At 43.1% G+C, this 72,089-nt stretch overlaps 2 protein-coding genes across 4 annotated transcripts in view; both read right to left on the bottom strand.

Moving 5' to 3' along the window:
• The window catches only part of STX17 (syntaxin 17), a 35,514-nt gene extending 30,738 nt beyond the window's left edge, over window positions 1–4,776 (bottom strand). The window contains exons 1-2 of one of the 3 annotated variants that reach the window (XM_054060524.1): window positions 4,730–4,776; window positions 2,112–2,215 (exon numbers count right to left, since the gene is read on the bottom strand). The gene's annotated coding sequence lies outside the window, so the exon portion shown is untranslated. Of the gene's footprint in view, window positions 1–2,111; window positions 3,140–4,729 lie in introns of those variants that run through there. The other 2 variants (XM_054060525.1, XM_054060523.1) reach the window with 2 other exon arrangements.
• A 32,134-nt stretch (window positions 4,777–36,910) lies between these two features.
• Window positions 36,911–66,218, bottom strand: NR4A3 (nuclear receptor subfamily 4 group A member 3). The gene is made up of 8 exons (XM_054058113.1): window positions 66,084–66,218; window positions 63,622–63,771; window positions 60,022–60,905; window positions 57,680–57,809; window positions 56,559–56,731; window positions 50,974–51,173; window positions 49,606–49,784; window positions 36,911–40,032 (listed from the first exon to the last, which is right to left on the bottom strand). The coding sequence occupies exons 3-8, from the start codon at window positions 60,901–60,903 to the stop codon at window positions 39,770–39,772; spliced, it is 1,827 nt and encodes a 608-aa protein (XP_053914088.1). The 5' UTR covers window positions 60,904–60,905; window positions 63,622–63,771; window positions 66,084–66,218; the 3' UTR covers window positions 36,911–39,769.
• Window positions 66,219–72,089: the final 5,871 nt, after the last annotated feature.

Genomic DNA, 72,089 nt, shown 5'->3' with positions numbered 1-72,089 from the left:
CCTTCTCTTAAGACTGAATAAATCCACCTCCCTGTTTCTCCTTGAATATCACATGCTTCAACCTCCTTACCACTGTACTAGTCTCACAGATGCTGAATAGAGGGGAACAGTCACTCCCCTGAACTGTTGTCCCTCAACCACATTTACTAATACAGCCCAGAATGTGGTTGTCCTTCACTGCAGCAGCACACTTGGTTCAGCACATGGGAGACCACACCACACAGGTCCTTTTCTGCAAGGCCAGTCTCCATCAAGTCTTTCCACAGTCTGCTCCAGTCATCAGACTATTCTACCCCAGCTGCAGGGCTTTCTTGTTGGCTTTGCTGGAATTTACTAGGTTCCTGTTGGCCCATTTCTCTATCCCATCAAGCCCCCTCTGAGCAGCAGCCCTGCCCAGCCTATCAACCACTCTCCTCAGGCATGTAAAAAACACTGCTTTCAACTTCAGCTTTTTAAGGATGAATTTGTCTCTGTCCCTGGATCTGAATCGCATGTACGTAAACCCGCAGCAGTCCTGAGCCCTCTCTCAGAGGGTGCCATTCAGACACCACGTAGTTGTGTGACAGACCACCTTCCCTTCCTGACCATTTCTGTGCAGGACAGTCACTTGAAGAAGGGGCTGGACAGCCCTTTCTGCAGGCATCTACCAAGTGCCAAACATAAGAAGATCTCAAATTCTCTGAGATTGGAATATACAGCTCTCATCCTCTAAAATGAATTCAAGTTTGAGCAAAAAAACCCCGAGAGAATACCACATAATCAAGTCAGTAATTTAAAAAGTTAGATATAGTCATCTGTAATTAACTGTTCTTTATTATATTCACTGTGCAAGATATTTTGATAAACAAAGAAATTACAGAATCTAGTCTTTTCAAACACTGATGCTACAAGCCTGTTAGAGGTTATCTTCTAAGTAAAATACTTTCAATTTAATATTCAAAATTCATGCACCAAAATTTAATTATATTTCAGTGACAGAAAGAACACTTATCCAGAAGTGATCAAGACCCAGACATGGAATAATTTTCAGTCAACTGTGTTAATAAAAAAGAAGGCATATACAAAGCACACTGTAGCAGCATTATCAACATATTTGGTAGTGACAAAAACTATATATATCTCTCTCCTTAGTATTCACGTTTTCTGGAGACTAGTCCCAAACTGAGACTGTACTTGTGAAGTAAAATTAGCATTCAAAAAATGACATTAACTTGACACCTACACTTAATATGAAAACCATCTATGATTCTTACTACCTAAAACAGGGGGGGGAAAAATCTTATCCAGTTTGTTCACTCCATGTCCTTGAAATCATTTAAATGCATCTTCCATAAGGGATTAATCCACACGCTCTTGTTTGTAAGCAAGAGAGCAAAAGTAGCAGGAGTCCCACTGTCTTGATCTTTGCTTTAGCAAATAAATGGGCATGTAACGCAAACAAAATTTTTCGAAAACATATCACTTCCACTTTCAACTTTCAGAGATCCAACCAGCATATGCCATCTTATTTCACTGTTTAAACCAAATAACTGTAAGGGACAAAAGAATTTTAAGGCATCCTTTTCCAAACAGTGAAAGTGTGAACTTGATTCTGACACTAACACAAAATCTGCACTTACTTTGTGGCGATGCAAAGAAAGCACATGGTCTTATAGATACAGTAAATCAGAAGCAAAAATCTTCCTATGTAGAGCAATATACTTGTAACTTGTATCATAAATTTCAGTAAATGCTGCTAATGTACATCAAACCTAACTCTTACGAATTTCTGTTCAGCTGCCCAGTGTTCTCCAATCAGAAATGGAGGAAAAATGCAGAATAAGCCTGAAAAGATCTTCTTGTGAAGGGAAACATAGTGTAATACTCCTATCTGATTTTAATTCACTTACGACACTTTAGACAATGACTGTCACTAGAAAAAATACTTCCAGAAGAGATGCCTTTTTCTAAGGGTTGTAAGGCCTAAAAGCTTTTTCCTTTTCTCAAGGAAATAAACCAAATTCGAATACAGATCCTAGAATAGAGGATCTAGATCTCACTAAGCTGATCAAAAGCTCTTCTTTAACCTCATGGTAGTACTGGACCCAAAACGGCAGTGACAGAGTACTCACTATTGCTCACTTGGCCGAAGTCTGTAGATAGTGAGGAAACTGCTCCTGTGTCAGGCTATGGCCAAATTGCCCTTTGGGTCTGAATTATCATTTTTATCCTTTGGCTGTAAAAGGAACCAAAGCAAAACAGCTTTGTTAGGCTGAAATAGGCTGCTGTCACCAAACCCAGTGTATCCACACAGTAACATGAAACTAATTAATGGGATAAAAAGCCACGCGTGATGGACCTCCCGCATGAACAACCAGAATTAGCAGCTGTACACAACAGGCTGTAGTTCCTAGCAGATCTCTGCACTTGTGGATCACCTGGCAAAACAAACTTTGTCCAGCATTTTGAGAAACCAGAGCATACAACAGGCATTTTGAAATGGCTTTACGCATTTAAACCAGCTGCAGAAGGGCAGAAAATACCTAATGACTAACAAACACATCAACATTTTTTGAACAGAGATGAACAGGTGGAACGAGTTCGTAGTGGACAGAGATCTGCAACAGGTGGCTTCACCACATTTCCAGCTGCCATCAGAGCCTGAATACTGACCTTTCTGTATAACTGACCTATGGCTCTGGTCTCACAACAACCAAGAAGTTAGGGAAGCCTGCACCTCTGTATCTCTCCCAATTCTGAATCTTGCCTTCAAAAAGCAAGGGGTACATGCAGATAGTAGAAGCATAAGCAAAGAATAAAGTTCTTATGTCCTGTCTCAAGGCTTCAAGCAGACTACAATTCCTTTCTCCTAAATGATGTTTTTAAAAGCTTAGGGAACACCAGGCTAAACAAATCAACAAACCATGCTTTTACTCTTTTTAAAAACCAAAACAATCTAAGTTGACATGACAGCTACGATTGGGTTCAGCTCTCCTATTCAGCCCATACCTCCCTGCAACCTGGCCTGAGCTAAGCACCCTCTGGGCCCACCAACCACAGGGGTCACCCACACAGCCAGGACACCCACAAGGGGAGGACAACCCCACATCTGGGACATCCACATGGCTGGAACACCCCCATGGCCGGGGCATCCATACAGGAGAGACACCCACACAGTGGAGGTATCCACACTGCAAAGGCACCTCCACAGCCAGGACACTCACATGGTGTGGACATCCTCATGGCTGGAACACCCCCATGGCCAGGGGACACAGCCACATTGCAAAGGCACCCTCACTGCCAGGACACCCACACACTGGGGACATCCACATGGCAGGGACACCCACACACAGGGGGGCATCCACATGGCCAGGACACCTCCATGGCTGAGACATCTCCACAGCCAGGGCACCCTCATGGTGAGGACACCCCCACAACAGGGGTATATCCAGGTCACTCTCATGGCAGGGAACAACTCCATGGCTGAGGCACCCATCCCCAGGGTGCAACCCCATGGCCAGAACACTCACTTGGCTGAGGCATGCAGAAAACCTGGGCACCCACACGGAGGGGGGTCACCCTCCACACAGGGGACAACAACATGGCAGAGAAACCCACACGGCCGAGGCACACCGCCCCGGGGGACACCGACATGACTGGGACACCCTCACAGCCAGGGCACCCACATGGCTGGGGACACCCACGAGGCAAGGACCCACACACAGAGGGGACATCCCCATGACTGGACAACCAAACAGTGGGGTTCATCCCCACGGCCAGGGCACCTCCACAGAGGGGAACACCCCACTCCTGGAGACACCCACACACAGGGGACACTCCATGCCCAGGGGCACCCCCATGCCCAGGGGTGCCCCCACAATGGCAACCCCATGATGGTGACACTTCATCCCCAAGGGCACACCATGTCCGAGGTCACCCCCACGATGGAGAGACTCCATCCCAGGAACACCCCAGCCCCAGGGACACTCCTATGGCCAGGTCACCCTCATGGCCAGGACACCCCCACGACAGGGACACCCCGTCCTCAAGGGCAACCCATACCCAGGGGCACTCCATCCCCAAGGGCACCCTCACGACAGGGATCCCTTATCCTCAGGGGCATCCCCATCCTCAGGGACAACCCCACGACAGTGACACTACATTCCTAGGGGCATCTCAGCCCCAGGGACATTCCCATATCGAGGTCATCCCCATGCCCAGGGTCACCCCCACGACAGGGACACCCCAGCCCCAGGGGCTTCTCCATGCCCAGGCCCCCCCGCCCCCCCATGGCCTGGATACCCCCAGGGCTATGGGCACCCCCATGGCCAGGACTCACCCGTGACAGGGTCACCCCATTCCCAGGGGCATGCCAGCCCCTAGGGCACCCCATACCCAGGTCACTTCCATGACGGCGACATCCTATCCTGAGCGCCAACCTCTGCCATGGCCAGGACACCCCCACGATGGGGACACCCCATTCCCAGCGGCAACCCCATGCCCAGGATACTGCACTCCCAGGGGCACCCCATCACCAACGGCACCCCCACGATGGTGACTCCTTATCCCCAAGGGCACACTATCCCCAAGGGCGCCCCTATGCCCACAACACCCCCGCGACAGGGACATCCCATTCTCGGGGCACCCAACCCCAAGGGCACCCCCGTGCCCAGGACACCCACACGGTGGTGGCACCCCATGCCCATGCCCCCCTCCCTGCCCAGCGCCCCCGGCCAGCCGCGGCTCCTACCGCGCCCGCAGGCTCCCGGAAGCGAGGCGGGCCCGGCCCCTCCCGAGCCGCCCCGCGCGCCAAAGCGAAACCGAAAACGCCGGCAGAGCCCGAGAGACGGCCCGGCCCTGCCGCCTCCGGCCCCAGTCAGCCCTCCGCGCCACGGGCGGGGCTGCTGCTCCACCCCCCCCCCCCCCCAGCCCCCTTCTCTCCCCCCTTCCCTCCCGCTCTCTCTCTCCCCCCACCTCACTTTCCCGCCGTCGCTGCCTCTCTCCCTTTCCTCCTCCCTCCCTTCCTTTCCTGTTTCCCCCTCCCTTTCTTCCTTACCCCCCTCCTTCCCTTCCCTTCCCCCTTTACCCCTCATTCCCTTCCCCCTCCCACTGCTCTTTTCCCCCCTTACCTCCCTCTTTCCCCCCTCTTTCCCCATGCTTTCCCAACCCCTCTTCCCCTTCTCCTTCCCTTCTCCCTTCTTCTTCCTCTCTCTTCCTTCTCTTTCCTCTCTTTCCTCTCTCTCTTCTCTTTTTCCTTCCCCTCTCCCTTCCTTCTCCTTCCCCTCTCCCTTCCTTCTTCTCGTTCTCCTTCTCTCTCCTTCTCCTCTCCCTTTCTTCTCCTTTCTTCTCCTTTTTCCCCTCTCCCTTCCTTCTCCTCCTTCCTCTCTCTTCCTTCTCCTTCCCCTCTCTTCCTTCTCCTTCCCCTCTCCCTTCCTTCTCCTTCCCCTCTCCCTTCCTTCTCCTTCCCCTCTCCCTTCCCCTCCCTTCCTTCTCCTCCTTCCTCTCTCTTCCTTCTCCTTCCCCTCTCTTCCTTCTCCCTCCCCTCTCCTTTCCTTCTCTTTCCCCCCTCCCTTCTTTCTCGTTCTCCTTCCCCTCTCCCTTCCCTCCCTCCCTCCCTCCCCACCATCTCCCAGCCCACCTGCACTCCTCACCCAGCAGTGGCTGCAGCCAAGGCAGGCACCTGGAGACACTTTGTGGGAGAGGTGCAGCCCCCACCCACCACACCCCTTCATCCCCTTCGCTCCGGGCCAATTCCTTCATGTTTATTTCCCTCTGTAACTCTCGGTGCGCAGGAGTGGGAAGGGACTAAGGCAGAGGAGGGGAAGCTGCCCTGGCTGGAGAGGAAGGGAGAACCGGCTGTCTGGGATATGGACTCCTTGGAAGATGATTAAATTCCTTCTACTGAAAGAAAGCCAAGAGTTCCTGCCATCATGTTAAGAACTTTTCTTGCATTCATAGAATCTTTCAGGTTGGAAAAGATCTCTGAGAGCATCGTGTCCAGCTGTCAGCCCACCACCACAGCCCAGTGTCTTTATTATTCCTGTTGCTTACAAAACAGCTGCTGGAATAACAATAGAGTACCAGGGAATGCTGAATACTAAAATAAAGCTTGTCCTGAACATACATTCTAAAAAGGGCAAGGAGGATCATAGAAACATAGAATCATTAAGGTTGGAAAGACTTGTGAGATCATCAAGTCCAACCATCAGCTGAATACCACCTTGCCCGGTAAACTATGTCCCAAAGTGCCACATCTGCAGGTTTCTTGAACACTTCCCTGGGTAGCCTGTGCCAAAGCCTGAACACTCTTTCAGTAAATAAGTTTTTCCTAATATTCAATCTGAAAACCTCCCCTGACACAACTTGAGGCCATTTCCTCTTGTCCTATTGCTAGTTACTTGGGAGAAGAGGTCAACATCTACCTCACTACAATCTCCTTTCAGAAAGTTGTACAAAGCAATAAGGTCTCCCCTCCACCTCCTCTTCTCCAGACTCAACAGGCACAGTTTCCTTAGCCATTCATCATAAGACTTGTGCTCCAGACCCTTCACCATCTTCATTGCCCTCCTCTGGACATGCCTCAGCAACTTAATGCCCTTCTTGTGCTGAGGGGTCCAAACCTGAACACGGTATTTGAGGTGCAGCTTCACCAGCACCAAGTACAGAGGTACCATTACTTCCCCAGTCCTGCTGGCCACTATTTCTGATACAAGCCAGGATGCTGTTGGCCTTCTTCGCCACCTGGGCACCCTGCTGGCTCATATTCAGCAGGTTGTTAACTAGCATCTCCAGGTCCTTTTCCACCAGACAGCTTTCTAGTTGCACTTCCCCGATCCTGTAGAATTGCATTGAGTTGCTGTGGCCCGAGTCCAGGACCTGCCACTTGGCCTTGTTAAATCTCATGCAGTTTACCTCGACACACTGATCCAGTCTGTCCAGATGCCTCTGTGGAGCCTCCCTGCCCTCAAGCAGAGCAACACTCCTGCCCAATTTGGTGACACAGAATGACTCAGGCTAGCCTAGCCGTGGCCTTTTGACACGGATATGGGGCAGCTTCGTGGAAGTGCTGACCTAGGATACACTTGTAAATGCCAATAATTAAATGCCAGTTGATGCACTTTTACGCAAGATAGTTGATTAAACACATTTCAGTTTGAGTTTGGTTTTAAAGGTAATAGTGTTGATGCAATAGCTTCTATTGGAGTTAGAACAGTATGCTGTTCTCACAAATACTATGTGGAATACAAATTCTGTGTTGTTTATAGTCAGTGGTTCAGCTGACAGCTCTCCAGAGAAGTAATTGTAACTGAAGATTTGTTACAAGGTTGTCTTCTTGGATGGTGATTTTCTTGGCCTAGTACTGTTAGTAAATACCTAGACATAAGTACCAAATCACTGCTTTGCTGTTAAGAATGAAGATAAGAGTAAGTCACTTAAATAAACTTCTTTGAAATGCTTTGTAAGATCTTGTCGCTTGTACGAATTATCCTCTGAAGAGGGTCAGATTACAGATTATACATTCAAGATGAAGCCTCAAAATCACGTTTGGAATCTAAGGGAGAACAAATGGCGTGAGACAATGCTAAAGAGCACCTGGACACTGTGGTCCATAAGCAGCTGAATGTGAGGTCCCAGAACAAAACTTTTGCAAACTACTACTCTGAAGCAGAGCCAGAGGAACATCAAATACAACTGGAATGGATATTACCCCCGTTTACAGCACTGGTGATACTATAATTTAAATAATGCATTTGATTTAGGCATTCATGCTTCAAAGGGGTGTTAAATATTGGACAAGAGTCCAGAAGAAAGTTATGAAGAGTGTGGGAAATGTGCATGAGTGTGAGATATTTTGAAAGCACAATCCAATGCAGCTGAAGAGGTACCTGTTGTCATAAGCACACTGGTAGTTTTTTGTTTTAGAGATGTTTGAGGAATAGAAACGGTTTCTGGCTTTCAGAAAATTACAAAATTCTCACAGCAAAACTAAAAAAAACCCCAAACCTAGAAATTTGGCATTTATCAATTGCTTAATAGGATTAAAATATCTGTGAATCTGTTTTGAAGCAAAATTGTCATTAAAAAAAAACAGAGAATTTTTTCTAAGATTTACTGTAGATCAAACATACACATGGAATATGTTGGCAGAGATTCTGTGTGGTCTGATAAGGAGATGATATGACCTCAAAATTATGCTCAGTCCTTTCCATCCTTAAACTTTATGGCTCCAGAAGACAACCAGGAAGTCTAGTTATGTAGCAGCAGAAGAAGGAATAGGAACCCAAAAGTGTTCCCAAAAAGAAAGACCTTTTTTTTTTGTTTTGAGTTCCAACAGGCAATGTCTAAAGAGCTCCTGGCACATTTCATTGTGAACAAGACATTCCAGCCTGACTGTCCAGTTCTGCTACCATTACTAATGTGATCTCCCAGACAACCCAGCAGTGACTTCAGAGGAGTCCAAATTTCCTCAAGGAAAAAAATGACAATGCAAAATGCTCTGTCACTCATGTAAAGATCATCAAAGGAACAAGAGTTCCACCTTCAGGTCTGGGAAAATACTACCTTTGATGGCAAATGATATCTTGGGGAAAAAAATTAATGTGTAGATGAAATTGGTCTTCCCAAATTATATTGAGACCCAGAGTTGTATTGCATGTCTGTGATCAGTTTTGAGTGGTCTCTTACAGATCTGGTGACCATCTGTATTTCTGTACAGTTGTCAGAGAAACTGTTCTGTGTCACCAATAAAGAATATAGAAGAAAATAATGAAGACTCCTAGAAAGGCAGAGAACTATTGCACATCAGACTAAGGAAGAGCTTGCAGCAGTTTCTTTTCCCACATGAGATCATTCATTGTTTTCAGATATGTGGATTTAGGACCAGGAACCGGGTCTTTGATTCATTTGACACAGTTTCTTCACTTCACCTTACCACTCATCTTTCTTCTTAGCAGTCTTTCCTTTGCATGCAAACTCTCGGTTAAGTCATCCAGGGGACGATATTTCAGTAAGTGTTGCTCATTAAACACAGGAATGCCCCGATACTTACATTATGCTAACAAATATATATCATTTTCCAGCAGAGCATTTCAAAATTCTGTTGCCTTTTTCAATGCATTATTGTTACAGATAAAGTAATTTCACTATCAAAATGCTTGTGCTGGCAGGAACTGATAATAAATTTTCCATTGTGTCACGGAAAACAGCTATTACTGTGTTACAGTGAACATTGCCTTCTCAGTCTTTCAGAAGCACAAGGTTGTTTGAAATGAGATGCTTTTCTAACATACATCCCTGAAAAAGAGTCAACTGTTTCAGTAGTTCTTGACTGAGGGGTGTTTTGTGGAATACATGGCAGTATTTTCTGAAACCATCTTCCAGATGTAAGCCAAGTACTGCTAGTTGGTTTGAGGGGAAACTGTCCTGCTGTTGACAGAAGCTGTAGGGTTTTTTTTACGGTTGGTAGAATTCTGATTCAATGCTCTCTCAGTGTAACTTGCTGCAAAACCAGCTCAGATGTGATTGAAGATCATTTGTGTGGTATTGCAGAAAGTAGGTCTCCCAGGTGGTAATGGCACAGAAGAGGTTTACTAGGTGTTCACATATTCACAGTAGCAGTAACGCTCAATAGAGTGCAAAGGTAGTAGAGAAAGCAATTAGGGCAAAGCAGATTTTATCTTGAGTGAAACACTTCCTCACTAGGTGAACTGTTTATTTGAGTCTTTTCATAGAATCATAGAGTCATAGAAAGGTTTAGATTGGAAGGGATCTTAAAGATCAGCCTGTTCCAACACCCCTGCCATGGACACCTTCCACTACATCAGGCTGCTCAAATTCTTATCCAACCTGGCCTTGAAGATCTCTAGGGATGCGGCATCCACAACATTTCTTGGAAAATTGTTTCAATGACTCACCACCCTCATAGGAAAAAAATTCTTCCTAATATCTAATACAAATCTGCCCTCTTGCAGGTTAAGATCATTACCCCTCATCCTATCCCTGGACTCCCTGATAATGAGCCCTCCCCAGCCTTTCTATAGGCCCTCTTTAAGTACTGGAAGGCTGCTCTAAGGTCTCCTCCTCAGCATCTTCTCTTCTCTAGGCTGAACAAGCTCAACTCTCTCAATCTGTCCTCATATGGGAGGTGCTCCAGCCTTTGGGTCATCTTCACGGACCTCCTCTGGACATGCTGTAACAGATCCATGTCCTTCCTGTTTTGAGCACTCCAGAACTGAATGCAGTAGTCTTAGTGAGGTCTCATGAGAGCAGAGTGGAGGGGCAGAATCACCTCCCTCGACCTGCTGGTTACATTTCTTCTGGTGCAGCCCAGGATATGCTTGGCAAGTGTATTTTTTTCTTTTCCAGTGTATTCACAAGTCTCACACTGTGGTCTTGATGCAGAAATGGTTTGCAGTAGTTGCCGTTGATCTACCCCTCCCTGCATCACTGGTGCAGGAAAGCCTGTACAGACAGGCTGGTAGATACAGAAACTATCTATCCACAACACCTGGCCCACAGTAGGATCTCCCTGCTCACAAGAGGAGGGCAAGACAAGTATCCCTAGCTGATGGGAACTCGTGTTGCTGGCACCTGGGGAATGCACACCTGCAGCACTTTGTAAGTGGAGACTTAGCTGTTTACCGGCAGCATAACCAACTGATATAAAATATTAAACCAGGTGTTGCCAGGGTTGTGGCCCTGCTTGGGAAATTCCCCATGACTGGAATTTCATCAAGACCCCTGAGTTTTTTTTCCCCAACGTATTTTTGTTCCCACTGGAGCTGAAGAGGATTTCTCACCCTCAGAACTTCTGATGAGCTTTCAGAATGTGTGTGCAACAGTGTGTCAGATAGACTCAGTATCCTCTGTAAGGTCACCTAAGCAGTTTTGCTTTCCTACAGATAGACTCAGTATCCTCTGTAAGGTCACCTAAGCAGTTTTGCTTTCCTACAGAAGAATGTTGAGCTAACTCAGTTAAAAAGCTTTTAGTGGGACTGTCTTTTGCATACATTTGTCTCTTGTTATAGAACTGAAATACATTGACATCACCTTAAGCTAAATCCACACAAGTTACTCTAAATAAAAATAATGTTTCCATATTACTCCCATACTCCCATGTTTCCATATTACAGTTTTACTCACCAAAAGGAAGTCGGTCAATTTTCTTGTTTGGTTTTTTTTTTTTTTTAATACAAGTCCTTAGAAATTCTGTATCAAATCTTAGTGCCATTCAAGTAAATGGTAAAATTTCCATTAAATCTAGCAAGGTGAGGATTTTGTTGTTTGTCCGGATTCCAATGCTTCCCGACACAGGAAAATCAAATGTTAGCCAGGGGCAGGGGGGAGTAGAAGGTGGTGAATCAAGTAAACAATCATTCATGTGTGCAGCTCATCTACCATACTAACTGGTAAACACTCCTTTTAGAGAATCATTCAGGCCTGAAAGACCTGACAAAAGACAAAATGCCTTTGAATTGCACACCAGAGGTGCAATATTGTGGGCTTGCGTTCATAATCAGTTTATGTTAAAATGTTTTAAAACAATTTTTAATTTTTCTTTCTTAGTTAGGAAAGTGATTCTGATTTTACTGCTTCTCTAACCAGTGCAAGTCATGAGAAGATGCCTGTTCAATAGAAATTTCAGGGAATTCCAGCATCAACTTGAAATTTAGAATACTTATATTTATTTTGGATGCTTTTCCATTTAGTCAAGATTACAACTCTACTTTTTAAGGTTTCTAGAGTGTCTTTGCCTTCTCTCTTCCCCTTATGGCATAACTGGGAAGATGGTAATTTAATGGCCGGCTACTTAGCTTAGGAACTGGCCATACGGTTGCACTGAAAATGACTGAAAGCAACGTAATAAATGTGGTAACGAAAAGAATACTTTCACTCACAATAAAGTGGTTCTCACTAGGAGAAGTCAGGGTGAATCAGAAGTGAAGAAGAGGTATGGCTGAGATATAATTCAACATTTATTGCTGCAAAGTATCTGTCATTTCTAATATATGGCAAGCAGTATACAATTTAAACGCAACTGAAACATTATCCTAGTAAGTCATAAAACATACTTTCTCAAATCAGAACCATCTTTGGTCCTGTACTGCTTTGTTTCTTGCTGTCTTACACATTTTCCAGTATCCATCTATTTCTTTTTATCTAGGAAACTCTTCATAGAATCACAGAATAGTTTGGGTTGGACTGGACCTTAAAGATGGGCAGGGACATCCCACTAGATCAGGCTGCCCAAGACCCCATCCAACCTGGCCTTGAACACCTCCAGGGATGAGGCAGCCACAGCTTCCTTGGGCAACCTGTGCCAGTGCCTCACCACTCTCATGGTGTCCCTCAGGGGTCCGTACTGGGACCAGTGCTGTTCAATATCTTTCTCAATGATATTGACAGCGAGATTGAGTGTACACTCAGCAAGTTTGCAGAGTTGCGCTTGTTCAGCCTGGAGAAAGAAGGCTCAGAGATCTTATATCAACCTTCCAGTACCTGAAGGGGCTACAGGAAAGCTGGGAAGGGGCTATTCATAAAGGCTTATGGGGATAGGATGAGGGGGAATAGGTATAAACTGGAGAGGGGCAGATGTAGACTGGACATTAGGAAGAATTTCTTCACCATGAGGGTGGTGAGACACTGGAACATGTTGCCAAGGGAAGTTGTGGCTGCCCCATCCCTGGAGGCATTCAAGGCCAGGTTGGATGGGGCCTTGGGCAGCCTGGTCTAGTGGGATGTCCCTGCCCATGGCAGGTGGGTTGGAACTAGATGATCTTTGAGGTCCCTTCCAACTCTAACTATTCTATGATTCTACGAAGAAATTCTTCCCTATATCTAGCCTACATCTACCCTTCTCCAGTTTATACCCATTGCCCCTAGTCCTATCACTACAAGCCTCTATGGTATCATGGAATAGGTTAGAGTGGAAGGGACGTTAAAGATCATCCAGTTCTGATCCCCCTGCCATGGCATGACCTGGATCTTTACAGTGATGCTTGTTGGTATTATCTTGAAAAGTCTGAGTTGCTTCTGGCAGCAGTCAGGTTCTCTGGGAGATGCAAAATGAGAAAGTAGTCATTTGCAACTAACTCCTCTGTCTCCTGCTTCTTGCTAGGTTGTAGATATAACTAAGCCATCAGGGGGAATGCTGGCATAAAACAAATAGCTTAGGTTCACATTTCAATCCTGTTTCTTTCTTTCCTGTTTTTATCTTTCCTGTATTTTACTGAAGAGTTATTTGTCAACACTGCTTGAAAAAGACAATAGGTGGTCTCACATCCCTGACCATGGAAAGGAGATTGGGACTAGATGATCATTAAGATCTCCTCCAACCCAAACTATTCTTTGATTCTATGATTCTATGGCATCAGCTGTGTTGCAAAGTTGGGTAGAACTTTTCACTACATCACAGACAGTATTGTGTGTACACTAAAACTGTGGAGTGCTCAAGTTCTATAACAGTAGGGTGGAGATGCTGCATAAACAAATATGCATGAGCCAAAGAGACTTAATTGTACAGTAAGGATTGTTTTTATAAATAATATTTAAATGTTGTTCTGTTTACTTTTATTGACGCCCCAAAGTTCAGTCTTGTAGGGACAAAAATAAGGTATTGTCTGAGAGAAAGAAAGCCTCCAAAGCCTGTTTTAGTCTTTTAAAATGTAATTGAAACTTTGTTTTCTTGATGAGTACTTTGGGGTACATGTTCAGGTAGCTGTGAGGAGAATTAGCTGTGCAAGTCTCATTACTGCTAGTGCTACTACTAATTCCCTGCACATCATACTGAATATTTACATCTTTGTTCAGTATTGAGATGAGCTGTTAAAATATTATGGTTTTACTGGTACAATCATCTGTCACACAAAACCAGAATCAGAAACCTGTGGAAAGGACAATTTTTAATTAAAGACTTTTAATGTTATTTTTAAAATAGCGTCATTACAATTTCAATTAAACCCTGAATTATCTACTAAAATGACTTCATTTCTCACCTTGCAAATAGTAGATTGGATTAATATTTCGTAGGCCCCTGTGAACGTAGATTATTTGCTTTGTGCGCAAAAGCTCTGACTGTCAGAGTAGTTCGAGAAGGGCATTAGCCTAATGTTTGGTTGATGTTTCAATATTCATTTTGGCCACAACTTGGAAGGTGTCATCCTGATGACTTTTAAAGGTTATATCAGACCACTTCACTTGGGCTATGATCCAGGTATCAGATGTATTCAGCTTTCTGAGCGCTCCTAAGGTCTTATGCCTTCCACATTGTGGCCAAAATGAATACTAAACATAAAAAATAATAATCAGACATCTGACAAAAGTCAGTTATCTTAAAACCTTATAGGAAAGCGATTATGTTGAGCTTTTCTGGATCACAGTAGGCTGGGATGAGTAATCTCCCTCTGAGCTGGGACACCTCTCAGGTGTAGTTTGCAACCTCGTTTGCTAACCACAGTGAAAGAAAAAGGCCCTGGCAAAGCTGCCCCCTTCGACATCCAGCCATTGCCTGTCGGAAGTGTTGGTGTATCGTATGCGAGTACTCTCACCCATTTCAAGGAACCTGTCAGACTTCTTGAGACCTGACTATTGCCTGTTGTAGAATGCTGATGCATTTTAAGTGAGTATTCTGATCAATATCAAGAGGGAAATTTTCATGTTAGACTCTCGGTCTATGCCTTTTTCTATCTATTTGTGTACTTAATTTATATATAAATCTTTGTAATGGTGATTATCCATACTCCTTCTATGCTTAAATATTTGTATATATTTGTATGCACACATGACTATTTCTGTACTTGTGTATCTATCTATCATACAGGTAATAGAGGAGTGAATATAATAATTTACAAATCTGATTAAGTTGCTGATTATTATGACTATAGCACATATATTGAATAATTTTCAATTATTTCACTGATCAATTGATAATCAAGTGTTAATGGAAATTTTGCAATCTTACCTTAATAAACTCTAAATTGATGCTAAACTGAAGTTTCAGAAATTCCTGTCTGCTACAGAGGCACAGAAAAGGAGTTATTTTAGCAGTTTTAAATCTGGTAGCAAATACTGTCCTTGGGATGGATTTTGATCATTTCCAAATGGTTCTCTTCCATATCAGCTACAGTCAGATAAAACACTGGGGATAAACTTTAACTGGTGAGTGACTGTGTTTTGCAACCTTGCACACTGAAAGCACCATTTAACTACCACAGCTAGATCTCATTTTCAATCTGTCTGATGTTTCATGCTGAGGGTCATCTCTGAGTTGGGCAGCAGTCACGAAGTGAATAAGATGGAGGTAATGAATGCAAAACAATTCTTACATGCGTCAGGTCTCAAAAGAAAATGGCACAATATTTCTATGGATCTCAGCAAAATGGTGCTATCTACTTTCTTTTACAAGTAGTTGCTTAGGTCTCTCAGTTGTTATTCTAACCTGTAATTAATGCAGCTGTGATTTTCTTAGTAGGAAGTAGGAAGCAAATGGAGAATCTGCCAGTACTTTGTTTCTACTATCAGAAAATGTAGAGGTAAGGGTAGGACAAACTTGATGTGGAGTGTGGTTGGATGTGGAGGCTACCAAGAAGCAGGACAAAAGTGATGCAGTGCCTGGCTGTGTGCAAAATGTACCTGAACAGCTGGGGTAGAAAAGACTACAGTGAAGGTACAAGTAAGCTCAGATTCAATTTGTTTTTCTAGGAAGTGTAGCAGACATGTGGGAGGAAAACAGTTCAAACACCAAGGCAGCAAACATTACAATTTTTTACATGAGTGTGGTTTTAATCTAATGCTGTGTGGGTTATACTTCTGGTTTTGGGGATATGACACAGGGGTTTGTCAAATTAGAGTTTGGTCCTCCTGAAGACAACTGCCAGCACCTGAGTAAATCTGATGAAATCCTGCCCGGAATTCAAAAGTGCGATGTGTTTCTCAGGACTGTTTCAGAGATAATGACTCAAGAGATTTCCTGAGACCTCATTCTTACTGTTCAGGTTAATAGACTCATAGCACAGCTTAGTTTTCAAATGGTATAAACAAGCTTCTGCTAGACTACATTAAGCTCCAATTACTCTGGAAGGCTTATGCTACACATACATCTGCCACTGCAGGGACATCTTCAAAATACATTTCAGGAGAACAGGTTAGCCCTTCCTGAACTCCCCCACTCCAGCCCTTTACCCTATATGACTTCCTTTCCAGGTGATAGAAAGACAATTACAGCAGAAGCTCTCTCTGGTGATGAGTCCTAGTGAAAAGGCTGCAGGCAGATACAAGTGGACAAGCAATGCAGTGACTTGTGCATCCTGTGGACGTCCATTGCATATACAGATAGTTCCACAAAGAAGCACCGTAAGTGAGATCATAATTTGGCTGTCCATCTTTTGGATAAGAAAGGATGCTTTCATGGATCAGTAGGGTGAACTTGCTGGTGAGGATGTTGGGTTCTGCCATCTTCCAGCCCACACCCCACATGTGTTTCTTGTTCTTGATAGTCATCTTCTTTGCATTGCCACATTCAGAGTACTCTGCCACTAGTCCCTCACCTCTGTCCATCCTGTCCATTCCTCAACTCTGCTCCCCTATGTATGACTTATCCCAAAAGCTCTTTACCTTTTCCACTGTGCAAAAGTCCTGGGTCTATGCTGCACTCCAGCAGACGTAGAAGCCCTGGAGCAGTGTTAAAAGCACTCGTAATAATATGTAGCAATTGTATCAGTACTCTAAGGAGAGGTAGGGATGTCAAAGCATGAATTGCAAGGCAGTGGTGCTTTTCACCTCCTTTGTATGATCAGTTCTGGGCAGGAGGTATGCTCTCTCTTTCACAAAGCTGGCCTAGGTCTTCTGGACCCATTCAAAACAAAAGTCTATCCAAGACACCTTAGGTTGTCAACATCATGCCTGTTACCTCATCAGACTCTATTTAGAAGATAAGACTGGCGGTAGGTTTCAAGACCCTCTGTTTTTTTCTTCACATAGTGCAGTTTTATTCTATCTACCCAGTTGCTGTCGAAGAAACTTCCAAAGACTGAGTAATAGACTCTGTGCTATAACAAATAGCAGTAGTTTCAGAAAAAAATGTATGAAAAGTTAAATTTTTATTGTCAAATGTTAGATTTTCCTTAAATTTACATAATTATAGAGGCGTATTTTTGTTTCAATTCTTTTATGGTTTTGGATATTATAAAAAGAAGTTGGGAGCAGTGAAATGTCAAGCTATATAAAGTTGTATTTGTACCAATTTATAATATCATTTTGTTAGCAAAAGGCATGAGGAATGCAGATGTCATCATTTAAAACTCATGCTTTATTAATGTAAATTTCTCAGACAGTGTTCACATTTTATCAAAGTAAATCGAGAATTGCCATTGATTGCAGTGTCACCAGGAATTAACTCATTTAAGATAAAAAATGTCCAATTTCAAAGTTGACATACCAGAAGTCAAGCAAAATATCGTAGCATAGTTACAAGGCATGTAGTAGAGTTGTACTTCAGAGTTTAAGTTCCTTTTTTTTCTTGCTATAAGGTTGGTACTGTGGTTTTTGTAGTGTTTCTTCCCTAGAGTGACATCCAGTCTTGCTGCAGACCTTCAACAGACATTTTCTGCTAAGGCAGAATGTTATTTGTCACTAAGTGCATGTGGATACAAACTGGATCATCAAATAAGGACTCTAAAAAACAAGAGAGAGAGGAAGGAAAAAGGCCATTGCTCTGTACAAGGCAGTTCACGCTATGGCCTTTACAAAATGGGGAAATAGCAGTTCTTGGGAGACAGGCTGGATCTACACTGACACAAGGAGTTTTGCTGTAATGTGTTACAGGTAGTGCCGATTGAATGCACCTAAAAGGCTTTGTAGCTTTTTCAATGCCTGCTGCTTCATCAAATCATTTGCAGTGGATAAAAAACTGTCTGGATGGCTGAGCCCAGAGACTTGTGGTGAATGGAGTTAAAACCAGTTGGCAATTGGTCACAAGTGGTGTTCCCCAGAGCTCAGTGTTGGGGTCAGTCTTGTTTAATATCTTTATCAATGATCTGGATGAGAGGATTGAGTGCACCCTCAGTGAGTTTGCAGATGACACTAAATTGGACAGGAGTGGTGATCTACTTGAGAGTGCGAATGCTCTACAGAGGGGTCTGGACAGCCTGGATCAAGGCAACAAGGTAAATTGTACGAGGTGTGACAAGGACAAATGCCAGGTCCTTCACTTGGGTCACAACAACCCCATGCAACACTACAGGCTTGGGGAAGGGTGACCAGAAAGCTGCCCAGCAGAAAAGAGCCTGAAGGTGGTGGTCCACAGCCAGCTGAATGTGAGACAGCAGAGTGCCCCGGTGGCCAAAAGGTTAACAGTATCCTGGCTTATATCAAAGGTGATGTGGCCAGCAGGACTAGGGAAGTGTTTGTGCCCCTGTATTCTGCATGGGTAAGGGCTGAACCTTGAATACTGCATTCAGTTTCAAGGCCCTCAGTACACAAAGGACAGTGAGCTACTGGAGTGTGTCCAAAGGAGGGCAGCGAAGCTGGTGAAAAGTCTGGAGCACAAGTCTTAAGAAAAGCAGCTGAGGGAACTGGGATTGTTTAGTTTGGAGAAGAAGAGGCTGAGGGGAGACCTTACTGCCCTCTACAATGACCTGAAAGGAGGTTGTAGCAAGGCAGGTGTTAGTCTCTTCAACCAAGTAACAAGTGATAGGACCAGAGGAAATGGCTGTGATTTGCACCAGGGGAGATTTTGACTGGATATTAGGAAGTCTTTTTTTACTGAAAGAATGGCGAAGCATTGGCACAGGCTGCCCACGGAAGTGGTGGAGTCTCCATCCCTGGAGGTGTTCAAAAACATGTAGATGTGGCCCTTTGGGAAGTGATTTAGTAGGCATGGTGATGTTCGGCTGATGGCTGGACTTGGTGATCTTAGAGGTCTTTTCCAACCTCAATGATTCTGTGATTCTAAGGTGAGGATTGAACACGTAGTATACCACAGAAAGAACTACTCTGTCTCAACATCACACCTAACCTGAAGATCTCATTGCCCAGACAACTGCATGTGGACTGTGGCACCGAACAGGACAGGTTTGCAGAGTCCACCCTGATAATGGATACAGCTACCAGATGAAACAACTGCCAGGAGCTGGACACTAGACAGACAAAACAACTGCCAGAAGCTGAACATGTCTGAACAGGTACAACTTTTTGACAAGAAAATAAGAGGCGGAGTTAATGAAATGAGCCTGTTAGCAAGGCATGACCCCGAGCATGTAAAAGGGCGAAACAAGGATGAGGATTGGAGAATGCTCTCCCACTGGACTTATGGGATGCTGCAGCACCATGGTGTAGCTATCTTGATCTATCCATCTTCCTTCCTTCCTTCCTTCCTTCCTTCCTTCCTTCCTTCCTTCCTTCCTTCCTTCCTTCCTTCCTTCCTTCCTTCCTTCCTTCCTTCCTTCCTTCCTTCCTTCCTTCCTTCCTTCCTTCCTTCCTTCCTTCCTTCCTTCCTTTTTTCCTCCCTCTCTTTTCTCTTTTGATGCATGCCTCATAACCAAATAAACAGTGGCACGTGACCTCGTTTGAGTCTTCTGTGTCTGAGTATCCAAGCTAGACGTACCCGTATCTTTACTGCACGTAACATCATAGAGGCACACACAGCAAAACTGATGTGCTAACGCATAGAAGTATTACACAGAAGTTATGAATACACCAGAGGTTATCCACCATCTACTTGTACACCTCTGCCTTAGGAGATAAAATGGAAGCAGTCTGAATGAAAAGAGCAGTGTCATTTTATCGATTTTCTGCCAATGTGCAAACATCTGTACTGATACTATTTAACAAATTATATGTTGTCCAAATTCCATGTTTGAGGAACCCTCAAATAGTCTGCTGATTTCCCTCCCCCCCCAATACAGGCATTATTACTAGGATCTGTGATGCAGCTCCATTTCAAATATGCTGAAGACCATTAGAGCCTGGGCAGCAACATTGGAAACATTGACTGAAGGGTGACTTGTGTGCATGGAAAGAAGGGGAACTTTATCACCTAATACTGAAATTACCCTGGCATGTCTTGTGTGCAGAATTTTTACCACAAACTTCCAGGCGGCACTTGTAAGTAGGACAGCCTAAATAGCACAGCCCAAATGTTTGGCTTAAAGGAGAAGTTTTAATGGCAAAGTGAGTGTGCAAGGTGAGTGAGAACTACAGAAACAAAACACAATCAATTAGACAAAAGCAAGAGGCTGGGGGCAATGCGAGAAGCGAGGAGAAGAAAAGAGCAAGACCAGATTTGACCTATGTAAAAGTGGGTGCAAAACAGTCTTCAAAATAAGCAAATGTTTAGAAACAAGAGGCCAGGGGAGGGCTGTGGCAGGGGGTGTGGGTGGCCCTGGTACAGCAGGATGGAGAAATGCAAGTTTCCAGCAGGTCTCAGGGCTGAGCTGCCTGAGTTCTGGCAGCAGAGCGAGGTTCACCTACAGCCTTTACCTCAGTGGAGGCATTAATAGGGCTTTGCCTCTCTCTGGTTCTTCTGAAACTTGGATAGGATTTTCTTCTTTAATACCTCAGCTCTTCCATTGAAACCACCAATGGGTTCAAAAGTTCTTACTGGGGTCTGAGAGACAGGAACATAGAATAACATGGAAATGCCTAGAAAACTGGGACAGAGGGAATACCAAATAATCTTACAGGTGTTCATGGCATAGGCAGAATGGTTCAAAGAGAAAAAAATATTCTTTGGATTAAACAAGGTGGATTTCTGAAGCAAACCCCCGATATTTTCATGTTATTAAGGACATTATATGGACCATATAAAGACTATATACTATATACTACATACTATGTACTGTAAGGACTCTTAAGGACTATATACTTACGCAGGAAGTTGGGGGGAGAAGTTTCTTCAGGAACAGAAGATTCTTCCTGGCTCTTTTATTTCATAACTTCTAAATGCTTGACTAGAGCTATACAACTTTTTAAACAATTTTGTGTGTGTGTGTGAAATACATGTATCAAGTACAGCAACTGTTCAAGTGTGCATTTATTTTTAAATAGAATTTACTCCTTGCATTAGCATAGGTGCTTTGAAAACAGAAACATTTCTGTATTATCACCATCTATCTTTTTAGAATGAGATGGATATTTTTACCTTGGCAATTCTAGTAGAAAGGTGGAGGCAGTTTTGCAATAATCTGGGTATGTTAAAGGCTTGCAGTTCATTTTTGTACCTAATGAATAACTGTGTGCCTGAGTGGGTGGATGGAAAATAAGAAGCTCTCGGATTAGATGGAGAAGGTGAAACACATTACATTTATGCGTGTTACATACCTGCTAATATTCCAATACATTTGATAAAGTCACTGTTAAAACCATTTTTAATGCATGTGATGGCTATCGGTTTTCTTTGAAAATTGTGATTCCAGAAGGGGGGGGGGGGGGAAGCTGTATATTGTAGAAACCAATACAAATGTTTCATTGAATTAAAACAGAAATCAAATTATTTTACATCAAATTTCTCCTGTGATCTGTGCTGCTGTAGTCAGAGGTGAAACAGAAATTGTCACAGGCCGAAAGGGCTACAAACAGGGTGACACAGATCCATTCTGTACTGAGTGGAGTTTGACACCTTTGGTCTGTAGCTGCCCCACGTGGCTACTAAAGACAAGCTACCAAACTCTTCATTTGCACACAAAACCGGTAATAATTAATTAAGAGCAAAACGATGGCTGGGAACACTGAGCTAAACAAAGAAGTGTGTTATCAAGAGAATACTTTGGAAATGGTTCAACAGCCTATGTCAGAGACCCTGGAGCCCAAAACATGGAGTAGCTTCAGTCTCTCATTTGGTGTGGAGAGACCTGCAGAGACATCTGAAGTTACAGAGAAGCGGATGAAGCAAGTCTCCTGCCCCATTTCTGTGCACAAGGAGGGCTGGTCTGAGAGTGTCCAAGCAGTCCTGCTGGCCATCATACCTGGGAGGTCTCAGCTGGAGACAGGCAGCTTCATCAGGACAGTCACTATCACCACAGACAGCTGATACCTGTGTTGCACAACTAACCAGCAATTAGAATTAAGCAGCAGCTAACCAGCTGGACTTCAGGGAAGGAGGTGCTCCATAGATACCAAGAAGTCATCTTTTGAGAGGACTGCAGAGCTTTGCTTCTTTCCAGCAGTCACGTTTGTAAACTGGCAAAATGAAACTTTGTACATTCTTCAGTCCTTCCTTGGGTAGAGACTGCAAAAATGGCTCTGTTATAGGTGAGGAATGTCATATTTTGAGATACCTGCGAAAGAGAAATGAAGTTTCCCTTGGAAATTCCCTGCCATCCTAGCATGTCATTATCTTTAGCAGACAGACAGCAGAAAGGGATTCTTCATTTGTAAGGAACATTTTGTGTTGATACAAGTTATCTGGGAGGAAAAGAAATATTCCTTTGAAATCACACACAACAACTGGCTTGGCATTGAATTTGTTGCTTTACATTTCTTTTTTGCTGGACACTATTGAGCAAGAGACTTGTAAATCATTTCTGAAGGACCCCTGTGTCCTCAGAGCTGATAGTCTTTTCTGACAATGTGCTACGCTTTTCAGGGCAATTTCATTCAGCCTGTGTATCAGCTTCCACTGCATGTCTTATAAATGGTAAAATTATCTAATTCAGCATTAACTGATTGCTACATATCAATACAGGAAATGGTGCATTGCACCTTTGGGCAAAAAAGCACAACATTTTTAATGAGAAAGGAAAAAGAAAGTATGACAATAAATTCAAGAGGCTGCTCATTTAAATAGCTTCTGAATTAAACATTTGTGTTTTGTGAATAAATCTACATTCTGATGACTGATATCTGGAGCTAATCTTGATACACCTTGGATATCTTCATGCTTGGGAGATAGATCCAGTTGTAAGGGTAAATCTGCCACCTTACGCACGTTTGGCTCTCAGTACTGTCTTCACAACACATGATTACATCTTAAATTCTGTGCTTAATATTACGTGATTCTGGAATGAGGGACTCCTGGGAAGGGGACAGAGCCGGGGAAAACAGATGTACTGTTTCTTGGCTTTCAGGTCTCATGGGACCAATTAGTTACAAAGCAGCCTTAATAAAGAATGCCAATATCTATGTCCCTCTTACCAAAGCAAACTTTCTCTAGAATATACATACACTTTTAAAATTCAGAAACTATTTCAACACATTGAAATATTAATTTTAAATCCATTGAAATATTTATTTGAAATGCATTGCCATAGAAGAGTAGAAAAAAAGAGTGAAGCTTGGGAAAGAGGAAAGAAGAATTATAGTACAAACCAAAGCTGATATCAGGGAAAAAGGTTTATGACAGAGCTTGACAGGTCTACTGAAGACTTTTCAGTTTTCCTGTTCATTTGAAGGATGCTCTCTCCCATGGAATGGTTGCCTTGGCCGTGGAAATTGGGAGGCTGCTGCCCAAGCTCAGCACTCTCATAATCTATGCAAAATAGCTTAATCCCAGTCTCAGAGGGGAGCAGCAGTCTTCAGGCAGAGTGAAGTTTAGCATTTTCAAGTCTTCTTATCATTTCCCCTTTATCTCAGATAGAGCCATGGTCACATCATTGAGTGGAAAACATTACTTAAGATTTAGGGTGGGACTGGTAAACTGGTGTGTGTATCTGAATCTCAACTGATTTGTTTTAATTTTTGAGAAGTGTGCATGAAAAGGAGACCCTCCTTGCTTCCTGTGACTGAAATCCAGCTGCTACTATTTTTGAATACCAATGGTTATTCTATGTATGCGTTCAAGGTTGCCTATGAAAAAAATGAAAAATAGAGACAGAAACTTGATTTTAAAATGACACACCTCCAAAACTGATGGTGCTTAGAATGCCTGTAGCACTTGAAACAAATTGCAAGTGTGATGCATACCAGGATAAACCTCAGAATTTTCCCGGATAGCTTGAAAAATCTGGAAAAAGAGATGGATGCCTACTTAGGCATCTGTTTGCCATATGTTTTCACTAAGGAAATAAAATAAAATGTTAGAAAATCTGCAAGAGGTGAAATGTAGGAGGCACCAAACTAAAAAAAGCAAGGCTTACATGGAAACTGGACAGCTGGGTCTTCATGGGCTTGAAGTGGAGTGTATTTAATGCAATTTTTATGAAGTGCTTCTGAAGCATGGTGATACGGGTCCTCATAGAAGCCATATCTGGTCCATAGATTTCCACCAGTTTCAGAATATGGAGGAAGATTAGATTTCCCACAGACAGATACAGGGCAGATTAGAAACATAATTGAGTTCAAAATTATACGTGTGTTAGGTACGGGTATCAGATGTAAAGGGAAACATGATGGCACCAGGTTCAAACTATCATGAGATAACCCTAAGAAACAAAAATGTCAGTGTGTACTAACTGGTACAGACTACTAGCAGTGAAATAAAGATAAAAACTGTCCTCAGCTAGGTGGGGAACCCCTAGAAAGACAAAGTAGCACAAGGGAAAATTTGCTGAAGAGAGGCTTGTGTGGAAATTATGGGAACAAAGAAAAAGAAAACTTGGAGAAACAGCTGGGAGATATGTGGAAATCCGAAGGTAAGTATGCAGAATAAGGAGCATAACTATGTAAAAGCAGTACACAAAGCCTATTAAACCTAATGAAAGCTAATAAACATATGTCCTTCAGAAAATGAACGATCCATAATATTTAATTATTACTATGCCTATTGACGTTATTGCTCTGCTCTAGATTTTGAGCTCTGAAACTGGAGTAGCTGTGTCAAATCTAGTGGAGACAGCAGTTTGCACCAGAGGGAGGATCAGGTCTTGTGTGTTTGCATGGCGCTTTATCAAGACAGTGTGTGAAGAGATATCTCTGCTGATGCCTGAAAACAGAGGAACCGGTTGTGTCAGTGATACAGACTTAGCATGGATGTTGCTGGGACTGAATGAATCATTCATTGAAAATGGACTATAGGATAATTCTAGCCTCTTGATTGTTATTCATAAATCATTCATGAACTGATCTTGTTTCTTCATGACAGACTGATTTTCAAAGTTGTCTCCCGAAGATTTAGAAGGAAAATATTGTCTATGCCTGTGAGGTTTTAACTTTGACTGTCTGCTGCTTGTGACGTATAATTGGTCTCTTTGATTGCATTGCAGTTTTTTATGCTCCATAGCTGATTATTGGAGTTTCGATACTAGAACATGATTACTGATGATTAGTGAACAGAACATAATCTAAGTATGTGTGAATAGTCACATTTGTATGTAAGAATTCTGCTGAAGGCAGATATTCCTATTGCATTTATGCCAATAAAAATCAGACATAAGGAATAAAAAGGACCATGAAGTTGGCAAGGAAAGATACATTCAGAATTTGAACACAATTTCATAAACTATATTTTGCACCATTTTGCATCATCATTGACACATCTAGGAGTTCGGGAGCACCCTTCCTAGATCAGAATTATATTTGCAGTTTGATCTGCGAAGTTGTCATGAAAATATACATCCCTGTCACTCAGTGCTAGAAGAAAAAACTTGTCAAGCAACTCAGGCTGACCTTGTGAGTGAAGATCATGAAGGTTCATCCTTAAGATAAGCCCCACAACCTCAGACACGCTGGAGCATTTCTGACTGCCAGGACAATGTTGTTAAGTTCTACAAATGCATGCATCCCCTGTCATCTTTGGGAAGTAATTAGCTACCCCTGTTTCAGCTTAATTCATTATGATCCATATGTGCTTCTCTAAGTTCCTGTTCTGAAGTGAGTATTCAGTATCATTAAGGCTTTATTTCTTACTTCTCAATGTATGTCCTCACATGTCTCTACAATTTTTTTAATATGGTCTTTTAATCAGGCAATTCAGACCACTCTACAAATTATCTGTTCTCTTTGTTTGCTATGCCACTTGTTTCTGTATCCTGTTCAAATTTAAACAGAGGGAACTGTGTAGCATTGACAAAATAATTCACTAATAGACTGATAGGAACTGATTCCCAAGTTATATCCTCTTAGTTCCAAACAATATGGTGTTCAAAAACCATGGTTAAGTGATTTGAAGACACAGACCTATAAGTATACTGTATGAACACAGGTATCTTTGTGAACCAAAGCTATGAAGACAAAACAAAAAGGAAGTTGAAGGAAATTGAGTTTTTTTCAAAAAAATCCCTGCGTTCCATGAAATAATATTGATAATTATTAATTTCACCTTAAGCATTCAGTTCTATGTTGGGGTTTTGTGCTGCTTGTTTCCCTCTAGGCTGCTTGATTTGTACGTGTGTGTAATTGCAGCTGACTCTGCATCGTATTTCTCTTCATTCCAGATGCCAGGTTTTCTGTTCTATTTACAATATGTTTTCGGGCAGATTTATCCTCTTTCTCCTCTGAAATCAGAAGAGAAATAGTGATGAACTTGTCTATCTTTTCTGAGCCTTTGTTCGACATTATAATACCTGTTTCTAGCAGTGGAACAATATTTGGTGAAGAAATTTTTTACTCTAATATGTTTCTTGTATGTTCCTTCTAATTATGTTGCCTATTGATCTTGTCTTATATAGCAGTTTTAAGCAGAGTACACTTTTTAAAATCTGCAGTTTACTGCTATTCTCCTTTCTTAAATTCTTTATATTTTGATTGCTAATGTTTCACTAACATTTCTGCATCTTCTATATTTCACAAATCCTTTTCTTCCCCAGCATGAATTCTTTTCTACTTGCAAATTTGTGGCACTTTTTTTTATATATCCACTAGAATGTTCTTGAACAATTTCCAGTTCCTATTAATATTTCCCACATTAAACTGATGTTCCTAGCTTGTTAAAGCAATAGGTTTTTTTTTAAGCTTGGACAAATTGTCTCTTTCTGCTTCTAACTGGAATAGCATTCAATGTGCGTGAAGTAAACGCAAGAGGGTCGTGATTACCGGTAGCCAAATACAGCAGATCTTTACCATCTGAATGAGGTCCAGGAACTAATGTGTTTACACTGGCTGCAAGATACCCTATATTTAAAAAATATAATTTATTGTTTCTAGAAATGCTACTAAAATGATGTGACATCCTCTATAACAGTGGTCTCCAAAGTTGTGCACCCCAGGGGATCTGCAAGATGATCTACTGGGACACAGGAGGAAAATAGAGAACTTCATTAGTGCAAGTATGTTGTTCATAAATAAATCACTATACACATATTGGCGTGCATGCTCAAAAACTTCTTACTGGTAGGGGTGCATGATCAAAAAAATTTGAAGACCACTGCTCAGTGGGATGCCTGGTACGTGCACTCCTATGCTCCAGTGATCCTAAGGGCAAAATCAGTCCTCACAACCTGTTTAAACTTCATCCTGGCCACTGTCAGGATGCTAGGCTAGATAGACCCTCACTTGGAACTAGCACAGGAGTCCTTATTTAGTCTTAATACATTAAATTAAAACCTTCTGTGACTGTGAACTCTCTGCAGCTTTCTAACAATGCATCATTTTCTATTAATCTTTTCCCCCTCTTCTATACTTACAGAATTACATTTTTTAAATGAATATGAATCTCTCTTCCAACAGTAAGTATTGAAAATCTCATATATGATATTTTCTTTTTTTTACCTCTTACTCTGATCATAATCACTATACAGACAGTTACAGTAACATCTTATTTTACGCCATGCAGGTTTGTGAGACTGGTTTGGACACCACTGCCTGGATGGTGACAGCTTTTCACAGCAGGGAGGAGGGCTGCAATTTGAGATTCAAAGCAATAGTCCACTTCCAAGCGAGTTCCCGTGGTCTAGAAGTTTCTAGGTTTAAAAACAATATTGAACTATTAACTAGACTGTTCTTTTAAGGCAGCCTGTTAGAAACACTGCCCTTTTCAGATTTGTGTGTCTCTCTTTAAGTTCTGAGCACACAGTAATAAGTTTTGGATTATTTACTTTTTAGACTATCTTAACATGCACCTTAGTCCTACGAACCTGATCACAGAATCACAGAATCACAGAACCACAGAATCACAAGGTTGGAAAGGACCCATTGGATCATCGAGTCCAACCATTCCTAACACTCCCTAAACCATGTCCCTCAGCACTTCATCCACCCATTCCTTAAACACCTCCAGGGAAGGCGACTCGACCACCTCCCTGGGCAGCCTGTTCCAGTACCCAATGACTCTTACTGTGAAGAATTTTTTTCTGATATCCAACCTGAACCTCCCCTGACGGAGCTTCAGGCCATTCCCTCTTGTCCTGTCCTCTGATGGGTTTTGCAGTCCTGCCTGAGTCTGATCGAAGCTGACATCTGTGGGCTTCTATGACGGCTGTAGGAAGAACGTACTATATATGTCAGGTTAGAGTCTCCCCGAGCCATCTGAGAATTGTTAGTCTGAAAGCATCGTTTTGGAAAAGTATGCTGACTCATGGCATAAGAGAGGAAGGATCTATTTTTAAAGCAACACGGTAGTATGGTGGCATCTCAATTTATTTCTTAAATTTTCCATAGTTTCCATGTGCCAGAGCAAATCTCTAAATGCCTCTGCCCATAAAATTTCTATCCATACAGCAACTATAACATTTTTTTCCCCTCTGTCTTGCTTCATTTATTGTAAATGTCTCTGGAGCAGGAGGTGTCTGGAAGTGTCTCCAGTTTTGTGTGAGAAGAGGACTTGGCACAAGGGGCTGCTTATTTCAACTGGGAGTTCTGCATGCTACTCCCATGCAAATAGTATATAGCAGAAGGATTCAAAAGTCTATTCCTTCTGTTTGGTGTTATGGGTATGCAGCATACCTAAAAATTAAGCTAAAGTATCCTGACAGGGAATGGGAAGATAAGTGCATATTAGTATCATCACGTCAAGGGAGGAATCAGAACCACAGCATGGGATGGGAGAGACCTTCAAAGATCATCTAGTAGAACCACCCTGCTGTGGGCAGGGACATCTTCAGCTAGATCAGGTTGCTCAAAGCCCTGTCCAACCTGACCTTGAACACTTCCGATGATAAGGCACCCATAGATTCTCTGGGCAACCTGTGCCTGTGCATCACCACCCTCATTGTAAAAATTTTCTTTCTTATGTCCAATCTAAGCCTGTCTCCTTTCTATTGAAAACTGTTGCCCCTTGTCCTGTCACTACCGGCCTTCACAACATTTTTCTCTGTTTTTCTTATAAGCCCCCTTTATATATCGGAAGGCAGTAATCGGGTCACCCTGGAGCCTTCTCTTCTCCATACTGGAAACTTCAACTCTCTCAGCTTTTCCTCATAAAAGAAGTGCTCCATTCCTCTGATCATTTTTGTGCCCCTCCTCTTGACCCGCTCCAAGATGTCCATGTCTTTTTTGTGCCAGGAGCCCCAGAGCTGGATGCAGCAATCCAGGTAGGGTCTGACAGGAGCAGAGACAAGACCCCCACTGGGAAAAGTAGGTTAGTTTTAACCTAGATGAGTTTCTTGCTCTGTTTCTTCTCACGTGAACATGATTCCTGTCACTGGCCCAAGAAAGACAAGGCAGCGCAGAGGCAAGGAGCAGGCAGGCATAGCATGACTGCTGCTTACAGAAGTCTTGCTTTATGCCAGCTACTCACATCTGCGAAGCTGCAGCCTAAACCATGTGGCAGCACAGACCAAATCAGGCCTTGTTCCACTTGAGCTGTAGGGTAATAATGCGCTATGGAAAACTGGAAAATGCTACCACCAAATCACATTTTCCACCATATTTATTCGATTTCAATGATTGTTTCTGACCCTGAGAGGCCAGGACCATGATCCTGCAGCCTTTTCATGTCATGTTAACACTGCCTCATGGAAAGAGAGGCTGCTTTGGAGGCATGGAGTAAAACGAGCTTTCTTACAAACATCTTATGTTTTATAAGAGAATTTGAAGATTTCAGTTAGGGTCATGATGTCTATTTTTTAGTTTCTGAAGTTCAGCCATCCTTGATAAAAGTCCTTCACTGAGATCTATCACTTCGGTCTAAAGTGGATGTAATTCTGTGTCTGAATGTGTGATGGATCCTGATTCTTTTTCCAAGATACTGAACTGTGTCATCTTGCCCAGTCAATGGAAATACTTTCCTTGCGCTTCCCTCAGGAGATCAGCTTAAAACAGACCATCGGCACTTCTGCAGAATTTGAACCCAGAGCCCTTCCCCTTTGGCATTTTATTTTCACAACTTAAATTTGTTCCCCAACTCCTTAGTCTCAAAGAGGCAGAAATCCACTAGGCTTTCCTTTAGAAATCAGATGAAAAGCAGATGTCTGTGCTGGATATTGCACAGTTCTGCACAGGGAAATTTCATGTAATAAAATCACTGTGTGGAAATTCTTGACTGTGGCCCAGTTCACAAAGTTTATGAAGAGCCCTGCCATGAGTCAGGTTATGTCTTTTGAAATTAAGGGTAGGGGCAACAAAGCAAAGTCATGAAAATAAAGTCCTAGATGCTGGAGGGGACTGGGTTCAAATTTCTAAAAAGCATTAAAATTAAGTTCTAAAACTGATTCTTGGAGTGAACTGCAGTGGGAAGTGTCATCAAAAACTGGACAAGCTGGCACAGTTAAGTCTTTCCTCAAAAAGAAGTAAGCAAAATGTACACTTAGGAGGCAACAGTTTTTTTCAATAAAAGCTTTCTTTAGATATTCATGTTAGCTCATCTTAGCATTTGTTGGAATACGAGGCTTCTTCCAGTGGTTCACTTCCAACTTGAATCTCTAACCTAAATTCTTTACTGCTTTTATAATGCCCTATACTATTCATTTGAATAAGCACACCTTATCAAATATTATAATTCTGCTCTGGTTTCAATTAAAATATCATAAAAATATTCAATAGTTTACCATCAAGACAGACTCTTAATTTCTTCCTACATTATGAGGCATTTTTCTATCATTTAAGATAGAAATCTATCTTCTCCCAAAATGTAGGGAAAGAAGATGGTGGTCAGACTCAGAATGTATTATTCAAATACTAGCGTTCTGTTAATAATATATAAAATCCTTTCTAAATAAGGAACAAACAACATAACTTCACCCATAACCAAAAGAAAAAGCTCCAGACAGTACATATTTTTTTTCTTCTAGCCATTTACAGTGGCTTAGAGTATGAATATCCTCTAACAGGTCTGATTTATCATTTCCCTTTCTAAATTAGGGCAATACTGGCATTTTTTCTCTACTTGTTTTTATTTGGATACCTTTGTTATTGGGAAGGTGGTTTGACAATGCCTGGGATTCATTCTCAATTCTGCAGAACAGGAATCGTTTACTTTGTTCAGTAGACACGTCTTTTTCTTACCCTGAGCATGCCCGATGAAGTAAAACCTCCCCTCTTGCTGGTGGTGCTGTCATAAATTTCCGGTCTTTCTTTGTTAACAAATTAATATGTTTTGCTTTTAGAGAGGCTCAAAAGTTCACTGCCAACGTGAGGCTTGATAAGCGTTGTCAGTAAATTAGGGTGCTAACCCAACTGGATAACTGTAATACACTATCAGTATAGAATCATTGAATCATAGAATGATTTGATTTGGAAGTGACTTTTAAAGGTCATCTAAAACAACCCCTCTGTCATGGGCAAGTCTCACTAGATCAGGTTGATCAAAGCCTTATCTAACCTGGCCTTGAACACCTTTTCTCTGGGCAACCTGTTCCAGTGCCTCACCATCCTCGTGGTAAAGAATTTCTTCCTAATGTCTAATCTGAATTTACCCTCTTTTGGATTAAAATCATTACCCCTTGTCCTATCACTACATTCCCTAATAAGGAGTCCCTCCCCATCTTTTCTGTAGGCACTCTTAAAGTACTGGAAGGCCACAATAAGGACTCCCTAGTTTCTTCTCTAGGATAAACAACCCAAATGCTCTCAGCCTGTCCTCATATGGGAGGTGCTCCCATCCCCTGATCATTTTCATGGCCCTCTTCTTGATCCACTCAAGCAGGTCCCCGTCCTTCTTATACTGGGTGCCCCACCACTGGACGCAGTACTCTAGATGGCATCTCACCAGAGTGGAGTAGAAGGGCAGAATCACTTTCCTTAACCTACTGGCTGTGCTTCTTTTGGTGCTGCCGAGGATACATTCGGCTTTCTGGGGTGTGAGGCCACATTGCTGGCTCATATTCAGTTTTTCATCCACCAGTACTGCTGAGTCCTTCTCTACAGGACTGCTCTCTATCCATTCATCGCCTAGCCTGTACCCACATTTGGGATTGCCCTGGTGCTATACCTCACACTTGGCCTTGTTGAACTTCATGAGGTTCACATGGACCTACCTCTCCATATTATTACATGGTAAATTAAATGTCTATAAATAGTCTTGAATATACTTGAGTTAAAATAGTTTACATGATCTTTGGACGTTCACAGAACTTAAGCTTCTGTGAACAGAAGGCTTGTACTCTGCCTTGAGCAAGATTTAGCATCTACCTTTAAAAGTAGCTTGCCTGGGAAGATGCAACTAAGCCTCCGTACATTTCCTCACTACTTTTGCACATGCTGGCATATAAACCAGCTGGTTGTACTGAAACTTGGATTAATTTGAAGTGTAAGAACTGGAGCTTAGCACAAATGCAGGTAGGGACTGCAGTTACTTCTTAACTGGTTGTGTGCGGAGGTGTAAGTAAGGTGGCTGTAAATCAGAGAAGGTATCAACTGAATCCTGAAGACCTGGGGTACAAAAAAACCTGCACACTTACTACAGAACTCAATTGTTAAAGTGAGGTATAATAAGAAATGGATAAAAGAGAGAAAATTATATGGGACTATACTGAAAATATTCCAAGTCGCCAACCCTAATTAATGTTTGTGAAATCCGTCCCTGTTGCCATGGCAATAAATGTGATACTACAAATGCAGCATTCTGACTTCTTCACAGGATCAAGAGAAGTTGGAAAGGAGCAAATCCCTGTGTAAACATCAATATCGTCAATTAATTAGGAGACACAGCAAGATAAATAATAAGACCCCATGAAAGGTAAATTAATTTCTGTTTTCTGTCTTCCATGTTTGAAAGTTTCTCCAGTATCAAACCATCTCTGTAATTCACTTTCATGCTACAGCAGTGCTTAATCACAGACCACAGTGGACGTTATTGTGGAAGGTGTTTTTTAATACGTTACTTAGCAGGTTAAAGACTTAGCATTATTTGAGATATTTCAGCTACTTAAACACACTTCTTTCTTTAAATGTCATGTAGCTTGTTAATTTATTTATTTGACATAGAATTCCACCTGAGCAAGCCCAGATAAAATTCCACCTAAACAAGCCCACAATTCTCTGTTGTTTTAAGAAAAAGTGAGAAACATCCTAAAATGGAGCAGATCATGTTGAGTGCCATCCCATGGCACATAGAGGACATCCAGGGGATCAGGCCCAGTCAGCATGGATTTACCAAAGGCATGTGCTGCTTGACCAACCTGATCTCCTTCTGTAACAAGCTGACCCACTCAGAGTTTTAGGGAAAGGCTGTGGATGTTGTACAACTAGACTTTAGCAAAGCCTTTGACACTATTCTCCACAATGTTCTCCTGAAAATACTGTGCTCACGGTTTGAATGAGGATGCTCTTTGCTGGATAAAAAAGCTGGCTGGATAGCTGATCCCAAAGAGTTGTGGTGAATGGAGTTAGATCCAGTTGGTGGCCAGTTACAAGCAGTGTTCCCCAGGGCTCAGTTTTGGGACTAGGTCTATTTAATATCTTTATCAAGAGGATCAAGTGCTCCCTTGGGAAGTTTGCAGATGACACTAAGGTGGGTGGAAGTGTTGACCTGCTTGAGGGTACAAATGCTCCACAGAGGGATCTGGACAGGCTGAATTGATGGACTGAGGCCAATTGTGTAAGATTCAACAAGGATAAGTGTCAGGTCCTGCAGTTGGGACACAACAACTCCATGCAGTGATACAGGCTTGGGGAAGAGTAGCTAGAAAGTTTCCCGGCAGAAAAAGGCCAGGAAATGTTGGTTGACACCCTGCTGAATATGAGCCAGCAGCGGCCAAAAAGGCCAACAGAATCCTGGCTTGAATCAGAAATAGAGTGGCAGCAGGACTGGCGAAGGGATTGCCTCCCCATACTTGGTGCTGGTGAAGCTGCATCTCATATACTATGTTCAGGTTTGGGTCCCTCGGTACAAGAAGGACGTAGAGGTGCTGGAATCCATCCAGAGAAGAGCAATGAAGCTGATTAAGGGCCTGGAGAACAAGTCTTACTAGGAATAGCTGAGGGTACTGGGTCTGTTTAACCCGGAGAAAAGGAGGCTGAGGGGAGAGATTATTGCTCTCTACAACTGCCTGAAAGGAGGTTGTGGCAAGGCAGCTGTTGGTCTCTTCTTCCAAGTAATAAGGGATAGGATAAGAGGAAATTGCCTCAAGTTGCACCAGGGGAAGTTTAGTTTGGATATTAGGAAGTATTACTTCACTGAGACGGTAGTCAAGCATTGGCACAGGCTGCCCAGAGAAGTGACAGAAGTCACCGTCCCTGGAGACATTTAAAAGTTATGTAGATTTGGCACTTTAGGGACATGTTTTAGTGGTGGAGTTGGCTGTGCCAGGTTAAGGGTTGGACTCAATCTTAAAGGTCTTTTCTAACCTAAGTGATTCTATGATTCTATAATTCTATGAAAATGTTAAACAATGGGGCATCTTTTTCCCATGGTCTTGTCTCTTGCACAACTTGAGAGTCTAGTACTTGACTTTAAAGTAGTTCCATTATATATATGGAAGCATCTTGCACTATACATCATATCTAATTACAGTTGGACTCCAGCCCTTCTCTTTAAAGAAAATTCTTGCTTTTGTGAGTTTGGGTCAGAATCTTGATCTTGTGTAACTTTCACAGCCATGTCATATCTTCGTGTGTTCAAACTTCTATAACCAAAAGCAGCCAGAACATTCCATACTATGAATATAAATAGAAAGGTGCCATGTTAAAAAAGAAAACAGAAGAAAAATTTCTGGAAGTATTTCCATATGGTAAACAAATTTCTCTTTTTTTGTTTGACAAATCACTGTATCAGTGACTCTCACAAATGTACGTCCAGAATACAGTCCTCAAATACATCATCCACTGCTAAGAATTTCACTAATTGACTCCCCATTTATTCAATTACTGCATCAATAGTTTGGTATTTTTTTAATGCAATCTTTTTTATGCATTAATATTTATTGTTTAATCCGTATCTTGAAATATTCCCAAGAGTCAGTTTCATTAATTCAATAAAGAACAGCTACATATCTCTTCTCTAAATACTGTCTAGTTTGTATCACAGCTTAGTTCCAAACATGTGATTGACTGGGATTTTGAATAGTCTCATGGATGACTTATATATGCAGGGTAAACAAGATCAACTTGAATACATGGCTTATTTTGAATTTGTCAATGCTTTTATCATGTTTGCATAAAATTTGATACAGTGGCAGCATAAATTGCCCAGGGAAAGAAAAGGAAAACCAAATAAGAGCATTCACTGGACGCAAGCTCAGTAAACAGAAGTTTTTATGCAGACTCGGTGGCTAAAATGCTATTTGCCCTTGGGCATGGCACTCTACTCCTTTAACCTGTTTTGTGTCTCTTGTTTTCTTTTGTCTATTTGGACTGGAGCTTCTCCCGGTGGGTACTGGAGGTGCTAATTAGGATAGCTAGCAAAATGGGGTCTTGATCTCTGTTGTGGCCTCTAGGTGTTGCTATAATACAAATAATTAATGAAAAGGCATGTTTCATAGCATCCGTAGAGGGAGTTGACAATTTTTGCCAGACCCATGCTTAATTTTATACAATTAAACCTCTCTCTCTCTCTCCCTCCTCTCTGCAACATAACTGAAATTTTTACCTTTGCATATTGGAACCTACATGTGAACGGTAAAGGTAGGAAAGCTGTAGAAAGATATTTGACTCATCTATAGTTAAAGTTGCTCCTCCTGTCCAAGGATGGTCTCTATTAGAGGAACCGCTATCATACTCCTGACTCAGCCCAGCCTTCCAAAGGAGGGGTCAATCATTGGGCATCATATGCTTTGCGAGGACGCTGTCACTGATGTGGTTTAGGAGTGGACCTAAGGCACACTTAAGGACAAATGTGCTGGTGATCTAGATCAGGACACCGTTCTGTTCCCATGTCTAAGGACCCAACTCACAGCCCCTGAATTAATTACAAATTGAGATACTTGTAAGTTTAGCGAGGATAAGCTTTTTCTTACAGGATGAAAATTCAGACGCTGGTGCAGGTTGGTCACAAGACCCGTGTGTTTTGCCTAACAGGGGACTACAATGCAAAATGCACTGCCGTTTTCGTTAAGGATTTTAAAGTTTCCAATTTAATTTTAAAAATAAGGCATAGGAAAAAAAGCAACCTTTTGTTTTGTTACATTTCCAAAGAAGGAGCTGCCAATCCCGCAGCCCACCACAGCACACCATTTGATGTAACCTCCAGCTGAGCAGTTCCTGCAGAGGAACAGCTCTTGCGAAGCTGTGCCTGAGCCATTGGTACTAATGACAATACCTGGAATAGTGGCAGATGCCTCTCAAAACTCCATTTGTAGAAAATGCATTTGTGGCCAAACAGTTTTCTCTGTCAGGGGATAAGTGATCCCTCCTACAAAGCAAAGGCATTGTAAGGAAAGCAGCTGGATGCACATTTAAAGAAAATGCTGTGGGTGCCTGCAGGAACGATGTCTTACCAGGATTTATTGACACAAAGGGGCAGGAGATGTCCTCTTTCCAGACAGACATAGGTGCTATATGGGATCATGAGCCCTATAGCCATCCCCTCCTGCCCTTACGGCCATCATAATTTGCAAGTTAATTATAATCCCTTCCTGGCATGGAGAAGAAGTACAGTAAGGGGCAGGTAGTCTCTCTGCTCTGGTCTCTTCAACCTCTGGACATCTGTGATCCAGCTTTTGAGATCGAATTGAGATTGCAGAACTAGATACTGCAGGTCTTATTATATTTATATAAAAGCTGTTTTAATCGAAAGACTAGCCATTAAATTGCCAGTGTTCTTAAGCATGCTTCACCAATTTTTCCACTTTTAAGACTCAAGTAGACGATTTTTTTTAATGTTTTATAAATGATAAAAAATTCACATCAGATTTTAACAGAATTAAGCATACTTATTCAACACACATGGGGCCTCTGAAAAAAATGTTATTCAATTTAATAATTTTAATTTACATTGTATATGTACAAGAGCATTTCTTTCAACCCACAGGTTAACACCACAGAAAAAAAAAAAGGGAAAAAAACCCAACAAAGTACTGCGGTTAGCAGAGTGAAGAAACTCTTTAAACACTGTTGTCTGAAATAAAAGCAAGGCACTCTCCCTTAACACCTGATATATTCCTGAATTCTGCCTAGGCAAAGGCATGTTCACACTGAGAGAGCTCTAAGGAAAGTAGTCGATTTATTCTGCATTAACTCTTTCTTTTACCACTGTGACCTGTCACTGGCTGTACTCTAGGATGAATCTGTGTATTGAAGTTGACATGAAGGACAATTACACAGATGATGGGATTTGGGAGAGTATCACAGTTAAGACTATCTATGGAAGACTGGAGGACACCAGCTACATGAAATCTCACACGGAGCTCTAGACCTGCTACCTCCCACTCACATCCCACTTAATAAATAAACCTTGCTCAACAAAAATCCAATTTACTGTACTATGCTGATTCACCTGAAAAGTCTTTGTTAGGGCCCACTTGCAAGAAGTGCCTGCAAGCCCTCATCTGGTTGGTGCTCAGCACCTGGCAGGATTTGTCCCTAGATAAAAGTCATTTTTCAAGGGACCTTGTGTCTTACACAAGGAGACAAAAGTAAACATACTTTTGGATTTTCTGTCTGTATGTTTTTGTATGCGCACACGTGTATGAATGTGTATATATATATATACGTATATATATATATTTAGTATATACAAAAGCAAATTCAGTCAAAATATATTTGTCTTGCTGGTCAGGCTTGTTACAGCAACCTACAAGAAACATTAGCTTCTCTGATATTTACTTATGCTATTATGCTTGCACATAAGCTTAAAAGTCAATACAAAAAGCAATACTTTTCCAAATATTATCTGCAGGTAAACCGGAAATATTAACTATAGTGATTAGAAGTCTGTTTCCCTATTGACACTACTATAAATCTTGATATAAGAATAATTTTCTCATAAAAGCACATCCAAACATAGTAAGTGATAAAATACCAGATTACTATTTGAAAACCATACAGTGACTTGATATCTGGGTTATCCTTTGCAGCAATTAGGCAATTCATTTGGCATCTGTTTGATTGTATAATTTAATTTCCATATAAACAGCATAGTTTAAAAAAAGACAAAAGCTAGAATGTTTAAAGCTAACAAAAGATACAGTGACATAAGGTTGACATTCAAAAATTTCCTTAGCAAAATGACCAACAAAATTTTGACTTAATACAGTGCATATAAAGTTTTTTTAGAACTAAACTTTTTAAATATTATTTGAATTTAGCAAAACATGAGCAAGATTTTAATATCAAAGTGCTAAACAGTACTGCCTTAGAAGTCACTGCAAATAAACTGTAAAATAACTCTGCTTGTGATTTGACAGATATTTTATATACAAATGGTTAATAAAAAGACACGCGCGCACACACACGCACACATATATAGTTATATACATATATATATACACACATTATATATATGTATATAGTTTTCCAACTGGTGTATCTGAGTCAGTGTGAACACCCCATTTAGTTATCATGTGTAACAGGGCTCCCATGAGCTGGCAGTCATTGCAATAAATACAGGCAAAGCCATTACAATATACCATGCATACAAACATTTATACAAATAAAGACACTATGCAACAAATTATTTCATATTAATATGGCATCAACAGTATAAACATACAAAAAGGAGTACGAACACGGAATGTTTAAACGCAGCTCACTATAACCTTCCTAGCACTTACATTCATACTATTTTACAAGACTTGCTTGTTCTTGAAGACCATCTTCTGTCCATTTACTAACTAGCCACTTAGGTTAGAAGTCCAAAACTGAACTATCCCTGATGCTGACCCTGTATGCTCCAATCATTACTTACTCGGATTTCCTTAGCTAAGGAACAACTGAGCCACAATTGCTCCCGTGTCTTCCACATACATTTGTCAATAGTCGCGCTACATGGAATCAAGTTTGGAAAACTCTGTCAGGTAAGTTAGTGCATGTAATTTTCTCACTCAATTTCTTCTGTTTGTTTTCGTAGTAAAATAAATTAGTTAATAAACAAGACTTAGTAAGACAGCACTTTAAAAAATTGCACTTGAACATGGGAGCTAACAGCCATTGTCATTTTGCTATATTTGATTTGTATGAAATGTTCAATTGAATGTACTTTGCTAAAAAAGTGAATTTTTGTTTAGATTGTGCTGATGTATGTGCCCTTGATGCAGGAAGTATGCTAAAGGTATCCTCACAAAACACATACCACCCTGGCAAACAACTATTTGCTGTTCTTGTTTTCAAACACAGCTTCTACAATTTTATTCCTCATATATCCATGAGGTGTTAAACAACAGATTTAAAACAGTCATGTTAACCTTTTACTGCTGCTGGGATAGCATTGTCCAAAAGTGCCATATTAGCCATTTAAAAAACCCAAATCACACAAAAGAAAACAAAGAACACAACCCCAAACCAGTAAGCCAGTAAGTTTCAGGCCTCAGGTTGTAAGGACAAAGCGCCAGAAAAGACCTCATTTTAGACTTGGAGCTGCTTTTCTGTTAAGTGAGGGCAGAAATGTTAGCTGTAAGTCACGTTCCATTTGCCTGCTCTGGTGGGCATTTGCCTTTCAGGAGGGTGGTTTGACTCAGAAGGGTAAGGTGTCCAGAAACAGCCTGTCAATAATGGAAGGGGCTGGCACCAAATCTTCCAGTTTCAGGTAAAAGATGCGCTGCAGTCCCAGTGTGCAGAGAGAACGCAAGTCAGCCAGAACACCCAGCACCTTCGGCTCTGCAGACTCAATCGGTTGTCCTTTGTTTTGGCAACTGAAAGTTAAGTGATCTTTCAAACTGCTTGTGATCTTGTTGCATAGCTCTTCCACTTTCTTTGGTTCTTTTAATCCATGTCGTTCTGCAAAGCCAGAGAAAAGACATACATCAGTGTATCTACCATGAACTGAAAGAAATCATTTTCTTTGGTATAAGCCAAATCCATACTCTGGCACTCAAAGCAAAAAATGCTTTGAAAGTGTAAAATTTCTCAGAGCTGTTGGGGTTATACAATGTCAGTAAACCTTTCTGCCACAAAAAATAAGAGATGGCAATCCCCTTTTCTCTTTAGCTGCTAAAACCAGCATCAGAGATGCTCGATTATGATTGAAATTCTAGTACAAAGAGCCCGAGCATCCTGCGTATCTCACATAATTTTCATGATATGAGACAGAATTAATTGGGTGATTTTCCAGCAAAACTATCACAGGAGGTGTTTTGGAGATTTCCGTGCTTCCCCACCAGTTGTGAATGCTCAATAACTATGGCAACCATTATTTATTCAGTGAATTCAAGTGGCGATCGATATCCTTAGCCAGCTCCATCAGCGCTGGGCCTAGAATTCCACCAGGAATTTGCAGACACTCTTATAAGAAACTAAAGGCACCTGACCACTCTTTGTTATTTTGAGCAGCTGCTGCTTTTTAGTTTATCCATCTTTAAAAGGTCTAAGATAAAAGAAGCCTGGAAGTTAACTATTCTGCTTTGAGTGAGCAATGCCTAAAGTGAGAAGGGAGCTGGTTATCCATTGCCGATACCTCGGCATTCCTTAAAGGACAGGGAGCTGGGGTCTGACCCCTTTCAAAAAGCCTTTCAAAATGCTACAACCTTGTTAATCGCATCCACAGTTCTTTAAGCATAAGCAGAATGAACCAGATTTGTGATTCATTAAAAGCAGTCTCTTTACTGGTATATGAAGAAAGAAAATTTTGTGCTGTTTGCTATCAAGATTTAGTGGATAAATTCATATAACATTTCAGAACAAATAATTTTGTGATGTTTTGATTTGCCTTTGCCTTTGAAATTCACAGATAAGGAAAAACTCGCTTAACAGCCACATCATTATCATTTACACATTAAACAGAATAATACTGGGTAGGGCAGTGTAAGAAAATACAGGTTAAATTAATTTTAACCAATTAGACACAAAAGCAGTGACAGCAGAGGACGAGGTGTGACTAATTGTGGTAGTTCTCATGTTTGATGCGTTTGAAGTTACCTGCCTTCCCTGGCACTCTGCCCCATCCCTGACAGCCACGTGCCATATTCTGCCCATCGCCCCCAAGTCTTGTTCCTCTACTCTGGGAGGAGGGCGTGATAGATACTTTCTCTGTCCATCCCCTAGTGAGCAGTGGAAAGAGTACAGTTTTCTCTACTTCCAGCAGCAGGCATAATGTCTGTGCAAGGCGCCGTGGTGCCTTGCCCAGGCACGTGTATATAAGGTCCTTGCTGCCTCCCTTTACCTCCTGCTTTGGCTAGATGTTCTTGAAGAACCAATAAAACAGATGGGATTCAATGAAAGCAGTCGGAAATGTAAAGGTCTGATTTTCCGCTGATATTCACCCATTTTACACTTTTTTCAACTTTATTTACTTAGGCAGAGCTAGCTCCTGAAGAACACTAGTTTGGGATCAGAATCAGAGATGTGAAGCCATGGACATCTCTAGTCAGAAGCTACCGTGCTCTAGCATTTAAGTACCACCAATCTGCCCTGTTGCTTCAGAGCAACACTCATCCAAGCAGTAACATCTGCTTCAGACATCTTTTTCACCTTGCAGGAATTAAAAACCCTAGGTATTCTAAATGCCTTGTTTACATTAAAACACGAGAAGTCAATGAATATTTAAAGCCTTTCCAGTAAATGGTGTATAGTCTAATTATGTAAGTCTTAACTATACAGGTCACTGAGAGTAAATACTTAGGCAGATTCTGCCATTAAAAATCTTGGCAGATAAATATTTTATACAGATTTTAAAAGCTGTATGTTCTTTTTTAACCACTAGCCCACTGAGAGAATCTGCAGGACATTAAATTAATCTTGCAGTCTTTGAAGAGTTCCCATCTTTTAATCTGTTTTAAGGTTGTCTCCTGGCTGTGTAAGTGAAGGTATCTTTATAGATCTAGGGAGCAGAAATACTAGAATGGATCCAAAAGCTTACTACAAATTAGCAGAGCACATTTTTTAAATCAATGCCTCAGTAGGTGTGTGCTTTGCTGCAGAGTAGGGAAAACTATCTCTGGCTCTGGAGCACACAGCTACATTGTTAAACTTCCAGTCAGAACTAAGCAGTCTTTGTCTCACACTAACAAGTTCAGAAAGTTTCATGAACAAATCGTGTCTTTGGTGGCTAGCCATAAAACATATCGATGCAAAATACAATACATGCACAGATTATAATACTAGTAGCTTTACTTTAAATAATAAAATCATGGAAAATTCAGAATTAATAGATAGTCTGTCCTTAAGTCTTTCTCCAGTGCTACAATATTAAAATAGTCTCTGATAAACCAGCTGTCCTCTCCTGCTTGCATTTCCATACAATGGAAAATTGTAGCGAATCTCTTCAAAGGTAATTTCTCATGCCTGGAACTGCCTCACTGGAAGAAGGGCTTTTCCGGTTTCAATCCCTAAGTCATTCCTTGTGGATCCATAGAAAGTCAAAGCCACCTATGTGGAAGCCCTTTTGCTAGTAAAGGGCACTGCATGCACTGGCCATTTAGTCTAATTTTCTCAAAGATTTAAATTTAATATTTAGGGTTCAAATAGTAGGAACCTCATTTTCTTGCCTTTCCCACACAATTGGTCTCATTTGGGCAAAGAAAAACCCACAGCCTTTCTCACTCAACCTTAAACCTTAAGCCTAAACACGAGGCACCTGTGGTAAGCATGTGCACGAGCGCTCAAGCTGATGGCCTCTAATAATTTGCTGTCTTCCACAGGATGTTCTTATCCACCGCCAGGATTTATCCCAAGAAGGACAGCTAGTCAAAACCAATAGATTTTCTCTAACTGATTGAGAAGGTGTGTAAATATTATTGTTTTCAGACTTTCTTATAATGATAATTAAAAAGGCACCAGGTAAAGTGAATATAGGATTTCTCAGCCTTGTGTTTTAGGATACCATTGATTTTTGCAAGAAAAATGGTGATCTAGAGTGAAGATGTTCTCCATAAGCCTGTCAAAATGATTCATTAGAAGTCTTGCCTCTAAAGCTCTGCAAACTTAGCCGCTGATCCTGGCAAAATGAATGCAGCAAGTTTTTTACACCTTTCTCCTTTTCCCAGGAATCTCAATGCAATTCTAAGCTATACTTACACTGATCAGCAACCACTTGATAGGAAGAAAGTAAAAGAGCAGGAAAAACTGTCACCAGGTGTGCTAGCCCTTTTTTCCCTAATCCCTAACATGGGATAGATCGTGTCAGGGCTATGTAGACTGAGTGCTGCCTTTATGAGAAATACCTCTCAAAGAGTGCAAGTATTTCAAAGACCCTGAGCATCTCAAAGACCCTTGAGCTCTGGACTCTGTATCAGGGGTAGCCACTTTTAGCCTTAATTCATTGTGAGGTGTCAATCCAATCAGAAAAAAACCAGACTTGTGTTGCAGACTAAAAATAGGTCTCGTTTGTCTCGGTTTCAATATAGTTATCTGATTTTCTCTTCCCCCTTCACAATCCTCTTCCCCTTCTATAACTCAAATAAACGTGAGGCTTGGTCGCCTATAGCCTTCTGCTTGTCTTGTGCACACCCTGTTATACTGCAGGGATTGCAGAGACTGCAATTCAGCAGATCCAGGAGTCTCCTTTCCTATTGCATTGTGGCCCATATTCACCCTGACTAACCTTCAGGCACTTCACAAGGGTGCCCAAGCTAGAAGCATGGACTTCTCAAGCTCCTTCTAACATCAGTGGAAGGATGGGAATTTTTGGAAGATGATCATGATTTTAGATCGGTAAATGATATTCTGAAGGTGCCCTATATTCTCCATAAGCTGGGCAAGGTACCAAAAGTCAAATGAGCTGAATGACCACAGCAAACATCACTGTTTGCTCCCTCCTTTAAGAAAGCCACAATGTAGCACAGAAGCCACCACTTGCTGTGGGAGGGAAGACTTCTTGCCTTAGCAAAAGGGTGGGAGAGGAGAAGGAGGAGTGAGTACTTCACTTCGATGCTGACAATATTTCCCTCAGTAAAGTGGCGGGGGGAAGACAGACAATGCAATCTGGAGGGCTGGTATTTTTTTTCTTATACTTTCCTATACTCCTCCAGTCTGTCACCTGCTTGCATGTAGACCCAGCACACGAAACACCCACTCCAGAGGATCCTGGCAACAGGACTGAAGGATATCTGCTGCTGAAGAGTAGGTGAGCCTCCCTTCCATAGGGAAGTTGGACAAATTCATCTTCAGAAGGGAAGTGCAGCAGCCAGACACTTTTTAGCCAGACCAGACTCCTTACTATTTCTTAGTATGACTGATGGTGCTAAAACTCGTGTTTGTAAACTGGAACAGAAAGCCCAACAGCAGGAAAACAAACACAAACTCATAATTAATTGAAACCTCACAATATTCTTCAGTGTTCCGGTACCAGTCTAACAAAACATTAAAACTGTGAATAAGCCCAATATATACAGTGGCTCTGGGCTGGTCTGTAATACACTTAAAATAAAACACATGCCAGAAGAGCCTGGCTGAATGAGGGCTAGAATGCTCTGTGCTCAGCAGCATCCCACTGAGAGTGTCAAGTGGGCAAAACAATAATATTTTGATGTGGATAGAGAAAGGAAGAGGCAGAGAGGAAAAGAGAAATGACAAGAGGGAGAGAGAGAAAAAAATACTAGCAGTTTTAGAGCAGGCAGAACTTTGAGGCTAGATGAGAGTGTGCCCTTGAGATGATCTGCATTGGAGTCTCAATGTTTATATTTTGCCACCGTTAGAAAAAAAAATAATGCAGAGCATTATAAACAGTCATTTGGGATGTTAAGGAAGCATTTTCAAGAACAGGCTGAGCTAAAAGCTGGTCTACTCTGCAAAGGTTCATCATCAACATTATCCAGTTCAGCACAAAGTGTTTGTGCAACAACACTTACGATCCATGCAACACTAAACTAACAGGAATCGCCCATGTGGAACAAAGGACAGAACTTATCCCAAGACGACCAGCATTTTATTTTCATGTTGGCGCTCTTCTTTAGCTCATTAGACCCCCACATCCCAACAGAGTGAGGGATCCAAAGAAAAGAACAGGACAGAACTCATTTCTTGCTTTCATGGGGATGTGGGATGAGTGTCATGTGTTGTTTCCTAACTATTTTCTTCTGGCTGATGCTTAGAGCACCGCTGATGTGCTCTGGAGGAAGTTGTGTCCAGCCCCTCTTAACCAACTGAAGGAAGTAAAAAAAGAGAAGAGAGACAGAGAGAGGAAGATCCTAAAGGAGTACCTTAAAGAAAAAAAAAGACGTGTTCGGGCAATGCAGAGTTTAAAGTTAACTGTTTGCAAGCCACCCACAATAAACCAAACAACACTTTTATTCTGGATGCTTTTTCAAGCTGATGTCCTATCCAAAATGACTTGAAAATTCAGCAGCAACCCAACATGATGGTTTTCCTTCTAGAAAACACACTGCTAATTCCCAGGAAACATAAAATAAACAGAAAAAGCACAAATATATGGACTTCCTCATGGATTGTACAAAGCAAAATATTACAATATCTTTTCCTGTTTATTTTATGTCATGTGTACCTTTAGTGTTACTCAAAGCAAGCAATGAATTATCAAGTATTGTGATACCTACTGAGTCTCCTGTCCTTCTCTTCAAAATTACTAAAGAGAACGAATAGTTACATATGCCTATAACCACGCATCCTATGCTGGGTTCTGCAGCTGTGGTTGAAATAGGACATGGAACTCTGCAACTTCAAACAAGTCAGCAGGGTTAGTTAGAGGGCACTGAAACTACTGGGGTTATTGCTGGAAGCTGACTTGACATTGCCAAAATGAGAGAACAGCCTTCAGTATCTTGGGACAATGGGAACGGAATGTATTTTAGTCTCCAACACTAATTTTTACATTTATTCCTTCTTCCTTCACTGGGAGAGAGACCTTAGTTCTCCCTGTCACTCTCGCAGCACAGACAGAGAACACGTGAAAGAGAGTAACAACTTCTTGCTCTTCTGCTTCAGCAATACTGCCAATGGCTCGTATGCAAGAAGCCTATGGAGCACGCTCATGAAATCAAGAAGAACAAACAGGTTGTTATTCCCAGGATTTTTTTTTTTTTTTGTCCCAAAGAGACAATTCTTGAATTTGGTGCTACCTAACATGCCATATACACAGCATTAAAACAATCTATAACTATTAGAGAACACTAGGTTGGTTTTTTTTTTGACCATAAAGTCATGCAAAGTTGACAAATGCAAAATAAGAACTGGAGCAATTTGTGCAATAATGAAGCAAATTTTGTTGGAGTCAGCATTTCAGCTTTGCAGTATTGCTAATAAAAGCAAACAGCTAGATTCACGAAACAGAGCTTTCCCGCTCCTTCTGCTCCTGCAACGACATGGATAACCATCTGGGACATGGGAGATTCATGGTCAGATTCTCTTCCTGTTGGAATCAGACCAGAGACTGGACCTTGGGTGTCCCTCTGAGCACTGGCTTGTCCCCAGATTATCATACACAACAGCCATCCTGCAGCTATATGTCAAATAGCCTCAACACAAAAAAACAGTGATACTCAATAGTCAGATATCCTATGTTCCTGGAAAAGGTCACTCTCTCTTGCTCTGACTCACAAAAAAAGGCTTGAATAAGGGTTTGTTAAATACCCATTGCCTCCAACAGTCCACTTCAGGAGACAAGAATACCTTCTCCAGAGACAAAGAGCGGCACCTAAAACATCCACCTAAACCTTAGCCAAGTCTCAAAACGATGCTTAAAATTGCTCAACAGACTTCCGATTTCCAAAATTTATCTTTATTATTTTTGCTCTTTTGGTGGCAATAGCTGAAAACCAGCACATGGTTTGTCATGCTCAAACTGTAGGGATAAGACAAGAAGCCATTTCTCATGGGATGCCATGTGAGAAGCAAATCTCAGGGCTTTGCTGAATATAAAATGTCAATACACTATCACTGAGAAAGTCTCAAAAGAATCCTGCCCATCAGCATTTTGTGCTGTGGTGCTGTCTTAGCCATAATTACCTGATTTCCTCTTCCATTTTTTTTTAATACTGTTCAGCATTATACAATTCTATCCATTTTCAGGTGACCAGATTTCTGGCAGAGGTCCCTAAGTTAGCTAGCTGCCCCTGGAGATCTGAAACCTGTGAATATAAATTACTAGACACAAGAGCTTCGGTCTAATTTAGATCGCGTGAAAGAGTACTCTGTCCTTAAGGCCAAATTAGCACAGATATACTGGCCTCATGAAATAAAAGAAGCAGAAAACGACAGTAATTTTAAGCACTGTGTCATACAGGTGAGCAAATCAAGAAAAGTTTGACAAATACAGAAAATCTTAAAGCTTTCATGGACAGAAACACTGTTCTTTTAAGGGCAACACTTACTTTCATTTGTTTAGAAACTTTGGGAAGACTAGCACAATGTAACCAACTCCCGGAAGGATTATTATCAGGGAAAGGAAGAAATGCGGGGCATTATCAACTCAAAGCTATTTCTATTAAGTAACTCGGGGTGACCTGAGCCAGCCACTGGACAACTTTGACTCTTTATATCAAACGCAAGTAAACCCTGTCTAACTGAACAAAGAATTATCATTATAAATCAGAGCATGGGTTTGTAAGGAGAATAACTTTTCTTCCTATACAATAACTTTTTCTATATTCACTTAGAGAGCTTGCTGGGGTTCCTGTCCACTGACCTGCATCCCATCCTCTCAGTCTGCGGGAAAATAATCAAGAACAAGCTATCTGTGTCTATCTGAAAAGTACATATCTAATATATAGTAAATAATCTAAATCAACCATCTGTGCTCTGTATAGATGAGCATATATGCCTGTATGTAAATATATACGGAGAGAGAGAGAGAGAGAGACACAGCACCTGTCCTTGATTTATAGATATTTAAATGCACATTAATACATATATACATCGTATATGTATATACGTATGTATATACGTACACATATATATGTATTTGTAATAATTATGCATATACACATGTCAGTGGATATTTATATACAGGAGTAAAAAATATAAGTAGGAAATGTTATGTGTCACTTTAACATCTCACACATTTTGAAAATTTTTCATACAGAACAAAGCAACTCCAATGAGCTATTCTGCACTTGAGCGTTTTATGAAAGAAACTAGAATCTGGACCTTAAAATACCCTTTCCAACTGCAGAAAAAATGAATAGAAATAAAGAAACGGAAAATACTTTTCTTAATAAACAAAGATTTATACATATACACTAAGCTTTCACCAAAATGCAGGAAGAAAGCATATGGTGCAAACTCTGAAGACAAAATGTTGGCCCCATACATTGGCCCCCACGTCAGTGGGAATTGGCCAATTTTAGTTTTTATATTTGCCATTGAGCATTTTATTTCAGTGTTTCCCTAGCATCATTTCGTCTTAGATAAAATGAAGTACGCAGCTGATGTTGTTGAGGCCACTGCCTGCAAACTGGTGAATGCCTGAAACACAGAAGGAAATCAATATCCATCTCAGTGGAGCTTATAGCATCCCTGGGAAGATCCAGCTCAAGGCACGCTGAAGCCCTGTCTCACACTGACAACACAGTTGTCCCTTTATACTACCAGCTCTTCTGAAATGAATGCGAGGCTCTCTGTAGAGATGACTGCTGGTCTGACTTCTGCTGTATGGCTGTCAGACATCCTTACTCCCCACCCTTCCTGCTCCCATCAGCCACGCCTCTTCAATGGCAAGAAGCCCAAGGTATGCACTGTGTACTTGAAGGGGCTTTATTGTTTCAGGAATGAGAAAATTATACTTTATAAGGTTATGATCCCCATTGTGTACATACTGGCCAGATTTGGCAGATTCTGACATCAGTTTCTTGCTGTTCACCCCAGCAGGCAGAAGGGGTGATACAGTCACATACACACCCAAAAGCTTCTGTAAAACTGCAGTAGAGGATTTTTTTTCTTACTATTCTGCAATTTTCTCTCTCAAAAAAGCAATACACAGAATACCCGTAGCACCTTGGCTACCAAAAGCAGCCTGCCTGCACTTGGGAAGCACTCTTTCTGGTCTAGCTATCTTGCTGATTAGCTATATTAGCTGTACAGATTCTAGCTCTCAAGCCACCTTGATATTAGCATTTCTACACAGAAGACCTAGTTCTAGTCATTTCATCAGGCTTTTCTGGAAATTCTGTAAGTATTCTGAACATTTCTGTAGAAGCTACACAATCTGCTTGGAAGTGGTTTGCTTTTTAGAGGCTGTTCCAAGAAAACAATGGCAACGTGAAGAAACAGAGTTAGATTACATTTTAATAGGGGTATCCGACAGCCTAATGTTTGCCCAAAATTTCACTGTGGTCATTTCGGTGCTTAAAAAAATCATACTCACTTTCCTGTGAATATAGCTAAGTTAATGGAAATTGCTAGAATCCACATTAAATCAAAGCACGAGATTCCAAAGCTTTCTATTACCAAAGGAGCACTTACCTGTAATCATAGTTAGAGCTGATAAACTTGCTAAGGCTGGGATATCAAGGTTAAGGCTCTTTAAGTTTAAGGAAAAGTCTTTAATAGAGTCGAGCCACTCCCCAAATCCACGAAGGCACTGAAGTCTATGAAGCACGAGTCCATTGCAGAATACAAACTTATCCTCAGCAGTATCAGACCTCAAATAAAAATAATTGAAAAAATTATAAATGTGTCTTCTACTGTACAGCAAAATGAATAACCCGTATTGAAGTGTCTGTCATTTAAAATCCAAGGCATATTATCCTGAGACATATGTGGGCATTCACGTTTGACAATATGCTTCTCCCTTGGGGCCAAAGTACAATAAACAAGCTTCTATGATTGCTTACTTGGTAGAGTTATAAGCCTGAGGTTAGCTGTAGCATGTGGTGTAGACTGTCTAATTAGTTAAGATTTTGGTCCTGCCCAAAGGCATAAACAGAGAAGACATTTTACATTAAATACTGTTACGTTTGAACCAAAGGAATACTAAGTGAGTGCATTTTGAAATACAAAACTAACAAAAATTAGAGAAAGAAGCTCTCAGCATTTACTTAGTCTCATCTGCATTTTCTGTAAAAATCGATAAGGAAAAAACAATGGAAAATCCACACAATAATGCACCACAATACACATAATATCATAAACCCTTTTATAGGAAAACCTGTATGTAAGAGAGATATTACAGCCAAGCTCTCCTCTCCTTCCTTTCCCCATTGCCAATATCCCTGTTAGAAAAACACACGCAAAGCTCATTTTCAACCTAAAGAAACAAGGACATAATTCAAATCACCAGTTTGGAATTTCTCCAGTCCCTGAAAGTGTTTTTGGTAAAGCGTCTTAACTAGTGTCAGACTGACAAATAGCACCTCACTCTACTAAATGACTTGGTATTAAGAAGAAAAACAATCTGAAAAAGATTTTAAAGCTTCTTCATCCCTTTCAAAAACCAATGACAAAGTTGTGCATGCACAAAAGCAGGGGGAAAAGAAAAAAGCTTTCATACTGAAGGTGCTTTTTGATAGCTTTTGCTGTTCAGTATGGAGGAAACTTGCTCAAATATTATCTGGGGATCAATTTTGATTACTATGGAAGACAAGGATGGGGTATATAAAATAAAAAGAAGCACACTAGTGAGACCTATGCTCTCTTTTTAAACCTCTTAACTTTCCTGTTGTGTAAGACAAATTAAACAGCATATCCTTTTGATGCAGACACTGCTGATGTTTTGTGGGTTTTTTTGGTACAACTGACAATGTTCAAAGACAGCGCCATATTCATTCCTTAAAAATACTTAGATGGATGATTTTTCACATCAGCTGAAGAGGAAATGAAAAAAATAGTTACCTGATGGAGAGTCTTAGTACAAACAGCTCCAAAAAAGCTGATTCTATGAGTAATGTCTGATCTTCTTTTGGGAGGTCAGTAAATCCTGGGATTTTTTCTGCCCAGCCTCTAGTTATGTCAATGGAGGCAGTCAGAAGATTATAGAACTGTTGTACATGTTCTGCATCTGTGCCTGCAGCAGCCTGATCAGTGGAACAGTACTAAAATGAAAGCCACAGAAAGCAACGTTACATGCATTTAAGGGCATTCTGTGAAACATACGACATGACTTGCCCGACAACATTTCCTTCTGTGGCAAAGCTGGTATTATTATCAAAGGCATAATAAGTAGGTTTACATCTATGTACCTATTTGGCTACCTACAGGCATTTTGCTATTCAGATGTATATTGCAAAATGATTTCTTTATGTTTAGAAAGAATTTAAAATTTATAACTAAAATATAATACTTATCACATTTTACAAGTACCTATATGCTATTAGTAAACAGAAACAGAAAACTGGTGGGTAGGATAATTTCCATCACAATAGAAGAGGAATACTATTTAACTTAGAACAATTAAACACTTTTCCCATTGATGAATTTGTCTCAGTATGTCCAAAATGCAGATTTCTTCCAAAACCTCTCAAACTGCATTTTATCTGACAGTGATAGAGACATGTAAGATAAATCATGTTTTATCTGACACATGCAGCATTGCCTCATTTGAATACAGAATTGGTTCAAAGTAAAACAGCTGCCCCATATCACCTCTTATCCTTCAAATAGAAATATTTAAGTTTCAGGGGAACCTATTATCCTGCTTATGCGGCCATAACTCTTCCAGACAACCATTCGACAGGCTCAGCTTGCTCAGTTTCCCTGTCACCCTCTGACAGCTCCCTCCCTGCTGTCTTCTTCTTCCTCACCAGTGGATCCCTGTCTCTCCCGTGACACTGCTCTCTCTCTCTTAGCAGAAAATACAACAGGAGTTTTTCTGGCTTGGTCTGATTCTGGACTTGGAAAATGCTGCTGGTCTTCTGAGCAGGAACTGAATGATTTGGGATTTATGGTAATAACAACCTTGCCATAAGGCATGTGGTGGGTTATTTCTGGGAGAGACTTCATACCCACTCTGTCTCTGGGACTCAGCCAAGGGAAGGTTGAGGTGGTCTCTATGGCTGAAAGAAGCATGCATGCCCTTTGGTAACAACTTTCCAGAGGCAGTTAGGGCTTGAGTCCAGCAACCTAAAGGTCTCCCTAGAAACTCCCCAAGCCAGAGTGGCGGCAGACTCACACCTCTTTCCTGGCAGCCTGGGCAGACCTTACTACAGGTGTTCGACTTGAGCTGCAGATATGACCTGCAATACAAAAGTCACATCTGCGCAGGAAAGAAAGAGGGGGCAGCAAGCAGAATTTCTTGGATAGGGGTCCCATCCTCTGTCTGTCTTCGTTGGAGCTGATTGCTGGTGGTAGGTAAGGGATGAAGGACACAGTGTCAGACTGACTAATTGACTGGAGAACCACAGCAATCCCGGAGACCTCTGGCTGTATCCGGGGTACTGGTGCTAGCTCTGAATGACTTTGTTCTGCTGACTCAACACTAACTCCCCAAGTTTCTCATGGAAAGCTCCAGCTCATATCCCTAGCCAGCTAGGGAAACACGTGTGATCCGTCTTACAAAGTTCATGTGGAGACAAATTCTGCCCCCGCAGAAGGATCCTGTGACAGTGAGGCTGGTAGAGGCCAAACTACAGAGAGGGTGGGTGGAGAGCAGCAGTGGAAAAATCTGTATGCTACAGCAATTATGTGTTAAGTCCCCATATGAATGGAGCAGTTCAGGATGCTCAAGCAGCATGATCTAACTACTCCTGGCACTGGACTGCTGCAAGAGGCACTGGGTAGGAAAAGATCATATGCTTTTTCAAAGACCTTGCATGTTCTGGACCCTCTTAAAATGAAGCTGTGGAGCAAGCCAAGATAGTGTCTGTCTTGACTCTGGGAGATGTGCTCTGCTGCGTAGGGGCAGACCTATGACTCCTTCTTTCTACCTGGGGAAACCAAACAGACTGATGGAAACTCCTGCCTCACCACAGGTACCGTTAAGGCAAGGTATATTCTTCATCCTTCGAGCAGTGAAGAGGAAGGAATAGAAAAGGAAAAGAAAAAGGTACCACCCTAAGTTCATTCTAAATATAACTCATCACAAGTCAGCGTAATTATGACAGGTATTAATTTGTTCCCCATGTTTATAAAACATTCCCTTGGCAAAAGCAATGCAAAGTTTTAACGTTTTCTAACAAAGCCGAATGCTGCATTAAGTCATATAACTATGAATGCTACTGTTCAGTATACCCCACATGGGACACTTAATCAAACTCAATACATCTAAAAGACTTGTATTCTGTATTTGCTGTTACAGTTTAGCCCATGAGACCATTTTTAGAAGAAAGGTAAACAATTATATGGAATTGTATTTTTAGCTGCTATAATATGTCACTACTTGCTACAAAGATTTAGCACTTACAAAGAATAGCTTAAATAAAATTTTATTTACTTGTAACAGACCTATGAGTATATAAGTAACCATAAACACTATGTATGGTTCTGTTCTACACATGAAAATACGTGGGGTTTTCCATGATTATTTCGTTGAGAAGAGGTGATACTAGACCTAACTCCTGACCAAGACAGCTGGTAAGCCCCCATGATCAGGAGACCGTGGTACAGAAGAGCTCTGATTTGCGTTTCTCAACCTGCGCTGTGCAAACCGGAGGCATGCCAGGAGAAAGCCAGAAGACAAAGCTCTGCTTTACTCCCTTCATCAGAGCTCCTTTGAGAATTAAATGAAAACTGACTGTTACTTGAGGAGAGGGGTGCACGTGTAGCAAGCAACATTAACTAGTACAGTATATCTGAAGAGAGTCACGAAGTCTGATGTCGGGGAGCCTGATGGCATGACCTAGCTCTACCCTTCTCATGCTTTCATCAGACCTTCAACTGCTACAGTTTACAGTAACTTCTCTGCACAGAGGAGAAGCTACGGGGACATGATTTAGCAGTAAACAGGTACAGTTGAAGTTGATGATCTCTAAGGTCTTTTCCAACCTTACAATTCTATGATTCAATGCTTGTTTTTCAAAAACTCGTGACATTTGCTTAATTTTTGGCTGGGGAAGTGTGTGTCGGGAATTATCAGCTGAATGCTGTACTCTCCCTCCAAAAAGGCAACCCTTCTATTTAAGTTTGTGGATATTCCAGAAGGAGACAGCCGGCAAGGCATAGGGTCTGCTTCTCATCTCACTTACTTAGAAGCATAAACTCATGGAATTGTACCAGTAAAACAGGTGTAAGACCGGACTGCAGCCCTTGGCCTTTAAGGAGTTCGTAAACCAAATTCTCTTCCTAGGAATTGCTTTTGGAAACCAAGTACCTAAATATACCATTGCCATGAACTGGTAAGTTAAAACCAGTACTAAAATGAAAAGTAGCCATGTTCTGAACAGAACTGAATCCAATCTGTTTTGGTTTATAATTCATAGCTTATGTAATTTATTTTTTGAGTTTGTTGTTTGGTTTTGGGCTTTTTTTTGTGTGTATTTTTTTTTTTGGCGGGAAGGGGTACACGTTCCTCTCTGAAACTCTTATCAGTACCTTCAAGATGGTCAAGATATTACAGCTTGTAAACATAAGACTGTGAAAAACATTAAGATCGTGATAAACATTAAGATCATGTCTGCACAAGTGTTAGGACTGACTGCAAAGCCAGGTTTCCAGATCAACTCATTTGTGGTGCATGGCAGGGTCACAGCCTAACCGAACGTGCCATAAATTAGTCTTTACAGGCATAGGATTATTCTTCAAATGGATTTTCTAGCATTACAGTGTGTTTACTGCATATTTCATTTAGTTAATCTCAGGTTTTGCAGAGCATTTGTTTCTCATCTCCCTTAACTTTTCGAAGTATAAAGTTTATAAAAAACATAAGAACCTATTGATTTCTCTTAGCATTTTTCTGCCATTTCAGTACTACTGAGCATAACAGACGATTATATATTATATTGTCAAGAAAAACCTGGATATTAATATGTCCTAACAGCAATCATACTTAATCTTTTAGCTACCAAGGCTAAATTAATTTATTGTCAATCATCTACTTCCTGTAATGTCCAACAGAATTGTTCAACAATTAGATCTATTTCATTACAAGAGAAGTAATTACTGCATGACAAAGAAAAAAGTAGAATAAAAATAGAGCTTTCATTCAGGTTTCTGTTTATGCAAAAGAATTTTATATCTATCCATAAATAAATACATAAGATTAGGTGCTGGGTTTTTTTGGTCTGGGCTATTAAATGCTTGTAATTCCGTGGAACCCAGCAGCTTTCTGTCAAAGGGCACACCTCAGTATTTGCAGAATGATCCCCCTGAGACATTCTGGGTAAGTTAAAATACGTGTAAATATGGCTTATGCATTCTCCTCCTAAAAGGCTAGCTAAAACACTGAACAGCTAGATTCTTAATAATAATTTGGAAAATTATATGATTGTATACTTACAGAGTAGCTTGAAGAAAAGATGTTACAGCATGTATAAAATGGCTAAATTATATAGTATGTAAGTATATTCTAAAACAGAATTACTGTTTTTTATAATCACAACCAAATATGTTTTAGTATTAAATATTTCTTAGCAACAAATGATAAATGTCCAACATATATGTTATCTAAGTACAACTGTATTTTATTACAGACTCAGATTTAATCATTTTTCATTAAAGAGAAGGAATTTGTTTTTCCTTAGCTGTATTTTTTTCTTTTCCAGTATTGACCAGCCTAAAAATGTGTTTAAGGGGCCATTTCAATGCAGTTTTTTAATAACTATATAACAGTTTTTTAAGCTTTCAAAATATTCCATGAAGATTTAAGTGGTGAATATGATACATGAAAGAACAAGGTTGCAAAAAGATATAATCTCTGTTAAAGTTTTGCTGAGATTACTTTTTAGAATTTTTATTTCAAAAGGTTTGGTTTACAAATGTGTATTTTACTGAAGAGATATTTTTACTAAGGTATCCAAAGCCAGACCCTGGTCCCATTTAAACAGAGGCAAAATTCCTACTTATTTCAATAGAAATGGCCCTATCCATCCAGTGTTACTTTATACAATGCTTATATCCAAATATTAGGGGAGTCCTATTAGATTTTAGCCTTCATAACCTGGAAATTAAGACACTGGACACATGAGCACTGTTCCTGAGTTTGGTAGATTAATCAGTCATATTGTAATTGCTAGTGGTTTGGCACAGCCTTTTGCAAAAAGAATGCTCTATTTATCCACACATTTTTACTTTCACTCACCCATGGAATATACTGCTGGTAACTTTGTGACTGAGATCCTCATGATGGCTACTTACTAATTTCTACTGTACCTTCTTTCAACTCATTGTCCACCTACCATAAAAAGACATGGCTGGCTGGACAAATTTCTACCCTTATCCAAATTTCACATTTAATTCCATTTTAGTAAACTGTCTGGTAAGTAGAAACGCAGTTCATGAACCATTTCTATGTAGAAAACAAAGAGGCAAAGAAAAGTGAGACATACTCTTGAATAGTCAAGCTCCCTGGGCGTGGAGTCGGTTAAAGCTCGTACAAGGGCGTTCATCATGCTGATGGGAGGAGAAGGCGGGGAGGGCTGAGAGGGTTCTTGCTGTAAGGGGCTCTTTGGTTTGGAAGGCAGCCGACCTCTTCTCCCTTTCAGGCTGTCGGTACGGACAACTAGGTGAAAAATAAAAGGGAATCAGTTGTGAAGATACCAGCAAACGACAGATGAGAATGAACACCTGCTTTTCTTATGGTGGCCAGCTCAGCAAAAATAAGAGCATTCTCCAGTTTCAGCACATGCTTTTGATGCCTTTTATTGCAAAAGAATACAAATGATACCAAAATTGTGTCGCAACTATGATTGTAAGCAGCAATGTAGCTGCTTGCTTAAAGCGCAGCTGTGTTCCTAGTGTTTACGCATTGTTTGCAGCACATCTATGTGCCCATGCATGTGTGTCCATGTGCACGCACACACACACAGACACTTTCTGCTGAAAGAAAACTGAATCTGAAATACAAGTTCTAATGTTCCTACTACCGGAGCAACTTTTAAATGGCAGAGTCATTCATTCAAATTAATTTTAGTTTTCTTGAAGCATCTGAAAATACATGGTTCTGCTATATAGGTTATATTATCCATTTTGGTAATTGCAGTGGGACTGCTCACACGGTATTACTCACATACTTAAATATTTGCAGAATTGGGACTAATGAGTTCATCCCGTTTCCATTTAAATTAATTGCAAATTTACAATCAGCTTTTGGGAACGAGACAAGATGCTATGTCAAAATGCACACAATCCAGTGCAGCCCCCCGGTGAGATAACAGGGGGAAGCCAACAGCATTATCGAGCAACGTTCAAAGTTAATAAAGGAGACATTTTGACCAGTGTCAAATTATCCTCTCGTGACCTTGTGGTTCTTGAACTCTGGGCTCTAAAGTCTAAATATGATAATATCAATGAAGCAAATCAATATATTATTACACAAATGCACATATTTTGCGGTAAGTTACAAATTTTGTCACTGTAAAATTCATTGTAAAGACACCCATGCCCTCCACCCCAAATTAATTAAATGTAATTTTCCAGTGTCTGGGATAATAATGGCAGTAGTCCTTACCTTCTTTAACCATGCCGACGCTGAGACACTTCTGAAACCGGCAGTACTGGCATCTGTTACGACGTCTCTTGTCCACTGGACAGTTTTTATTTGCCAGACAAACATATTTTGCATTTTTCTGAACTGTTCTCTGTGAAGATGCAACACAAAAATAGCAAACTGATCATTCCTAAAACAACTTAGAACCTGACAAAATGTGTTTTAATTACAACATGAAAAGCGACAGTGCAATTCATATAATTAGATAAAATTAATTTCCTAACACACTAGCCTCCAGGAAAAACAATTTTATTAGTGTTAGCTGCTGACAATGAAAATCATCTAGGATTGTTCTGAAGCAAGTCTCTGGAGACAGGCAACTTTGAATGATAAAATCATATCTGAAATTACCAGGTCATCGCATCTACCTTTGGGGATTAGATTATCTCCGCTTTTAATATCCCTTTGGGAACAATTTTCTACTTGGTTCATTCCCTTGATTATTGCTGACCTTATTAAAATAAAATCAAAATGATCTGCGATGTACTTCTTTTGCTATTGCTATTGTTAGTCAAATACCACAATAACTGGTTTGTTTAGATGTTAAAATAACCAGGGAAAAAAGCAAAAATACCAGAAACCTCTACAAAATATGTTCAGTTAAATATTCTGGGAAAGCTAACCTGACTTGGGAAAAAATAGACAGAATTATACTGTAGTAATATACATTTAATTAAACGTAAAATGATCTAAAAACTATACAATAAATTGAAAATTTGTAAAAACCTGGTAAGCCTTGGCAGAATGTAACAGATATTGATGCAAAAATGTATTATGTGTTTCCATACTTAAAATCAAAGACATGAATAAATAACACAGGACAAAAGAAGAGATATCAATAGGAAACACATCAGAACAGGAACAAATTTATCAGCTCAATATGCAATATTATATCTTTCACTGCAATAAAATAAACAGAAAATTGTTATTTCATAATTTGTGCTCCTTTTCAAATAACAGTCTCAATGCACTAAATATAAGAGAGGCAGCAAATATTGGTTATTGTGCTTTAGAGCTAAAAACTGTTTAATTCTGCAGAATAAGCTCTAAATACTGCTCCCAGTCAAGGATGTGCTATTGATTTCCACAGGGGCAGGACTGGGCCCCCAAAGAGCTGCCACTTCCAGGTTATTTGTGTTTCCTTTACTAATTATATTTGAATAACAAATGAGTTTTACAGGAGATGTGTATTTTACCATGCTGTCAAAGGATTATTATTAAGCAACATTAGCAGATCTGTGTACAATAAAACAAACGTTATAAGCCCTCCCCACCGACTACTTTTGGGCTATTTTCGTTCCCATCGTATCTCTTACCAGAACAGGAGCACGACTGGTATCTTTGCAGGAAGGAATATCCCAAATCAACACCAAATGTATCAAATCTTAAACCTGCTGCCCAGAACCATTGCCCTATAAGTCTGTCCCAAGTTCTCCACTTTTTAAAAGCTAATCCAGAAAATAATACTGGAATCTGAACTCAGTCTGTTGAAAGGAAATTATGAAGCACCCAAACCTAAGAGCAGAAAGAGGGTATTTAAATCTTAAAAACATAAGCACAAAGTTTCCACTGAGAAACTGCCGTGTGTAAGTTATTCATGCTGCTGTTCTGCTGCAAAACCTTCTCTGTTACAGAGCGGGTACCAGGACCCTCTGCCGTGCTTAAAGTCACTGCTCTGCAAAGCAGCTTTCCACTGGTGGTGACTCACTGGGCTCCTGAACTGGAGAGTAACCACAAGGCAGCAACCAAAGAAAATTAAAAGTGTTTGGGTTTGTTCCACATGTGAAACCAGTTTCCTCCTGGCACTGACCCTACAGCCCTCCTCACTCCAGCCGGCCCGGAGTTACAAATGGCACTGCTGATAGCAAGTACGTGGACTTTTACAATCTCTGGATTTCCTTCCTTATTTAAAATAAAGGTTTTATTGGAATGAGAGACTGAGCAAATCCCAAGTTGGATATATTCCAGGTACGTTTTGCTATGGAATAAATGCAGTTTATAGCCCCAAGAGGGGTGACCCCTGCTCCATTGAGAGATGCTGGCAGAGCCAGGATGTGGTTTGCCCAGCTCATCGCCAAGGCTCAGACGAGAGTGGCTGATCCTTTTATCCTACAGAGAGCTTGCTTTGGCCCTCTTCAAACTCTTTGGCTGGGTGTCCATCTCGCCCTGCTGAGGGGCTCTGAACCCTAACACAACGCCCCTGAACCCCCCGGCAAGGACCAGGAGCAGGAGTGTGCTGGGGCAGGTGGGGACAGAGGGGAGGCTGGGGAAGTGGGAAGGGGAGCGAATCGCAGAGCTCTCACCTTGAAAAAGCCCTTGCAGCCCTCGCACGTCCGTACCCCATAGTGCTGGCAGGCGGCATTATCCCCACAAACAGCACAAGTGCCTTCCCCGGATGAGGAGCTCCTGCTGGGTGGAGATGGGAGGCCGCTGCTGCCGCTGCCACTGCTCTCTCCCATCAGACTGGAGGTGGCTGCGTTGAGGCCGAGTGGTGAGAAGGCTAAGGTGGCTGGTCTTTTCGCCAGGTGAAGCCCATAGGAATGGCTCTCCATGGATGCCTGGCTGGCGGTGGGTCTGTCGGAGCCCAGGGGCAGGCTCAGGGAGGCAGGGTCATAGCACATATGGGCTGCAGCTGGCGTATGGGGAGGCGAGTGCTTGAAGTGGAAGAGGGGGAAGCGTGGAGGCACGGTCTTCATGGGGGCAGCATCCATCAGGTGGCCAGGTGGCAGGCAGGTCTGTGTAGGCTGCAGAGGGGGCTCATCCCACAGGCTCTGGTGAGAAGGGAAGCCGGGCGTGGTGGGCGTGGAGGGTGGAGATTGCTTGAAGTACATGGAAGTGCTGGGCATCCCCTCATCCGTGGAGGGTGGCAGTGAGGGCTGGTATGGGGAGAGCCGGGTGTCTTCCATCTTTATGAGGGGCCTCTGGCCAGAGGAGGCAGATTGCATTTGGTAGAGGCAGGAAGGCTTAAGCTCGTAGCTGCCAGAGTAACCCTCCATAAAGGTGCTGAAGCTGGGGAGGGAGGTGGTGGCAGTGGCGGTGATTTCAGTACTGCTCAGGTCCATGGTCAGCTTGGCATAGTCAGGGTTCATGATCTCCGAGCTGTACTCCGAGCCATATGCGTAGGTCTGAGCTGCATAATTTGAACCGGGTGGTGAAGGACTATACTGCGCTTGCACACAGGGCATATCTGCAAGGGCAAAAGGGGGACATTAGCAACAAGTCCAGTGCACCGTGGCCGTGGCCCAGGCCCTCAAGAACTTCTTTCCTATAAGATTTCCGACATTTCACAGAGCTCAGTTAAGACACCCGACTCCCACTCTCACCTGGAGAGGGGACATATAAATTACCCTCCAGACTTTACCTTTCAACAAGGAATACATGTCGGGGATTGACTAAGCATTAGGTATTTGGGAGCGTGCTCTCATCTGGTCATGGGAGGAACTCAAATTTATACCAGTGTCAGTAAGAGAAGAATCCATTTCAAGCTGCCCTACGTCTGCTGCTTAATATACATAAGTGTCAATGAGAATTAGATAAGCAGAATGAAAACAGTTTACGGCTCTAAATCTATCTCTGTGCGTGTGCAAGCGTGCTGTAATATTTTCATGAAGGGTAAATGAGATTATCAAATGCATAATATTAAAAATTATATTTATTTTAGAAGAAGCAGCATCTGCAGCGCAAGGCAGAGGGACAAGTCAAATCACAGTGTTTGCCACTTAGGACTTGCAAACATCAATTTTGCTTACTCAACTCTGGGCTTTTGAAGCATATTTCTGGTCAGCTAATAATTCAAGGCTGGTGTCTAACTAGTAGTTTTCAGGCTTATCTGTGGTAGAACATTCTCCTAAAAAAAAAAGTGAGGGGTACAACGTATCCTTAATTTTGCAAAAATGCAAGAGAAAGTTGGATTTCTGTTGCTGTTTTCAAGGGAAAGCAAAGTTGAGGATTCTAATATAATTGCTTTTAGCCATTAGTCATAAAAATTAATGTGGTTCTCTGATAGCTGCGATGGTTGAAGCAACACAGTGCCTGGCAATAAAGATTTGATTTTGGGCCCAATTCTACAATCCATTTGAGGTTTGCCTGACTAAATGCTGTGAGATTCTAGGCCAATATTTGCAACCCAAACTAGAAGTGCGTGGTGTGTTTCAGTTCCACAACAGAGCAGTAAAATGCACAGGTTAGCACAAGTCTCTTATAAACAGAGAATAGAACAATAAAAGTGGAGAAAATGCCTATCAAAACTAAGTGCAGTTCATCTCTTCTTAATCACAGTAACTTATATTCCAAAAGCACTTGAGAAACAATTCATACTAAAAAAGGACAAAAAAAAAAGCTGTGTTAAAAATAATGGGGTTTTCCTCAGTATTTAATAACTCCTTCAGTTACAATTTTAAAAATTTCATTAGAGCCTGTCATGCAGGAATTCAAATAATTTGTGTTAAATCAACTTTTAATTCTTTCCTCCATGCTTTGCAGATAAATGTATTTAAACTAAGCACCAGATTTCAATTACCATGCTGTCACAAACCATTCAGATCTTTCTTCTTCTCCAGAAAACATTAAAAATGAGGAAAAAAATAGTGCTGTTTTCTGAAATTAAGACTTTCTCACTTGTAAATCCAAATACTTGAAGGAAAGAAGCAGAACAACTCTTCCACAAGCCTTTACTCCCTATGTTCTTTACATAGTTTTCTACCATTCCCTTTTTCTCCTATCAGTTTCTGTCCATGCCATTCCACGTACACACATTTCATGGCAAGTCCTATTATTATCATTTGTTAGTTTAAGGGCTGCCTGTTATAACATAGTGACGAATGGTGAATAATAAAATAAAAAGGGAAAGAAATCCCTTCCATGTATCTCCGCTGAGAACTGACTGAGGAACACAACTGAATGAGTGGACAGAAAATGTCATAAGCAGATGTGTTGATGCACAGCCCTATGAAGGAAAAAGGCTTTTTTGTAGCTCAGAAAATGAGCAGGAGTTCAAGCAAACAGATCATTATGCTTTATTCCTGGTTTGTTTGGTTTTTTCTGAGCATAACAGGTTTATGTCAGTGAATTCTGTGTGGAGTAAGAAAACAGAAGTCTAAAAAAAGTCTGACCTGAGGACAGAAAAAATATCTCTAACCTAAAGCTCTGGTCTGCTTTGCAGAACTCCTCCTACCTCACCCTTCGCCAGCACACTCAACTGACTAATTCTAACCCCTACTTTTCCACTTATTAATTACCCTGAAAAGCAAATAAGCTTTTTTTCTTCCTTACCCAACATTATTAAAAAAAGAAAAAAAGCAGCCCCACAGGAGGCGCATTGAAGAGCAACCTGTCATCAAAGCCCAAATGAATGGGTAAAAAAAAATCAGGATCGGGACATCCAGAGCTATTAGCTTATTATTCTGCTGTCTTTGAAAGAGCTCGACGTAAAGGATGCTTAGTTTAACGCCAGGCAAGACGGGCTTTTCACAGGGACACCGACATCCATCCCACCCATTTTCCCTTTAAAAGCTGACCCGCCTTTGATTAGGGGTTCGCAACCCGCACAGCATCGCTAAAAGCTCGGTGAAACGCTGCCCTGATCCTTTGGGGATTTAAACACCCCGCGGGACGTCAGGAACCGGTGATGCCGAAGGGATTTGGGAAGGGTAGGGACCGCGGCAGGAGGTCCCGCATCCCTCATACACCTTTATCTCCCGCATCACTCAAACACCTTCAATCCCTGCATCCCGCGCATCCCCCTCATCTGCATCCCCCATAGACCCTCATCCCCTGCATCCCGCGCATCACTCTCATCGCTCTCATCACCCGCATCACCCTCAGCACTCGCACCACTCTCATCACCCGCATCCCCATCCTCGTCCTCTCCCGGGAGGAGCCGTGCCGCCCGCCCCTCTGCTCACCTGGCGGGTATCTTGCGCGCTGAATGGTGGGGCTGGAGGTGCGAACGGCGGCGGCGGGCGGTGGCGGCGGGGTGGGTGCCGGCTGGGACCTCTCTGCGGAGGTGGGTCTGGAGCCTGGCCTCGGCGGGGGGCGCTCTTCCGACCCGGGCTCTGTCGAGAAGGTACGGTCAGGAGTGTGGTGGGGAAAAGGGGAAACTCTACCCCCACGTCCATCCCCCCCGGAGCGGCGCGGCGAGGACTTTCCCCCAGTTCGGGCTGCAAAGCCCCCCGCCTCGCTCCGCGTGTGAGAAAGGGGGGATGCGGGTGGGGAAGCGCGTTTCTGCCCGTTCCCGCTCGCTCATCACACAAAAGGCAGAAAGCAGCGAGGTGGAACAGCGGAGCCGACGGTTTGTTCTCCGGGAAGGCAAGAGGAGAGCCCCCGGCGGGGCGGCTGCGGGGAGCGGGGCAGCATACCCGCGCGGCCACTTCCCCGTGGGAACTTTCTTTTTCTAGGGGAGTGGAGGCGGCCAGCGGCAGGCTGGAAGTTTCTAAGGAAGGTACCGGCAGGACAGGGAAGATTTCCTACCGGCTCGGCTAGCCTGCGGCATCTCCGAGCCCCGCGGGACGCCCCGCGGCCACCATCGGGGGCTGCGCCCCTTGCCCGCGGGAGCCGCTCCCCGGCGGCTCTTCCACCCGCTCCTTGGGTTTGTTTATTTCGTTGCTATTGATTTTAGCCTTCCCCGCGCCCCTCGCCTTTGCAGCCCCTCCAGCTCCCGAGATGAGCAGTGACTGCGAGCTCATCCCTCTCTCTCTCCCGCGGGTTTTGTTCCCCCCCAGCGCCCTAGGGCTCCTCTCTCCACCCGCCGTGCCTTGAGCCGCCGGTTACCTAGAGACACATGCTGCGCTTTTAACCATGCAGCACCCCTCCGGACTGCAGCCGCCCGAGCCAGGAGCGCAGAGCCGCCAGGGCTGTAAATTAGGAGGAAATAACTACCCTTGTCAAAGCTCTTTTCTTCCTCCGTGCACTTTACATTCAGCCCCGAGTGACACCCCTCCCCACCCTGTAATACGAGGAGGAAACCGTGAAATACTCCATTGTGATTGTGACTTCTTCAGGCGAGTTTCGAAACCTTCATTTACCCGGGAGGGACCGCGGAGGGGGAAGCTTCATTGAATTAAAAAAAAAGTTTCGAGCTCGATTTCCAGCGCTGGTTAGCTCGCGATTTTGGTTTTTTTGAAGGGGAAGGAGGGATCGCTCCGAGCCGCACAGTCACTCCAGCTAATGTCCAGGAGTTCACGTGAGATTCACCTCCGAAGAAACCACCTGGTTTAGTCCATTGTTTTTTTAACCGGGGCCTGACTCCAGCATGCAACGGTCTCCACGGAGGAGAGAAAAATTGGGCGAAGAATGTAATCGAATGAAGCGGCTTACATAAAAGTTAGCGATTCATTCTCAAACTTTTTTTTTTCCCTTTTCCTTTTCCCCTGGAAAAAAAAAAAAAAAATCCGATCCCAACACACCAACCTCCCTACCAGAAAACAGCGCTTTCTGCCTTTTCCCTGGGAAGTATCCTCGCATGGATGAAAAAAAAAAAAAAATCGTAAATAACACCGTTATTAAATAGCCGCGCGCAGGTGCGCTGCATCTCCACCCGGGACGGAGTATCGCGATAGTGCCGTCCGGACAACCGTCCTCTCGACATAGTATCACAGCCTAGCGACCGAGCTTTCTCGCCTTTTTCCAAGACTGAAAAACTTCTCTGGCGCTTATTAAAGCAAGAAGCCGAGAGGGAGCGGGGCAGCCCAACCTCCCCGCCCCGCACCGCCCGTGCCGGGGCACCGCAGCCCCTCGTTACCGCTCCTGACCTCCGAAGGGAAAAGCGCACATGGCGAGAAGCAGATGCCAGGCAGACGTGCCGAGCAAAGATCCCGTCTCATTTCCATACAATATGTCACATTCCAGCAACTACCTCTCCGGGCGAGCTCTTTCGGGGCTGCCGAGGGGGGCTCCGCCGTCTCCCAAAGCGAGATCAGATCGACCTGCCCCGCCGTCCCTATTAGGCAGCTCGAACTTGTGCAAACAAACCCACCTATTTCCCAAGCGCGGTTAAAGGCAGGAGACAAATTACTCCCATTCATCATCGGCGCTGTAAACTCCCCGCCGCCGCCGCCGCCGGCAGCATCATTTCCATGACAACAACTAGCAGAAATACCTTAGTACCACCGGCTCCGGCTCCACCGCAGCCCTCCCGCCTGCGAGGGGCACGGCGGGGGTTGCAGAGCCGGGTAGGAGGCTCGGGAGCCGCGCGGGAAAAAGAGCATCCACGGGGAGAGAGGAGGAAGTAGGGAAAGCAGAGGGAAAAGTTTCGGAGAGAGCCGCGCCGCCGGCATCTCCCGAGCATCCACCCCTGCGGCGCAACTTTCCTGGCCCGGGGACGCGTTGTCCCCGTCCCTCCGCCGCTCCCGTTCATTCGGATACGTACTCGATTGCTGTGGAGGTTCCGTCTTTACATCTACTTTGTAGGTGCCCGCTTCCTTAAAGGCGCATGTAGGCGCTGTCCAGCGGCAGGACCCGAGACACAATACCCCGGAGGCTCCCGGTGGCTGCAACTCCGGAGGGTGCGTTATCCCGAGGCATGGAAAACGATGGCCAAAGCCCGAGGAGCCAGGAGCCCGTCCCCGGGCGGAGGGAGGGAGGGAGCGAGCGGGCGGGCGGGTGAGGGATGCTGAGCTGCCGCCGCGCCGCGCCTTTGTGTGTGTGTGTGCGGCGGGACCCGCGCCCGCGTCCCCGGTGCGAGTGCGAGCGCCCCGGGGTGCGCGTGTGCCTGCGCGGAGAGAGGGGACGGAGGCGCCTCTCTGCGCTGCTCTCCCGCTCCCTCTCTCTGAACGTCATTTATGTGAGAGGAGCCCTAGCGGCCTCTCCATAGAGCGGCTGGAATGCGAAACGTCAATAGTGACGCCATGGGAGCCTGACGCTACTGACCCCCCCCCCCCCCGCGCCGCCCGCTCGCCCGCCCGCCCCAGTGTGTACGCCGCGCTCCCGCCGCACCGAGCTGTGCAGCGCCGTGCCGAGCCGGGCAGAGCCCAGCCGGGCCGGGCAGAGCCGTGCCGAGCCCCGCAGCCCGGCCGAGGCGGCCGCTCCGCACCGCCGGCAGCGGGACGGGGTGCCTGGCCGGCCGCCTCGGGGCTGCCTGCCCGAAGAGGCGCTCCCGAGACAGATCGGGCTCCTGCTATTCTATTATTATTATTATTATTATTATTATTATTATTATTATTAACAACAACAACGGAGACCATGTTGTGCTGTTTTTCAAACGCAGCAACTCTTTACTGGAGTGGTTCAGGGGGAAATGAGCTCCGCTTGCTCAGTTAGTGGCACTTGCCGGAGGAATTATTAAAGGTTTCGCGTTTCTTATACCACCTACCCCCCTTTTTACTTTTTTCTTCTTCTTTGCCCTGATCCATCTTCTGCCTCCCTTTTTCTTTTCCTTTTTCCTCTTTTATCACTTTTTTCTTTCCCCTTTTCCCCCCACTTTCTTTTTTCTTCCCCCCTTCCCCCTTTTTCTTTTCCCCTTTTTGTTTTTCTTTTCTTTTCCCTTTAGTATTTTCCTTTTTTCCTTTTTCTTTTCTTTTCTTTTCTTTTCTTTTCTTTTCTTTTCTTTTCTTTTCTTTTCTTTTCTTTTCTTTTTTCTTTTCTCTTTTCCCTTTTGACTTTTTTCTTTTCCTTTCTCTTTTCCCTTTTGACTTTTTTCTTTTCCTTTTCCCTTTTTTCTTTTCCCTTTTTCTTTTCCCTTTTTCCTTTTTTCCCTTTTTCCTTTTCCTTTTTTCTTTTTCCTTTTCCCCCCTTTTTTCTCTTCTCTTTTTACTTTTTCTTCCCCCTCCTCTTTTTTCCCCCTAATTTTTTTCTTTTCCTTTTTTCCCTCCTCCTTTCCTTCCCTTCTGAAACTTTCCCAGTGCGCAGGAGCAGAGAGAGCAGGTTGCGAAAGGCGCCACTCTGAGCGGACGGCGGGGCGAGCGACCCAGAGAATGCCCGCGCTCCCCGTCTGTCTGTCCGTGTGTCCGTGTGTCTGTCCCGGCCAGCGGCTCCGCCGTGCCCCGTTCACACCGGCAGCCGGGCCGCTCGCTACAGCGAGGGGCTCAGCCACACGAGGGGCGGGTGGGACGGGACCGAGGTGCCCCGCTCGCTCCGCCCGGTGCCCGCGGCGCGCGGAGCCGGATCCCCCCGTCCCCCCCCCCCCACTTCGGGGGAACCCGTCGGGCTCCCCGCGGGCGGACGCAGGCAGCCCCCGGCGGGGCCAATGGGCGCCCCCACGTCAGCCGGCCTCGTGCGGCCGCGGCCAATCCACGCACAGGACGCGGCGGGCCCCGCGCCGAGGGGCGGGGCGGGGCGGGCTGACGCACGGCAGCTGCGTCATTGACGCAAGCGGCGCTGCTAATTTTAGCCGGCGGGCCCCGTGCGGGGCGGCTGGGAGGGGGCGGGGCCGCGGCCCATTGAGCGGCGGGCGAGCGCGCGGGGCTATTTTTGGGCCGATGCCTTCCCCCCCCCGCTCCCTTCTCCACCGGGTTGTGATCCGGCCAAACCAAATATAGACGCGGGCGGGTATTTATAGCGCCGGCGAGTCCCATTGTCGTGGGGACGCGCCCCCGTCCGGCTTCCTCTGCGCAGGGGGTGGAGTGCGGGGACCCCCTGCCCCTTCGGGCCCGTGTCCCAGTGACTCCCCGGAGGGGGAAAGGCGCTGCTGGCGAGGGGTGCCGGCTCTGGCTGTCCTCGCATCCTCAAAAAGACTTGCACCGCGGCTGGGCTCCTCCTCGGAGCATCCAGGTCTCCGGCTCGGGGCCATTCCCTCGGTGCAGCGTGCGCTGCTGTCCGTGCCATCGCATCTTATCCCCATATCAGACTCATCTAATCCCCATCTCCATCTCAATCTTAATTTCATCCCATCATCCCCGTCATTGCCATCATCCCCATCTTTGCCATCATCCCCATCATTTCCATCCCCATCATCTCCATCATCTCCCATCCCATCATTTCCATCCCCATCATCTCCATCATCTCCCATCCCCAACATCCCCATCATCTCCATTCCTATAATCTTCACCTGCATCCCCATCACCTCCATCCCCATCCCAATCCCTGTCCCCATCATCTCCATTATCCCCATCATCCCCATCTCCACCACTCCCATCATCTCCATCATTCTATCCCCCTCTCCATCCCTATCATCCCCTGTCATCCCCATCCCCCATCATCCCCATCTCCATCATCCCCATCATCCCCATCCCCACCCCATCCCCGCCCACCCCACCTTTCCCGAACGGCGGCCGAACGCCCGCCGCGGGAGGTCAGGGGTGCAGGATTCCCCGCCTCGCCATGGAGGGACACACGTGGGAGCGCGCGGTGTTTCCGCGGCGGGGACACCCCCCGCCTGACGCAACGGAGCGGAGCCGGGGCGGCGGCGGCGCTGACCTCACGGCTGAAGCGGCGGCTGCCTGCGAGCCCTGCCCCCCCCGGCCCGGCTGTTGAGTAAGCGCCGGGAGAAGTGAAAATGCCATGACGGGCCGATGCGCTCATCCCCGGGGCTGACACGCCGCGAGAAGGGAGATTCCCTTTGATGCCGCTGCCGGCGTGGGCGGCCGAGGGCAGGGGAGGAGAGAGGGTGGCACTTTCCGCCCGCCGCTCACCCCGGGCACCGGCCCTGATAAAAATACTCCGTTTTCCATGCTGTCATTTCTCCTTTGCACGTCTGCTCCTCTGCTGGGAAAAGGGACCCCGCGGAGAGCGGCCGCCACGCTTTCTGGGGGGCTGCCCCCCCCCGGGGGAGAAAGTGCCACCGTCACCCCGAAACTCACAGACCCGCACGGAGAGGTGCATGTGAGCAGAAAACGTGGGTGCCGGGAGGCCAGTCCTAGAAACCGTATTGCTCCCCCTCGCCCTGTATACTCCACGCAACTTTGCAGCTTTCTTGAGCTTTTCCCACAGTGTGAAAATACTGTCATGCGAGAAGGCTAAAAAAAATATACCTACCCCAACCCCAAAAATGTTTTGAAAAGCTTTAAACTTATCGTTGCAGTCCCTATTTAAAGAGCCACAACACAGGAAATAGGATATTTGGAGAAAATGGTTAGAAAGTGGAGTTGAGAGAGCTATGTGCTTCAGGGAGACGTGGGTGCGGTGCAGGGAGCCAGGCGCTCACTCACTACCCGACCGGAGGCAGTTTCTTTCGGGGAGAGCACGGCCTGCTGTTTTGCAGTTATTTATGGAACGAGAGGTCAATTACTACACGCTGCGTGCTTCCCAAGCACTGAAAAGGAAGTCCTTCGTGCAAGGAACTCCCAATCCGAGGATAAACACTAGGGCGGAAGGAAAGATAAGAGGATGGGAACAACATGAAGCAAATTGTCAAGCTGGTGCGTATGTGTCGGCTTCATTCGCTGGAGGTGGTGGTGCAGGAGTGAGGGCCAGAACAATGTTGTTCCTCGGGGTTATCGGATAACTCTGGATAACCAAACCAGCCACTGGATGCTGTGCAACAAGGGGAGGAAGCCTGTGGAGAGGAGGCCTTGTAAGAAATAAAGCTCCCGGAGGTGGGGAAGGCTATTGAGGGACATTTGCTGGGTGATGCCAGCGTCGTGGAAGCTGAAAGTTATGTAGGGGCACTGGGAGCAAACAATGTAGTGAGGCTGAGGGGTTCATATCCAGTGCCCACCCATGCGTTTGCATTTATGGCCAAGTGACTTGATGACAACTCCTTATCAGAATTTGCAGTTGACTTCTCCGAGACCAGAGCCTGTGCAGTCCAGGCCAGTCTTCAGGCTGCAAATTTCTGGGACTGAGGCAATGAAAATGTCACTGGTTTTAGGCTTTTACTGCAGAATTTGGATACCCAAGTCAAAACCCATGATTCAGAAAGCCTAACTGGCTGGCATCTAAATTCAGTAGTTCCATTCAATACTACCATTTGGATGGTCACCTAATCCAACCTCCTACTCAAAGAATACCCCCTATGTTACCTACACATTTCCCTGTCTTCCTCCAGGATACAAAAAACAACTGTTCCTCTACCTAAATGACCCCTTCTAGGAAAATCCCAAAAGAGGAGGCAGTTGGTGCACCCAAAGTACCTGATAGCTCTGCAGTTTCAGCCCTTATACAGAAGAGAGGACATCCAGATTCACGTAGTTTGTCTGGGGCAGGGGTGTGAGAGTGGGGGATAAGGAGAGTCAATCTACATTCACTATCTCCCAGGAGACTGCTGTAATCCCTGCATCATTTTGGGTGGCATCTCACCCACTTGTTTGAAGTGGTGAAACCACTTTCAGGCTTGTGTGCAAGCACTGTAGTCTAGTGCTTAAGGCTGTCTGCTGGAATGGAGGAGATCTGCCTATCCATTCCTGCTCCGAGGATGGCTTGTGTATTTTGTTAAACACTGACAGCATAAAAATACTGCCATGGCCTTAGGTGAACTTTTATTCTTGCCTGATTAATCTCTTCCAATAGAACATGGTTTCTACAGCAAAAGCTGTCTTTCCCTTACATACCTTCCTAGACAGCCAATACCCTGGTGGTGAGGTCATTCTCTCAAGTAATGGTTGGTGTGGATTTGAGTCTCTCTAAGCAAAGAAAGGAGCTGAATCCCAGATCTTTTGTTTTCTAGGGGGTGCCGCAATGGACAAAATTACAGAGTCAAAAGAAGGTAGGACCCATCTTCTTCCAGCTGTGTGTTTGAAAAAGCCCATAGGTGAGCATTTTCAAGATAGGGTTCTGACACCCTGAAACTTCCTGCAGTAGTCCCAACCTAGTCCTTGCTTCAAAGGGGTGGGATTTGGGATGTGGCCCCTGTCAGCTTGTTGCAGGTAGTCTGTTTTGCCAGCATGCAAAGAGTGAGATGATTTATTTGTATTTCTGAATTTCTTTCTGGGGATGGAGCACTAAAGAAATCACTGCATTTTTTAATTTGGTCACACAAAACCTTGTGGGATCAGGTCTGAGTCAGAGTCCTACCCTTCATAGGCAGAACTTCCTGCCGTTCAGAAAACAAATCTAAGAGGTTCTGGTGCTGATAGAGGTGACCGAAGTCTTGAAAACAGGATGTGATCTTGGTCAAAAGGACACCTAGCTGACTCTAGATAGCCTGGAACAGCAGCTCTGCCATGGCTGCCATACACAGTTAGGCCAGCAAGTTTCAATGTGTGAGGTCGCACGCTACAGTAGGTGCTCAGGACACCCAATTTATCACTGCTGTGTTTCCAAGCTGAATGAGGAACTCACCCTGCCTCCTGTGCTTCTCCCAGTGGGAAACAAAGGTGCCCTTGCCATACAGAGGTCATAATGTGGAAGAGAGGAAGCTCTAGCTTAGCCTTTGGCGGTGTGTTTGTCAGGTGTGTTGACCCTGACGAAACTGAGTCCTAACTTAATTAAGTTTTGGTCTAATCTAGCCTGCTCTCATACTTCTACTGTCAAAAGTTTATATTTTCTTTTCCCAACTAGT

The sequence above is a fragment of the Cuculus canorus genome, chromosome 2, assembly GCF_017976375.1.
Source record: "Cuculus canorus isolate bCucCan1 chromosome 2, bCucCan1.pri, whole genome shotgun sequence".
In the NCBI taxonomy this organism is placed as follows: domain Eukaryota; kingdom Metazoa; phylum Chordata; class Aves; order Cuculiformes; family Cuculidae; genus Cuculus; species Cuculus canorus.
Note: the sequence above shows the minus strand (reverse complement) of the source record. Positions and strands in the feature narration are given on the sequence as shown.

Excerpts from the sequence above, each read along its gene's own strand:
- NR4A3 (XM_054058113.1), bottom strand. The coding sequence starts at position 60,903 with ATGCCCTGTGTGCAAGCGCAGTATAGTCCTTCACCACCCGGTTCAAAT. Across the intron at positions 56,732-57,679 it reads CGTCGGCATGGTTAAAGAAG|TTGTCCGTACCGACAGCCTG; the intron begins GTAAGGACTACT and ends TTTTTCACCTAG. Across the intron at positions 51,174-56,558 it reads GGGAGCTTGACTATTCAAGA|TACTGTTCCACTGATCAGGC; the intron begins GTATGTCTCACT and ends CTTTCATTTTAG.